This window comes from Herpailurus yagouaroundi, unplaced genomic scaffold (genome assembly GCF_014898765.1).
Source record: "Herpailurus yagouaroundi ecotype Mexico unplaced genomic scaffold, PumYag 29, whole genome shotgun sequence".
Lineage (NCBI taxonomy): Eukaryota > Metazoa > Chordata > Mammalia > Carnivora > Felidae > Herpailurus > Herpailurus yagouaroundi.
Window position 1 is genome coordinate 20430393 of NW_024412377.1, and position 72089 is coordinate 20502481.

Below are 72089 nucleotides of genomic sequence, written 5' to 3' on the forward strand. Positions count from 1 at the left end.
GTTTTCTCAGAATTTATATTTTGATGATAAAACAACAACAAACAAACAAATAAGCAAAATACAAGGAGGTGTTTACCAAATGATGAACTCTCTGTAGGAGTCGAGAGTTAGGGTACCAAATCCTCAGTGGACATAATGCTTGAGATACCCTTTTTTAAAATATTTATTTATTTTTGAGAAAAAGATAGTGTGAGTGTAGGATCGGCAAAGAGAAAAGGCACCAGAGGATATCACATACCATGTGAGAGGGAAAAGCTAATGGATTTAGATCTTTGAAATGAAGGTGTGTGTGGACCACACTGTATTTCTTCTTTGTTTCTCCTTTCTAACCTTTCTTCATTTCTCTTACACACTGGAAAAGCCTCTAAGTTTTAAGTTGATTATGTCATTACCAGGCATTAAGAAGAGATACGTATTCTGCTTTTCTCCATACTGACATCCTTCGTGAGTCTCAGATTTGTTCACCTTTCTGTGTTGTTACCTGCTGTGTTGCTGGTGTGTATCATTTCACTGCTTTTATATAACATCTCCTCATATGCAGTGAGATTAAAAGCACATGCTTCTTCACTCAGGATCTAAGGTCATTTGTCCATCTCTTGACACCGTTGGAATATAGAGATCCATCATCACACGGCTGTCTCATCATACTGCTCCTCTGTTGATGCCTGACTATGCTGGTGAGGTGGGAGGAATAGGCGTCTGCTCTACTTTCTTCAGCATACAGTTGTCCTATTACCTCAGATCCCTACTGCCTGGCACTTAAAGTGGGCATTCTTTCTCAGAGTGTTTACTGGGCACCTATACTTTTTCTTCTTTTCTGCTTCTCCTGTGACAGTCATTTGGAGACAAGATGGATCTTAGTTTTGTGGTCAAAATGAAATAGGAGAAAATAAAAACATGCATAAGTTAATATTTCACATTTGTAATGCATAATGCCAAACACGTTAACTCGTATTTATTTCTCATCAGACTATAAGTTTGTTGAAAAGTCATCTTTTTTTTATCATTTCCCCAAATGCTTGCAATGCTTGCTTTGTACTTAATGCCCAAAGACATACAACTAATAATCGTAGAAGTTAGAGAAAGAGCAAATCAACATTAATAAAAGAGTGGAACTGAGAATGGAAAATATATATACATATACATACATGTAGATACATACATACAAAATATATATACATACATACATGTATATGTATATGTATATATGTATATGTATATGGCCATAAAAATGACTCCCAGGTTTCTTATATACCCCAAATCATGCCATCCTTCTCACACAACTACACTGATAAATCCGTATGGATGGACATTGATATATCCACCCAAACTGTTTCCTCACCTGCATACCTCCAATAGTATTTTCTCTTTTCAACATAAACACAGATTCCTATGAGTATTTCCTGGTCTTGTTGACACAAATAATATCATGAAAGTCAATCAGTAATTGAAACATCTCATCTTGTTATCCTCTTCTGGTAAGCTATTCTCAGGACACTCCTTTCATCATTCTTTTCTCCTCTTTTTGCACTTTCCTTCTGGTCTAGCAGAGATGTTTTGGTCCACAGTTATTATGACAAATTTCCAAATATACTTAGTTGACTTCTTTTCCCTTCTTTCTGTCATATTCAACAAAACACAACCATTATCTGGTCTTTCCTTACATACAATTTTCTAAAAGTATCACTATATTTTGAGTGTGAGACACAAAGCCCTTTTCTTTTTCTTACTTATATTAATATGCCACTTATAAATGAACATGGACTACAAAAGGCTAGTACATTTACAAATTTATTACTCAAGGTATTGTATTTATATAGTATATACATAGCTTTGCATATGTAATATGTATATATACATATTAGTATGTATATATAAGTTGTATTATATATATATGTATAAATTGAATACATATATAGTACATTACACCTAAATAGGGAAGAAATTTCTGGAGTTGCATATTACATACTTACTGAATAATATAATATCCAATGTAAATAAACAGAACAAATAGATTTTTAAATTACTTAGTAAATAAATATCTTCAGTATAGACCTTAAAAACATTAAACAAATAAATATATTGAATTTTAGTTAAAAATATTGACTATATGATGTAAAAAAGATTATTATTTTAAATGAAAAGACTTAAGTAAACATAATGATCAATCTTGAAGATTTTGTTTGTTTTTTGGAAACACTTGGTTTTACTGCTTTATATGCAATTCATAAAATTATGTTGTTTAGTGGTTAACTCCCCACCACACACACACAGTTTCTTTCCTCTATACCAATTCTTTCATTCACACACATAATTACATATTGGAAAATTCCAAGCCATAACTACTGTAAGATTATTAGAGTATACACGAGTTTTTTTTTTTAAAAATACTCTAGATTGGCCAATTTATCAAACAGTCACTGCAACTTTGCCATTTGCAGATCTCAGCAAAACCATATGCAAATAAGAAATCATCCATTTTCATGAGTAATAACAAAATGCAATGTGATCTCTTAGTGTTCACTCCTCCTCATCAACTCAATGTTATCCTTAAGTATTTCAAAGTTTGAAAAATAAATTCCTTTTGGATCACAGACCTCACATCACAGGAAAATAGCTAAAGTCTGGAGTAGAATAGAAATAAGCCACAGTCAATGCCAAAGCATTGTAAGCATCATTTTCAGGTTCCACAGCCTGCCATTCTCCAGTAATTGATTTTTGGGTTTTGTTTTTTTAAATGAGGCACTGTCTGCAGAGGTTGCTATTAAAATGCATAAGTGATATCTAGATTCTTTTTAACATATATTAATTGGTTAAATATATGCAAAACACTAAAAAACACATACAAATAAAACCTGCTATACTAGTAGGAAAGTTTTTATATTTTCAAAATAATCAGTTTGTTTTTTCTTTTATTCATTAACTAAACAAAGTTTTGAATAAGTGTATGTGCTTGCCATTGTTCTAAACTATGCTGACATCAAAATAAATAAGACATGAATTCTGTCTTCCAGGAGTTGACAGTCTGAGGGAGAGACGGACAAAGAGACAGATGTTCATGATACAAATAATAATCACAACAAAATAAGCATGGAGCATTCAGCAGATGCTTTCCTTGAGTCAAAAATGGTTTAGTTATGTCTCTATAACAGTCCCTTAATTTAGGTTTGATTCTCATATCTCGGAGGAGAAATTGATGCACAGAGATTTATCTTGCTTAATGTTATATAAGGTCATTAAAAAAAACCAACAAACATGGGATTGCAATGCAATTCATGTATTTTTTTGGTTTCAAGTTTTTATTTAAATTCTAGTTAGGTAGCAAATAGTGTAATGTTGGTTTCAGGAGTAGAATTTAGTGATTCATCACTTACATATAACACCCAGTACTTATTATGACAAGGGCCACCTAGTACTCATCACAAGTGCCCTCCTTGATACTCATTACCCATTTAACCCATCACCTGCTCTCATATAATTTTTAAATGCACTTACATGCACACACACACACACACACACACACACACTATAAAAACACACACACACACATGCATGGTGGCATTGGAGTGTATGAAGAACTGAGGAACTACCTACCGGGATTGCTTGTGATGGATGAGGTTAAGTTCGGACATGCCCTCTGACAGATCATAAAGTACAAGAGTTAAGGAAGGGAAGAGAGTCAGGAAAAGGGCTCCCAAGGTAAAGAAACAGCATGAGAAATGCTGCTATGGAAAATGTCAAGCAGTTTGGAATTATTGGGGTATGGAAATAGACAAATGAAATAAAGGGAGGGTAAAGGGGGGAATTCTAGCAAAAGCAAACCTAGAAGGTTTCGTCTGTCAGATCACAGAGACTGGAATATGACGTGGCAATGAGAAAGAATGAAATATGGCCTTTTGTAGCAACATGGATGGAACTGGAGAGTGTTATGCTGAGTGAAATAAGTCATCCAGAGAAAGACAGATACCATATGTTTTCACTCTTATGTGGATCCTGAGAAATTTAAAAAATTTTTTTCAACATTTATTTATTTTTGCGACAGAGGGAGACAGAGCATGAACGGGGGAGGGGCAGAGAGAGAGGGAGACACAGAGTCGGAAACAGGCTCCAGGCTCTGAGCCATCAGCCCAGAGCCCGACACGGGGCTCGAACTCACGGACTGTGAGATCGTGACCTGGCTGAAGTCGGACGCTTAACCGACTGCACCACCCAGGCGCCCCGAGGATCCTGAGAAATTTAACAGAAGACCATGAGGGAGGGGAAGGAAAAAAAAAGTTAGAGAGGGAGGGAGGCAAACCATAAGAGACTCTTAAATACTGAGAACAAACTGAGAGTTGATGGGAGGTGAGGGAGAGAGGAAAGTGGGTGATGGGCATTGAGGAAGGCACCTGTTGCAATGAAGACTGGATGTTGTATGGAAACCAAATTGACAATAAATTTCATATTAAAAAGAGAGAGAGAGAGAGAGAGAGAGAGAGAGAGAGAGAGAGAGAGACTGGATTTGACCTTGAAGAAAATAGGGAAGACTGAGGTGTTTTGTTTCAAGGGGTAACAGTGTCCCACTGGTATTTTCATTGTTAAACCTGGCAACTTTTGTGAAACCTTTCAAGGAGGCCAAGATGAGAAGAAAAAAAAAATTGAAAGCCTTTTGTACATTGTGGTAGCCTTGTTGAGTTGCAATACAACGTGAAGATGGGAAATGTTCATGGAATAGAGATAAATGGATGGAATGTGGATAAATTCATGGTGGATATTGGAAAATTTAATTGAACATGTATGTTGAGAGAATAGTCATTAAGGATGACTTTTTTCAGGCTTTTTGTTGTTCCATGATAGGTTGCTAAAGTTTTCAATTGAGATTAAAACTAAAAGGGAGGTTAAACCACATGGAGTTATGAGAGTGAATAGTAAAGAATATTTACTTCTGAGTTGGAAGAATAATGAAAGTAATGGCATTTCAGGAAAATAAGGAACAACATATGTCAAAAAAATAATGGTGGGCAAAGGCAATACAATAATTGAGCAAACACTGGAAGATGCCATCTTTGTTCAAGTAATAGCAAATAAACAAGGTTCCAGTAATGGGAAATAGGAATAAGGATGTGATGGAGATATTGCTCTAAAGATAATCTGAGTAGAAATAATGAAGATTTACCTATCCGGTTAGGGAATGCTTATACTTACTTCTTTGTTCCAGAGTGTATATTTTCTAGTAACTTTGTCTAGTCTCTGGAAATGTTTTCCTTTTAGGCCTAACTATAACATAAATGAAGGAAATTTTCAATAGATTTTTAGAATAGATCAAGATTAAGAACAACCATGACAAATTACCACATAATATGATTTGCATTCTGTGTCAGGTTTAATATTTACCATTGATACAATAAAACACTAAGCAATACACAGTACATAAAGAAAATTAGGAGATAGTAAGCAAGTAAGCAAATTTTTGTTGACATACATCTGTATCTATCTATATCCCTGTATAAAAACACAGGTCGTGATGAGAACATGCAATACACACAATTATGGAAACAGCTGTAATGATAGAGAATAACAGGATGTGAAGAAGCCTTCAGATTTTGGCAACAAGGGAACTCAGTGAGATACATTATCCATTGATTGCCTCCCTGGGAATATGACATTTAAACTGAACAGTGGAGAATAAGAAGGCTTTCACCACATGAAGAGTAAAGAGAAACATACCTTCAGGTAGCCATAAGAGTAGGTACAAAAGACCAAGAGTGGGAAAGAATTTAGTTTTCTTATAGGATAGCAAGATCACTGAGCTTGGAGCACAGTACTGAAGGGTAGTTAATAAGAGAAGGTTAGAAAAAATGGGCAAGGTAGGGAAGATGTTAGAACCTATGTGCTATGTAACAGTCAAGTTTATGACATAGGCTAGGAGAGAAATTAGACTTCCAAGAATAACATCTTCGATTTGAACACATCAAAGCAACAAATGGGGTCTTTATAGACACAAAGGGCTTAAGAAATGTCCATATCATAAAAGTGCTCAAAGCAGACATTTTCAACATCAACCACACCTTTTTACTTTTAAAGCTCTATCCTTTTTACTTTTAAAAATGTGTTTTCCTTTAGTTTAAGGAATTGTATGTGGCCTTATATAAGATATGACTTGTTCTCATCACTGGCCCCAGGCCAGGTAGGCAAGGTAACATTTAAATGCATGGCCACAAAAACAATTCTTGGCAGGAAACTTCAAGGGCAATGAACTTCAGATAAAAAAAAAAAGTGATGGAGATACATCATTTTCATTTCTTGAAATTACTAAGTGGTACTTCTACTAAAACCAAGGATAAATGAACAGTATATATATTCCCCCAGAGTAATACTTTCTCAAAATATTGCTTTAAAGTTTTGATGGGCTCTGATAAAATTGCCAAAACCTACATTTCAAAATCAATATATACTCATAATCTAAAATTTAATAATAACATATTCTATTCATCAATTTTCCCTTTGCAAGTGATGAGCTTTTTGCAGTAAAACAACCATAATTAAATCTCTCTTCTGTAATGTGCATGAAATCCTGCTGCCAGGTATGACAGCCAAAGAATAATTTTTTTAAATAGTTTAAATATAATTTTCCTGTGTTTTATTGGAGCTTTAGTCTTGCTAAGATCTTAGGGAAATTTTCTTTAAATAAAATAAATCATTACATTAAAATCATACTCTGCATCTAATACCATAATCTTGAGTATATTTTATTCTCATTGATAGCAGTCCTTTTTTGAGACAACATATTTCATATAATTTGGTATGATCAATGTGAAAGGTTTAGGATTATGTCAGTTATTTTAAGTTTAATTCTAAGTGTGGTTAGATAACAAATTCTACCAAGAAATCACAGTTTGAAGGCAGTCAACTAGCTTTATAAGAGAAAGAATGATGTTGTGAATTAAACTATTAAATATGCTTCTATTAGCCAATTTCATTCAACAATCGGCAGTTTTCTGATTAGTGTATTGGACTAAAATGTTTCATATTGGTTAAACAGTTTCGTATTAAGTAAGCATAATAATTTTTGGAAATGGGTTTAAGGTTCAGTTAAAAATATTCAGGAATATGGATTAGTTTAAATATCTTAGAGATACTCTTCCTTGTAACTTGCAATACTAGAGTATTAAAAATTCCACCCAGATCTACTTTCTGAACTACCAGAGATAATGCATTCAGATTCTTGAACTAAGAGTGTGGGGGTGTCTGAAGCCATCCTTTCATGCTAGAATTCTAACCTGAACATTTAGTTGTCTGATCTTGAGGAAATCACTCATTAAAGAATTTAGAACAGCTACTGGCAAAGCAATAAATATTAAAATTCTTCTTTGATATTATAATAAAATCTTTGTAGTGATGATTAAAAATAAAGTGAATATCACCATGGCTTGTCATTATATATTGACAACCTACTAAAAACAAATTAGAATTCTATTGCAAAAACCAGCAATAGAGTATTCAAACATTATGAAAACACATATAACTTATCTTGAAATTTCTCTTTCTGACATGTACATGCCTTCAATTTTCCTTATATTTTATTCACGCTCTGTTTTCTTCAGTTGCTATTTTCAAAGAAACAATCAGCCATATGCCCACAAAACCATGAAAGAAAATGTTGTAGGATGGGATTACATGACTTATCTATATTAAATTTAAAAGCTACAAACAATGTAAAACAAACACTATGAAAAGCAAAAGTAAAACTTAGCGCACTGTTGTATTTTTTTGCAATATATATGAATTTGAAAAACACCAAGACTAAAACTGGGCTATTAGAAGTCAGAATAGGGCACCTAGTTGGCTCGGTTGGTTAAGTACCTGACTTCAGTTCAGGTCATGATCTCAGGGTTTATGAGTTCCATTGGGTCAGCTCAAGCCCTGCTTCTAGTGAGCATGAGCCCCACTTCTGATGAAAATACAAACCAGGCTTCAGGTGAGCCCTGTTTTTCTCTCTTTCTCTCTCCCTCTCTCTCTGCCCCCCTCTCATTTGTGCCCTCTCTCAAGAAAAAAAAAAAAAAGAATAAAGAAAAAGTCAGAATAGCAGTTACTCTTGGAAGGTGACTTTATGAGGCTTCTTGGTTTCAGTTAATATTTTGTGGTGTGGGGTGAGGGTGCTGGTTATAAGGGTGTGTTCTCTTTGTGAAAATCTATCAACCTGTACCTTTAGAAATTTCTCTATGTACTTACATGTAATAAAATGTTTAAAATTGAGAAAAAATGAAGGAAATTAACAGTTTTCAACTATTGGGATTTATGTCATAAAGTCATAGAAATATAAGAATGACTTCTAAAGTGTGGGAAAAACAACGCTGTAATCAAGATAACAAAACAGAAATTTCTAAGGAAAAAGAAGAGAGGTGTGTGTGTGTGTGTGTGTGTGTGTGTGTGTGTGTGTGTGTGTGTTCCACCCAAAAATCCAAGCTTTAGTTTTTACTTCTTTTGCTCTTAACTTTCTTAAGCAATCTACCTCTAAGTTTCTCTGATTTTCATTTTTGATATGTTTTGATATCTCTCTGTCCAATTTGCTCTACCCCACATCATTCTCAAGTATATGCTACTGCAGGTGTCTAGTAATTGGAATTGGACCTTAGCATAGAAATGTGTCTAACTATTTCCTTTTTTTGCCCCCTGCTGGCTAATTCTGAACACCCAAACCAAATGATAACTACAAAATGAAAGTTTAATCATGTGGCTAAAATAGGTTTAATCGTATTTACAGCTCTTAGCATAGCCATAGTCTTAATAAAAATGCACAGGTGTCCCACCCATTCCATTCTTTGTTCTAGTAGTAGTGGCCTTATTTCCTTCTTTAGAAGTTACCGTTTTTTACTTTCCATACTACTTCCTGTGTTTGGATGATACCCCCCCCACCTTCTCACTTCAAAACCCCCTACTCACTTTTCATATAAGAGCTCAATCACTTCCTTCATGGATCATCTTCTTAGATTTCCTGACTTCGCTGCTGAATCAGAGAGAAAGAACAAATTTTGACAATTTCTGACCCAAAATATTCTAATTTTATATATAGACACTGAAGAATGGTCTTTGGGTTCTTTTGGGGTAACCATGAATGTAACTAAAGTCAAAATGTCATTAGCCATCAAAATTCAATGTCTGTATTTTAATTATTGGGTTGCAGTGATATTGTGAGTTTCCAGGAATTGGTGACAATTTAGAACTAGTACATGAAATTTCCAGAAAGTTCTGAGCTTTTCTTACTTCAATGTATATTTAAATGGCTTATCCAGAGATCCTTTAGATAAAGCTATTAGAAATAAACCCATCAGTATCCAGTATTGTTTGAGTTGTTCCTGCATATCCATGTTTTAAGTATACCTGGACTCCTTTCTGACCTCATCAGCCTTTACTAGGCTATGCCTCATTGGCAAATCAAAAATCCACAATGAAAATTTATTTTATTTTTCTCATGTTGCATGTTGACTGTGACTCTACTTTACCCGTTTTCTTCATTCAGGGATGCATCTTAAGGAAATAACTCATTTTGAAACATGTCATTTTTAGGGTCAGGAGAAAAGAGCCATTACCACAATTGCCTTTTAAAACTTTTACTTACCAATTGGGGTGCCTGGGTGGCTCAGTTGGTTGAGCGTACGGCTTCAGCTCAGGTCATGATCTCACAGTTCGTGGGTTTGAGCCCCACATCAGGCTCTGTGCTGACCGCTTGCTCAGAGCCTGGAGCCTGCTTCAGATTCTGTGTCTCCTTCTCTCTCTGCCCCTCCCCCACTCACACTTTGTCTCACTCTGTTTCTTAAAACATAAATAAATGTAAAAAAAAAATTAAACTTTTACTTACCAATGGAAGATATCACTTTCTATTAATATGTCAGTGGCCAAGCCTGTATAGCCTTCTCAAAGGGAGAGACAGATGGCAGAGGCTATTTAGTCATAGGACCAAGTAAAGAAAATACATGGACAAAATAATAGAATCTAACACATTTCATTTCATTCTGCAAGCATCACATCTCTGATTTGACACAAATATGGTGGATGGTTGGGGGGGGAGGAAATCATGATTCTCTACCCTTTCTCTCTGTTATAACTTTTTACTTACTAGTCTTAAATTGATGAATTTTTAAAGGGAGGTAAAATTGAGTAGATTGCTCATCTGTTTATTTCTAAGGAAAGCCATGACCACATAACCACCAAAAATGATTGTATCACCATCACAGATCCCATTTAAAAAAAAATTAATGTTTATTTATATTTAAAAGGGGGGGGATGTGTGGCAGAGACAGACACAGAATCTGAAGCAGTCTCCAGGCTCTGATCTGTCAGCAGAGAGGCCAATGTGGGACTCAAACCCATGAGCCATGAGATCATGACCTGAGCCTCAAACCCGTGAGCTGTGAAATCATGACTTGAGCTGGAGTCAGACACTTAACAGACTGAGCCACCCAGGCACCCCACCACAGATTCCTTTAAATTATTACAGTTCATACTATCTTCTCCAGCAGAGAGAATCTTACCTACCAGTAAGATTTCCATGGATGTTGAAATTTCCTCCCACTGAAAGTATGCATAAAATCTTTAGTAATGAGACATTTTTCTACACTATTTTACAAATCATAGTTAAAGGTTATTTAAACCCAATCATATGATCCAAAAATTCCATCTTTCTAAATATTTAGATTTCCTGGGGGTGTCTGGGTGGCTCAGTTGGTTAAGCGGCTGACTCTTGATTTCGACTCAGGTCATGATCTCACAGTTTGTGGGTTAGAGACTTGCATCGGACCCTGAACTGACAGTGCAGAGCCTGCTTGGGATTCTCTCTCTCTCACTCTTTTCCCCTCCCCTGCTCACTCATTCTCTCTAACTAAATAAATAAATAAATAATAAACAAACTTTAAAAAAGATTTTAAAAATATTTATATTTATTTCCCTCAACATGAGGTGTGGTACCTGTCATACAGTTGTGCTTGTATTCCGCACCCCCTCCTCCAATTCCTAGAAGGGATAGGAAGGACTAGGAAGGGCTAGGCCCCTGGATTGGTCTTTTAGAGCTATGATTAATCTTTTCTACTTATTCTAGGATATCATGTAAATGCTAAATTTTATTTTGACATGAATTAAAAGTTATTGAGAAAGATTGTTCTTGATTACACCAGGGAATCTCTATCATCTTTATTTATTTGGACTGTGTATATTAAAACCAGGCTAGAATTCACCAGTGGAGGTTCTAATGTGACAACCTACCAAGCCAAATTCTGAGTGTGATGTCTAGTCCTCTCTGTTCTGAAGAGGTTAGCCATTTCAAACATTGTTCCTCCACTGCTATAGAATATTCCTGAATTTAGTTCCTGATTTGAGCTGCAAAATTTGGAGGTTATTTAATGTGTGCATATGAGTGTGTGTGTGTGTGTGTGTGTGTGTGTGTGTGTGTGTGTGTTTGGTCTTAAGTTTTCTCTAGCCTGCAGAACACTGTCAAAAACAGCCACTTTCATCCTCTTCCATTCAGAATTCTTGGATTTCAAAAACTCATTCTGCAAGAGCTTACCTCAATGAGCATTTGATGCCAAATCGTCAGCTAATTTGCCAGCTTGTATTATGAATAGGTGTTTATACGCTTCTGCCTAATCTAAGCCATTTCGTTATTTTTCAGTCCCTCACTTCACTAGCCCCAGTTCTTTTGCCTACAGCCACTGTTTATAGCAGCTTATCTACCAGGCAGGATTATAAATTGCAAATGATATGATGTGACCTCAGATATATATTTTTAAAACGCATGGAGAAAATTAAGTAAAATCAATTGAAAGTAATTGGAAAAGACAATTTGAAAAATGTAGGCGGTAGGAGGTAATGAACTGAGAAAATTCCAAAGATACAGGCAGTAGCAACCACAATCATATCAGTTAGTCAAATAAGATCAGTGTATCCCCATGATACAGGATTTCATATATTCATTGTTATGTGCTAGCTTTAACTCATCTCCTCAAATTCCCTACGTGATGTCTTCAAAAATTTCCCAAATTAACAATCATAGAAAGAAAGAGTGGTTCGGCAGTGCTCATGTCACTTAGCCACTCCCTGTCAAGCATGGGGTAAAGAATGGGATGATCTAGCCAATTTGAACTTCTGTAGAGAGAGGCAGACTAGATATGCCTTATGACAAGAGACACAAAATCAATGTAAAAACCAAAAAAAGTAAGAAGAAGAGTTGGATTCTCAAAAGCAAAAACATCAGCTGTATGCTGAAAGATTTTTAAATTACAATTTATTTGATATTTTGGTGTAGATAGCATGTAAAATTCATCTGAAATCATGTTTTTTGGTGGTGGGAGGATGTTGGAAAATAGAGGCAAAAATTCGTTTAAATCAAGATGGAATTTATTAGTTTATTAGGCCAAGAGAGCCCATAATATAGAATAAGTAGACTGAATATTTCTGCATATGTAGTCTAAGGGGCAGTTAGAATGCAGGAAGGAGGAATTTCATTTTAAGTAAGATTGGATTCAGAAAAATACCAATTGGATTAGTTACAGAATGTAATTGAAAAGTCTTTTTTGGGATTGGTTATTATTGTAGCATGATGTCATTTATTTTGACATGAAACCAGACTTCATCTCCCAGAGATGAGTCCTTTAGGCTCAAGCGGACTTATGATCAGCAGCAGGCTGGCCTTTGTGCGCATGTACGTTTTAAGCAGAAATTTTCTTTATCTCGTATGACAAATCAATAGAAAATTAATACACACATATCTAAGCTTTCTGTCCTACAATGTACCAAACCCTTTTAATAATATTTTTCCAATCCCATATTTCTTTATTTGTTAACTTTCTGTGGAACATATTATGTATATAGAAAGTGAGGAGTAGAAGCTCATATTTCAATTATGGAAGTCGGAGTATTATTGAAAAAATAGTTTAGCTGGAGTCTATGCACTCTGAAATGCATTTCATGTTTCTAAATGTGTTTCTGTTAACAATCTTGAAATATGCAGACTGTTGAAAAACATTTTTCTGTATCCAGGAATATGTAGACAAATTGTATTTGTGTTTTCTTCAAACAAAAGGGAGTCTTATTTTTTAAGTATACTTAGTTCTTTGATTATTCAAAATTCCCTTAGACAATTGCTCCTCATTAAGCAGGTTCATTACTTTTAATTTCAGAGATAGTGAACAATTTTATTGTCTTTTGTGGACTTATAAAATGGTTTCATGTCATCATTATTTTAAACAAACATTAATTTCTTACTGGCTCTATTTATCTTTATTTCACATTTTCCCCAACTTTTATTAGTGCAATATTGCTTAGTAATATCAGTTTAATAAACAAAATTTGAATGTTTAAACAAGCAAATATAAAAATGGAATTTTCCACCATCTATACCCATCATGAACTGTTTTTGTTTAGATGTGTAAGTGTGTAGGTGTGTGTGTGTGTGTGCCTGTCTGTCTGTCTGTGTGCACATGCACTCACATCTATGCATTGCCTTAAACCAGTCAGCTAAAACAGTAAGGGACAAAATTGTGTTCTGACTGAGGAGTATAGCTTTTGCTGATCATGTTCTTTGCATATTTACATGGGTGAAGGGAGGGGATGGAAATCCTGAAGATACTTTATCCACTGTACCTCAGTATACAGTACTTTTCCACTCGTAACCCTCTCCCCTGGCCCTTTCACCCAAGCAGTAGATCCATAAAACTGTCAAAAACTTTTATTTGGCACTTCCTCAATTGTGAGAAAGGACCCACATCTTTGCTGGTCCACCTGACTCTCCATAAGTGTATTGCTTCATGGGTAGAAATCAAACAGGGGAGAGTTAAACCTTTCTCTGGTTTTGGCCTCTTCCTTATACTATCATGATAAATGATTGGAGTCTTAATCCACTGTTACTTTCATCTGGCTCAAAGTTGCTTCAATTGGCCACTTCCATACTCTGCAGCTCAGCTCTTGCCTAGCTCAGCTGAGCTCCTGACACTGGCTAAACTCAGCACTATTTGCATCAAGGAAAAATTGTGGGTGTCTCACTCAACAAAGGAAAAACTTGGAAATTAAAGGATTTGGAGAAAAATACATTAGGTGAAATTCAGATGAAGCAGTATTTTGATGGATCAAAGTAACCCTAGGCTATGTATAAGGGGTCAAAATCAGGTCTAGACCATAAAGTGACCTCAGGGTCCCTATGTTCTTCGAAACTACAAATTTAAAATAGATATATAATGTTCTGTCCAGGAACCACTGATATGCACCCGGGATTAAATGGAGGCTGATTCTCAGTGTTGATATGATCAAGATTCTCCAGGCAAGAGCAGAATGTTTCTTACTGATAGAATTTCAAACATCAATGTGTCTGATCACCAATTAATTATAGAACAAAGCTTCTCACTAAGAAATAAGTAGTTATTCAGAGTCTGATCTTGTTATGACACTTTACAGCTACTGTGTGTCTTTGGGAGTAGTGTATGTGTATTTTTCTCATATATCATTTGATATAATCAGGAACATCTTTGCATGTCAATATATGTTCACTAGTCTATATTTTGGCAAAATATACTAAGCTATAGGTGTCTTATAATTATTAATATAGCTTTCATTTTTGGATTCTTTGTTAAGAATTCTTCTATAAAATATTTTGTTCTTTCCAATTTTGGTCTTGGGTGATATTTCTATAATTAAAATTGATGGAGAAAGCATCAGATAAATTTTTATCTCATGATACACTGTAAGTTGCTCCAATTTACATTTCTTTCAGCATTTAATGAGTATCATTGTTTTCTACTTTTGAAATCTGATAGTAATTTTATTATTTGTTTATTAGTAATCCAAATACTTTGCTATATGCAGTGTTTATTTCATTTCTTTTTGGTGAAGGTTTTTTCATAGATTGAGGACATTTTATTATTGGGATATAGTTTTTTGATCTTAAGCACATTTTTCAGTTCTGTGTTATCAAAAATCTAGATTTCTTGAATATGATTTATGTTGGGGACCTACAATGCCTCTATACATCTGAAGAATATAAATATGTACCTTCACTGTCATCTTGCACTTATGTATTTTTTTAGGTTCACTTATGTATTTATGTATTCACTTATGTATTTTGTAAGTTGCACTTATGTATTTTTTAGTTTTTAGGTTTTAGGGTTTTTTTTAGTTTTTTGCTTAAATTCCAGTTGGTTGACATTAGTGTAATATTAGTTTCAGGTGCAGAATTTAGTGGTTCAACACTAAAAGCCAGTGCTCATCACAAGTGTACTCCTAATAGCCATCACCCATTTAACCCATCCCCCCATTTACCTCCCCTCCAGCAACCCTCAGTTGGTCTCTAAACTTGATAGATAGATAGATAGATAGATAGATAGATAGATAGATAGATAATAGATAGATAGATAGATAGATAGATAGATAGATAGATAGATACAGAGAGATAGAGAGATAGGGTACTTCTATTTCTAACTTTTAAAGGAACCTCCATACTATTCCAGAGTAGCTGCACTAGTTTGCATTTTCTCCAACAGTGTAAGAGGGTTCCCTTTCTCTGCATCCTCACCAACATCTGCTGTTTCTTGTGTTGTTAATTTTAGCCATTGTGACAGGTGTCAGGTGATATCTCATTTAGTATTGATTTGTATTCCCTGATGATGAGTGATGTTGAGCATGTCGTCACGTATCTGTTAGCCATATGCATGTCTTCTTTGGAAAAATGTCTATTTATGTCTCCTGTCCATTTTTAAATGGGTTATTTGGTTTTGTGTGTGTGTGTAAAGTTTTATAAGTTCTTTATAGGTTTTCGATACTAACCCTTTATCAGATATGTAATTTGCAAATAACTTTTCCCATTCCAAAGGTTGCTTTTTAGTTTTGTTGATTGGTTACTCCACTGTGCAGATTTTATCTTGATGTAGTCCCAATAGTTCATGTTTGCTTGTGTTTCCCTTGCCTCTGGAGACATGTCTAGTAAGAAGTAGCTAAAGCCGAGGTCAAAGAGGTTGTTGCCTCTAGGATGTGTTTTCTTCTAGGATGATGATGGTTTCCTGTCTCACATTTAGGTCTTTAATCCATTTACAATTTTTTTTATTTTAAGTAGGCCCCATGCCCAGCATGGGTCTTGAGCTCACAGCCTCGAGATTAAGAACTGCATGCTGTACTGACTGAGCCAGCCAAACACCCCTCTTTAATCCATTTTGAATTTATTTTTTGTGTATGATGTAAGAAAGTGGTCAAGTTTATTTCTTCTACATGTTGCTTCAAGTTTTCCTAAAAACATTTGTTGAAGAGATTGTCTTTTTTCCATTGGATATTCTTTCCTGCTTTGTCGAAGATTAGTTGACCATACAGTTGTGGATTCATTTCTGAGTTCTCTATTCTGTTCCATTGATCTATATGTCTGTTTTGTTGTGCCAGTACAATACTGTCTTGATGACTACAGCTTGATAATATATCTTGAAGTCTGGAATTGTGATGCCTCCAGCTTTGCTTTTCCTTTTTAAGATGGCTTTGGCTATTTGGGGTATTTTGTGCTTCCATACAAATTTTAGAATTGTCTGTTCTAGCTCTGTGAAAATGCTAGTGGTATTTTTTATAAGGATTTCATTAAATATGTACATTCTTTAGGGTAGTATAGAAATTGTAACAATATTTTTCTTCTAATCCATGAGGATGTAGTGTTTTTCCATTTCATAGCATCATCTTTAATTTCTTTCATAAATGTTTTATGGTTTTCAGACTACAGATATTTTACCTCTTTGATTAGGTTTATTCCAGACTATCTTACTGGTTTAGATGCAATTGTAAATGGGATTGATTCCTAGATTCCTCTTCCTGCTGCTTCATTATTGGTGTGTAGAAATGAGACAGATTTCTGTTCATTGATTTTTTGTCCTGTGACTTTTCTGAATTGATGTATCAGTTCTAGCAATTTTTTGGTGGAGTCTTTCATGTGTTCTACATGGAGTATCATGTAATCTGCGAATGGTGAAAGTTTGACTTCTTCCTTGATGATTTTGATGCCTTTTATTTTTTTGTTGCCTGATTGCCGAGACTAGCATGTCAAGTATTATGATAAATAATAATGGTGAAAGTGGAAACCCCTGTCTTTCTGACCATAAAGGAAAAGCTTTCAGTTTTTCCCTATTGAGGGTGATATTAGCTGTGGGTCTTTTGTACATGGCCTTTATAATTTTGAGATATGTTCTTTCTATCACCACCTTGTTGAGGGTTTTTATCAAGAATTGATGCTGTATTTTGTCTAATGCTTTTTATGCATCTATTGACAAGATGATATGGTTCTGATACATTTTTTATTATTATAGTGTATCACATATATTGATTTGAGAATTTCAACCCAACTTGCAACCCAGGAATAAATCATACTTGACTGTGGTGAATGATTCTTTTAATGCACTGTTGGATTCTTTTTGCTATGATCTTGTTGAGAATTTTTGCATCCATGATCATCAGGGATATTGGCATATAATTCTCTTCTTTAGTGGAGACTTTATCTGGTTTTGGAATCAAGGTAATGCTGGCCTTGTAGAATAGGGTGGGAAGTTTTCCTTCCATTTCTGTTTTTGGGAACAGTTTGAGAAGAATAGGTGTTACCTCTTCTTTAAATGTCTGGTAGAGGGATGCCTGGGTGGCTCAGTTGGGTAAGCATCTGACTTCAGCGATGTCATGATCTCATGGTTCATGAGTTCAAGCCCCGCGTCCTGCTCTGTGCTGACAGCTCGGAGCCTGGAACCTGCTTTGGATTCTGTCTCAATCTCTCTCTCTCAAAAGATGAATAAATGTTAAAAAAAAATTTAATGCCTGGTAGAATCCCCCAGAGAAGTTATCTTGCCCTGGACTTTTGTTTCTTGGGAGACTTTTTATTGCTGATTAAATTTTTCCATGGTTATCAGTTTGTTCATGTTTTCTATTTCTTCCTGTTTCAGTTTTTGTAGGTTTTATGTTTCTAGGAATTTGTCCATTTCTTCCAGATTGTCCAATCTGTTGACATATAACTTCATAATATTTTCTTAATATTATTTGTATTGCTGTATTGATTGTGATCCCTCCTATCTCATTCATGACTTTATTTATTTGGGTCCATTCTCTTTTCTTTTTGATAAGTCTGGCTTGGGTTTATCAATTTTATTTATTTTTTTTTAACTTTTTAATGTTTATTTACTTTTGAAGGAGAGAGAGAGACAGAGGGTGAGTAGGGGAGGGGCAGAGAGAGACAGGGAGACACAGAATCCCAAGCAGGCTCCAGGCTCTGATCTGTCAGCACAGAGCCTGACATGGGGCTCGAATTCATGAGCCATGAGAGCATGACCTGGCTGAAGTCAGATGCTTAACCAACTGAGCCATCCAAGTACCCCTCAATTTTATTTATTCTTTCACCAAACCAGTTTCTAGTTTCATTGATCTATTTTACTAGGGTTTGTTTTTGTTTCTATATCATTTATTTCTATTGTAATCTTTATTATTCCCCTTCTTCTTCTGGCTTTAGGTTTCATTTATGTTTCTTTTTCTAGCTCCTTTAGGTGTAAGGTCAGGTTGTTTATTGAGATTTTCCTCACCTCTTGAGGTAGGCCTGTATCACTGTATACTTCCCTCTTGTGACTGACTTTGCTACATCCCAAAGATTTTGAACCATCATATTTTCATTCTCACTTGTTTCCATGTATTTTTTAAATGTATTCTTTAATTTCCTGGTTGACCCATTCATGCTTTTGTAGAATGTTCTTTAACCTCCATGTATTTGTGGCCTTTCCAGTTTTTTTCTTGTAGTTGACTTCCAAGTTTCATACCATGTGGTCTGAAAATATGCATGGTATGGTTTTGATCTTTTTGTACTTGTTTAGGGCTGATTTGTGACCCAGAATGTGATCTATTCTGGAGGACATTCCATGTGCACTCGAGAAGAATGTGAATTCTGCTGCTTTAGAATGAAATGTTCTGAATATATGTTAATTCCATCTAGTCCAGTGTGTCATTCAAAGCCATTGTTTCCTTGATTTTCTGTATGGATGGTCTGTCCATCACTGTTAAGTGGGATGTTAAAGTCCCCTACTATAATCATATTATTATCAATGAGTTCCCTTTTGTTTGTTATTGTTTTATATAATTCAGTGTTTCAGGTGGGGGCATAAATATTTACAATTGTTAGATTGCGTTGTTGGAGAGACCCCTTTATTATGATATAGTGTCCTTCTTCCTCTCTTGTTACAGTCTTTGTTTTAAAATCTAGTTTTTCTGATATAAGTATGGCTACTCTGGCTTTCATCTGATGTCTCTTTGCATGACAAATCATTCTCCACCCCTCACTTACAATCTGTAGGTATCTTTAGTTCTAAAGTGAGTCTCTTTTAGAAAGCATATAGAGCACTTATGTCTTAATTGTGGTATTTTTGCTTATTTTTTTGTATGTATTGTGGGTATAATAAAAGTCCCCTAAGATGTCCACATCCTATTTCTCTAAATCTGTGAATATGTCTACCTTACATGGCAAAAGGGATATTGCAGGTGTGATTAAGTTAATGATTTTGAGATGGGGAAGTTGTTTTGACTTATTTGGGTGGGCCTGATCCAATCAAAAGGTTATTTAGAAGATAGAGGCAGGAATTTCAAAGTCAGAGAGGTGATGACCAAAACGAATGTCAGATTGGTGCAGACCCAGAAGTCAAGGAATGTCAGCCTCTAGAACCTAGAAAAGGCTAAGGAATAGATTCTCTCCTAGCACCTCCAAAAGGAGCATAGTCCTGCCCATCTATTTCACAGTTCTGAAAGCCAAGACTGAAATAATAAAGTGGTGTTACTTAAAGCCACTGAGTTTGTAGTATTTTTTCACAGCAAAAATAAGTATGTATCATTTTTACAGCAACAATAAGAATTCATATATGTAAAAATTGAAATATGTACTTATGTTTTACAGCAACAATAAGTATGTAGCATTTTTTACAACAATAAGAAATTTATATATGTAAATTTTCAATATATATAGAAATTATTTGCTTTTTCCTGTGATTTTTTTTAAAACTTAACTCCACCCAAACAATTAATTAAATTACATTAAATTCACCAATCTAGTTTATTCTATATTTTTCTTGTAATTCTGTGATGATATTCCACCGTCAACATATATCTGATAGAAGCAATGTGTGTATATAGGCACATTTTGACATATTTGTACTTTCCCACCATGTTTTGTCATATACCCTATAATGTCACCTCATTTCACATTTTTTCTTTCTTCTTTACTGTTAAGTCTATATATGTGTGTGTGTGTGTGTGTGTGTGTGTGTGTGTGAGTATTTTTTTCATATTGAGTAAACCTTCTCTTTCTAGCTATATTCAGAATCTACTCCCCACTGATATACTTAGGACCTTGTATTATCTGGTTTTATTCCCTACTGTCTCCTCATCAGAATATAAACTTTTTTATTAAGTATATCTATTTATTTTGAGCGTGCATGAGGGGGCAGAGAGAGAGAGAGAGAGAGAAAGAGAGAGAGAGAGAGTCCCAAGCAGATTCCACACTGTCAGTGCTGAGCCCAACATGGGTCCTGAACTCACAAACCATGAGATCATGACCTGAGCTGAAACCAGGAGTTAGACACTTAACCGACTGACCCACCCAGGTGCCCCCAGAATACAAACGTCTATAACATAATATTTCATTACCCAATAACTATTAAAATTAGGTATAATTAGGTTTTTTGGAATTTTTGTTTGTGTAATAATTGAGAATGTTTGTAGAAGAATTAATAATGTAATGTTAAATCTTTCTATCAAAATCATTCTCTTGGATTACAGGGAAACAATCATAATTGTACTTGGACATGGCATTTTCACCATTGCTAATATTTCTCACTTGTATTCACTTTTATATTACTGTATGGAATTGAATAAATCATATGGCAGTACCTCTAATTTTTGCTTTAATCTTCATTTAATGGGAATATTCCTATTTTAGTTAATTTTAGTTAAATGCAATTTAATCTTTAAAATATGGATGAAAAATGGGGCACCTGGGTGGCTCAGTCAGTTAAGCACCAGACTCAATCTTGGCTCAGGTCATGATCTCACAGTTTGTGAGTTCAAGCCCTATGTGGGGCTCTGCACTGACTGCTCGAAGACTGCTTGAGATTCTTTCTCTCCTTCTCTCTATCCCTCCTATGTTTGCACACTTTGTCTTTCTCTCAAAATAAATACACTTTAAAAATAAAATAAAATATGGTTGAAAATTCATTTTATGAATTAAATTTTTATTTTTAAAATTTGCATTTTGTGACATGACTTTGTAAACAACACACTATAAATTTGATCTATGGAGATTGTCTTGGTGAAATAAAAGATCATCATGTCTAAACGTCCCATGGTTATTTTATATTTCATGGGATATAATATGTACGATTTGTCAAATCAGTTTTGTCAAGTCTATCAGTTATTGTTTTGGACACATTTCCTTTGTCAGATATTAAGAATATATATATTTTTAAATTCTCTTTGGCTACCATAATTTTATCCATTTCCTTTTTACTACAACTTTTTTTTGGAAAATAAATATATAAGTGATTCACTTTTGAGCTTTTGCTGTATGTTTACTTTTAGAAGACTACAATTATTCTTTTTAACATATATTAACATTCAAACATAGTTTCAATGTTATGAATGCAACTTTTAGTTTCTATTTTAACTGGTAAGTAACAGTGTGCACATTTTACATAATAAAAATTAATATACATCTGTAATACCTGAATTCTGACTTACATTATAATCAGCCAAATACTTTTGGAGCATGTGCTGCATTTTAAATACTACCTCCAATGTACATCAGCTATATGAGTTTAGGGGAATTTTTTAACTCATTGGTTTTGTTTCTCAGCTTTATACTAGAAAGGTACACACACACACACACACACACACACACACACACACAAACACATACACTCTGAAATATATATATATAAATATGTAAATATACACATATATACATATATCAGAAATAATGTGTCTGTATATGTATATATGTATGCGTATGCACACATACATACACATAATCAGGAGCTACATTTATACTTTTTAATGAAATCTAATCCTACATTGTTCTTCCCTGTCTTCCTGATTGATATTTCCCTTCTTTCCTATTGAGGAAGCCAGTTCTAAGCAATAATATATTTGTTTCTTGCTCAATCCTATAATTACAGAAGATGGTTTTAAAAAATTACTAAATACGTACCACTATCTCAAAAATACTTAGCTTTCAATAGGAATACCTGTGTGTATGTTTGTATGTTGGTTTTAGCTGAGGGTTTATAGTTAAAGTATATGTTCAAATGTTACTTGGACAAATTATTTTCATTATTCTTCTTATATTTCATTAATTTATTTACCAGAAATACCCTTTAATTTATTTGTCTTGTTTGCTTTCAGTTTGGGATTATTTTTCTTATCCCTTTATCACATGCTCCTCCACCCTTGTTAGTTACCGATTTCATTATTTCTATAAAAAATATAAGTGGACAAAAAAAATCTTTCTTACACAAAATCTAGAATGCTAGCAAAATTCTTAATTTTTCATAATTATTTTTAATGTATATCCTTTTGTTTGTGTATTTTCATTATGTTGGATTTCCATTAGATCAATATTTAATGATCTCATTATACCTCTTTTGTGGAAAACTTACTGGAATTTGGACAGTGCATGGTGGATTCTTGAACTTTTTGAACAGAAGGTTAACGTGATGTCGAAATCATTCTGAATAGTTGAAAACTCACATCTGAATTGAAAATACAAATCCATGATCAATTATAATTTCCATATTTAAATGATATGAGTAGAAGAAATAAAAGTATACAAATGGTTTTGATTGTAGAAATCGATATGGTGTGATGGTTAAAATAATAGTTGAAGAGTGAAACTGTAAAACATTGGTGATTCTTTGAACAAAAATAGTGATGTATGAATCAGAACTGAAACCAAAATTTCAGTTTGCAAATATAGAGACATGAAGGTGGTTTTAACAATGAGACAGAAATCGAGAAGAGGAAGTGTATTCATTAATTAAGAGAAGGGTTTTACCACAAAAGTATTTCATTTATAGTATACCATAAAAAATAATGGAAGCACAAGAAATGCGTTTTGTTTAGAGTTGCCTCAGAGTTTTAAAATGAAGGTAAAATACAATTTGCTTCCTATTTTTCCAAACATCAAAGGCTTTCTGTATGGAAGAAGGCTGGCAATAAGTTCCCAACAATGTGTCAAGAGAGTAACTAATTCATAGGACCTTTGGACCCCGTAGTATCAGGAGCAACAGGAGGCCTTCTGTTGAAAAGATCTATGTTGTTTTCTTGTGCCTCTTATTTTTATCTCAAGGTATAAATTTTAATTTGAACCTGACAATTTATTGTCCTTGCACTTCTATATGAATTCCCCACAGGAAAATAGAACAAATGGTGATATCAAATCAAAAGACAATTGCTCCTTTTTCTTCCATTTTCCTTTATGATAGCAAATATTGGGTTGAGGTATTTTAAATATTAAAGTTAATTTTATATTCCAAAGTGTGAATTCTACGTTGATATGCACATTAGAGTTTTCAGTTCATTTTCATATGGAATAATTAAAAATATTTGTGTATCTATAGAATTTATAATTGAATATTCTTTTAGGGCTAACAGAGTTTATCTAATCCAAGTAGGCAGGAAGAAATAAAGTTAAAGGATGAAGATTGAAAAAAATGAGTACCATCAAAAATAAGAAACAAGAATTAAAAATTAGAAGGAATGGCAGTATATTTCATTGGTACCTAAGTAACCTATTCCTGATTATAATCATGGAATTTGTCAATTACCAAAATTATGTTTCAGGAAAAATAAAATAGTTAATGCTTTCTCAAAAGATGTTTAAATCTGTAGGTTAACGACTTTTGGGCAAAAGGGACTAACAATATTCTCAAATCGTTAATTAACAAAGAAAGCCTGGAGTAAATGAATTTTAAATAAAATTTGACAACGCATGATATTGAAATTTTCTACATTGTCTTCCAAAACATTGTAAATATGTTAATAGTTAATATTTAGATGATAATTTTCCAGGAAGCCTGCAAACACTGGAATTTTTTTCTGCTTTCAGGTACCATATCCAAAAATTTCCCAAAGATCACATATGAGAAGTATCCAATGACTGATAAGGTAATCATCTTTATTAACATGTTGTTTTGCATACAGATGCCAATATTAAGGTGGTCTGAACCATGTCATGAATTTTCTTTTTCCTGGACTGCGTGCCAGATTAGGCCCCAAAGCAAATCATCAAGCTTCCTTTGTATTCTTTTTTTTTTTCCCAACGTTTATTTATTTTTGGGACAGAGAGAGACAGAGCATGAGTGGGGAAGGGACAGAGAGAGAGAGACAGAATCTGAAGCAGGCTCCAGGCTGTGAGCTCTCAGCACTGAGCCCGACACGGGGCTCGAACTCACAAACCATGAGATCTTGACCTGAACTGAAGTCGAATGCACAACCGACTGAGCCACCCAGGCACCCCTTCCTTTGTATTCTTTTAAAAGACTAATATGTTAATATATTCTTTGGCTACAGACAACATAATAAAAATGAGTTAAGAAATATCTTGTGATTACATTTCAATATATTGGTCTTGCTTAGGACTCTTACTCAAGTATTCTTCAGGTAGTGTCTCCAGTCCCTGTGTCAGTGAGCCCCTGTGAGATGAAACAGATGAAACATGAAAAGAAAGGGAAAAGGAATCTGCTTGGATAGTCTCCCTAGTGGAAGCACCCTCAATTTCCATACCCCAAGCTGTGTGGAAACAAATAAAAACAAAAGAATTCCTACAAACTACATTTAATCTTCTTACTAAATCTTCCCTTATGGGGCACATGGGTGGCTCAGTTGGTTAAGTATCTGACTTCTGTTCAGGACATGATCTCACAGCTTGTGAGTTTGAGCCCCACATCAGGCTCTGTGCTGACAGCTCAGAGCCTTGAGCCTGCTTCAGATTCTTTGTCTCCCTCTCTCTCTACCCCTCCCCCGCTCACGCTCTGTCAAAAATAAACAAACATTGAAAAAAATTTAAAAAAAACATGGTTCTATTTATGTGACAAAGTCATACTAGCACTCCCCATCTCTAGGAAAGAAATGGATAAACAGGACACTAGAAATCGTGATACATTCCAGGAGAAAATGATACCTGAAAAACATCCTGAGTGATGCCTGGGAAAAGTACTGTATTTCCCTACTGCATTTTCTTCTCTTACTTTTCAAGTTATAAGAAAGTTCCCAGAACTCCTTTTACTTAGAAAGAATCGGCTATGCTACAGGCAAAGGCAAATTCTTCCCCTTAGTAAATAGAAACTACCCAAAGCACACACTGTACCTGCATTGTCAATTCTATTGGTAACTATTGGATCATTTCCATTTAAAAAATTTAAAAAAGCTTCCACACATTTCACAAAATTTTCTTTTGAGGCCATTTTCTCCTCCAACTATTGCTCAATTTTCTTTTTCACCTTGGAATTAAATTTCTTGAAAAAAATTGTCTATACCCAATTTTTTCTCATCCAATACTTTTTAAACCATTCCAAATAGAATTTTACCTCTTCAGTATTCTGCCAGCATGGATGCTAAGCATATTGGTTCCTATAAATATTAGTCATTTCTCAGTTTTCCTTGTATTTATCCAGGTTTTTTTTTCTTTTCTTCAGATAAATACTTTTTTCATGTAGACTTCAGAACAGTACATCCTCAAGGTTTTCTCCTTTCTCATTGACCACTTCTCCTTCGTCTCCTTTAAATTTTCCTCCTTAATCATTTCTTAATGTTGAAATGTTCCCAAATTCAGTTATTTAGAAGATATATCTTTTTATCTGCACCTGGTGCCTCTTTGGTCTTGTCTAATTTATAGTTTTTTACCTACCATTTGTACACAGAAAATTCCAAATATATATTTCCAGCCAGAGATCTCTTATAAGTTCCCAAATCTTATGTCTAACTGTCTGTTTTATATATATTAACTTCTTAGAGATATCAGACTTGTGTCCAACAGATTTTGTATTATACAGAATATCTGATCTTCCTACAGTCTTTCTGATCACAGTAAATGTGAAATTCTCTTTCCCAGTTACACAGATTATAGACACTTGGAATCATCTTTGAGTATTGTCACACCATTGTCTCTCAAAAACATATCTCTACTTTCAAAATATATCTAAAACTTAGTTCGTTTTTTCACGATTTTTTAAAATGTTTATTTATTTTGAGAGAGAGAGAGAGAGACAGAGTGTGTGCATGCGTGCACACACACAAGTGGGGGAGGGGCAGGGAGAGAGGGGTCAGAAGATCTGAAGCATGTTCCATGTTGATAGCAGAGAGACTGATGTGGGGCTCAAACTCGTGAACTGTGAGAGAATGACCTGAGCCAAAGTCAGGCACTTAACTGACTGAGCCATCCAGGCGCCCCTAAAGCCCACTTAGTTCTTAGACATCCACTGACTGACACCCTGGTTCAAGCCATCATCATCACTCTTTTGGGTGATTACAACAGACAGTCTCCCTGCTTTTACATATGTCCTATTTTATCTATTCCTAACCCAAAAGCTAAAAAGACATTGTTAAAATAGAGGTCAGATCATGCTAATCACTACTCAGAATCCTCCACTCTATTCCCATCTCATTCATAGTAAAAATCAAAAGCTTTAAAATGATCTACAATACATGAAACATTACTTAATAGTCATTCCTTATGCACTGCAGATATGTACTCCCCTCAAGGGCTGTATTCCTACTCTTTCATCAGCCTGAGGGATCCCTCTTCAAACATCTAAACTGCTCACTTATGCACCTCTTTCAGGTTTTTATTCAAATGCCATATTTTCAATAAAAATGTATCTTCTTAGAAGTATATAACATATCACAGATTTTATTAATATATTTTTAAATTGTTTTCTCTAACAAAATAAAAACTTTAAGAAGGAAGTTGTTTTATTATTTTTTTAACATTTTCATTTATAGTATATAGAATATTTTCTGTCATCTAACAGACTTTCAGTCTATTTTGCTGAATGAATGAGTGAATGCATTTCTGGCACTTTATACTTCCCCTTTACTTTAAGCTTAGAGACAAATGGTATAGTTCTAGTCTGAGTACAAAGGCCTAAAGGAAGAAGATCTAATGGTGTAATTTCTGGTCCAAAGGCAAGAGAAGACCAATGTCCCAGCACAAAGACAGAGAGTGGATTCTCTCTTACTCTGAATTTAGTTCTGTTCAATCTTTGAATGGATTGGTTAGGGCCCACCCACATTGTGGAGGGTAATTTAATTTGTATATTTCACCAATTCAAATGTTAATCTTTTCCACAAACACCCTCACAGACACACCCAGAATAAAGTTTAATTAAATATCTGGTACTCCATAACCCAGTCAAGCTGATACATAAAATTAACCATCATGGACATTAAAATAAAATGTTATATCAGTGTGATGAGTAATTTATACTTAAATAGCTCATCAAAACCCTTTATCATTTCCTTAACTCTTCAAAGGTAATTGTGATAGTCTTCAATGTATTAGAAAAGCATTTCCTAAAGCTTTATTCATGCTTTATTTTCTACTTTGTAAAAGTTCATATGCTATATGAATGACATTTTATAGTTTCCACAACAACAAAATAATACACATAAATTATCCTGTTATGCTCATCGATAAGAAAAAAAATGAAATGGTAATTTGTGCTTTCTTAATACAAAAAAGCTTTAAAAAGTAATCCCTGACATTTAAAAGCAGCTGAAAATTAGTAGCTTATTGCCTACAATATGCTTCTAATATTGTGGCATTGTATAACAAAACCAGGAGGAAAGGTCTTTATTTAAACATGCATTTAATCATTTCCAAATACTTTGTTTTCAAGATAAATCTGAATTAAAAGATAGGAAAAGAATTTTTACATCAAATTAAAAATGAAATAAATAAAGAATGCCAATTTATTTTTCCCCAAGTAGAGCTTTATTAGAATAAGCAATAGTTGTTCTAGAATTATTTCCATTGGGTAACTCAAATTATCACAGACACGAAGGCATTAATTTTGTTGACGAGTAGAAGATAAAAGATCTTCAGTAGGCTTGGCAAAGAAGTTCTGGGCTTGGCTTAGGCACACTGACATGTCTGACAGTCAGCTGGCTGTTGGCTGATGTAAGATACCCTCAGCTTAGACTATTGGCTCCATTTCACACATCACTTCATCCAGGAGACCAGCCTGGGTGTCTTTTCATGACGATCTAAGAGGTCCAAGTGAGAGAACAGAAGTGTGCCATGCCTTATGAGGCTTAGGCTCAGACCTGGAACACTGTCACTCTGCCACATTCCATTGGCCAAAAGTTGCAAAGCCAAGCCAGATTAATGGATAGAGAAATAGAAATGATGAGAGTTGTTGCAAAGACACGTTGCAAGGATTGTGGACATGATATAGGGGCTTGGGGAGGTGGGGCGAAAAGAGTGGAGAATTGTATTCACCTTTACAACCAATTTACCAAACACTCTAAAATCTGTTTTAAAAGCAGTATCCGGATTTATATTTCTATAATATAAGTCATTGCACTGTCTCAAACCATTAATGACTTATTCGAATATTTGTAATACATTCCAAACTCTTTATCAAGACTTATAATACCTTTTATGATATGATTTCTGCCTTCTCTGACCTCAGTTTCTACTATTCTCAGCAGGGAGCTTTCCTATGAGTTCATCTGTATATCCCCAGCTTGTCAATAAAAATCCCAACATATAGTAAGCACTCATTAGAATACATGCTAAATAAATAAATGGGTTAATTAATATAAAATATTTGATATAGTCATCAACACATTTGTTGAAAAAAACTAACATAGTGTTAAAAACAGTCTTAGATAAAAAGATGATGTTATCTCATTTTTCCTATTATACAAAATATATCCTATATATATTAAAGGAAAAACAGTGGCATTTAAACAGGTGACTTTAATAGCATTCTTTTTCACATCAATCTCCATTTATCTCTATCAACATTATAGTATACCATACAATACCTAATTTTATACTGAGATCATTAGTGGAAGGGAAAATACTGTAACAAACATCATTGGTTCAAACAACAAAATTGTATCATGGGAAGTAATTAGGTAAAATGTTACTTGTAAATGTACTCAGGTTGATAACTGCAGTGTGAATTTCACTATTATTAAAAGAAATATTTAAAAATTTAGGGACAGAGGGCCACAGTGTATTTAACTTCTCAGATGTTTCAAAAATCATGTGTTTGTGTGTGAGTGAATATGTGTGTGCGTGTGCGCACGTGTGTGTGTGTGTGTGTGTGTGTGTGTGTGTGTGTGTGTATGGAGACAGAGAGAGATTGAGGGAGCAAATTAAAAATAACTACATGTATGAATGGATAAAATAGTAATGTACTGGATAAAAGCTTATAGGTATTCTTTGCAATATTCTTGCTCTTATAATTTTCTGTAAATTTTATTTTTTCCAAATAAAAGTTATCATGTTATATACTACAATAACAAATCTAGACAAAACCTCTATCACTGTAAATTTGGTGTCCTTCCCCCAATATTTGTGGCATCACATTAAAATTTTGTTTCCTGTAGGCACCTGGGTGGCTCAGTCTGTTAAGCATCTAACTCTTGAAATAGGCTCAGGTCATGATCTCATGGTTCCTGGGGTGGTTGCCCCAGATGGGGCTCTGGGCTGATGGTGTGGAGCCTGCTTGGGATTCTCTGTGTCCCTCCCCTGCTTGCATGCTCACTCTCTCTCTCAAGATAAATAAACTTTTCTTTTTTGCCCAGGATACCTGGGTGGCCCAGCATCCACTGAGGTTAAGCATCCACCTTTTAATTTCAGCTCAGGTCATGATCTCACAGTTTTTGGGTTCAAGCATTGCATCAGGCTCTGTGCTGACAGTGTGGAACCTGCTTGGGATTCTGTCTCCCTCTCTCTCTGCTCCTCCCCAACTCGTTCTCGATCTCCTTCTCAAAAATAAATAACCATTTAGAAAAAAAATGTTTCCTGACTGCCTTTTACAGGTTATTCACTCATATTAGGACCTAATTAGAGAGCTATCGTTTGAGCAGGTCTTACTCTTTGGATTTTAAAACATTTTTTTTAATTTTATTTTTTTGTAGTAAGGTATATCAGTGAAGACTAAAATGGGAAAACAGAGTTTGTTTTTGTTGTCATTATTGCTTTTCAATTACTGTTGTAAGGATAATTTACAGCAAGATAGTATAAGACATAAGACCTTGGTGAGCAGATACCTCCTTCAAGCATCTGATTTTATTTTATTTTTTATTTTTTTTTAACGTTTATTTTTTTGGGACAGAGAGAGACAGAGCATGAACAGGGGAGGGGCAGAGAGAGAGGGAGACACAGAATCTGAAACGGGCTCCAGGCTCTGAGCCATCAGCCCAGAGCCCGACGCGGGGCTCGAACTCACGGACCGCGAGATCGTGACCTGGCTGAAGTTGGACGCCCAACCGACTGCGCCACCCAGGCGCCCCCAAGCATCTGATTTTAGTAAACGCTCTTGTCTCCTCTCATTGGAATACACTTAGATACTTCCTGCTTCTTCCTTTGCTACCAGAAAAACCACTTCACTTGGTATGTCCCTGGGTTTTTCCTCACCTTCTTCTTTATGATATTTTGTATCCCAGTGAGGTGCATTTCCACAGTAATACCACAGGATGACAGGCCTGGCCAGATTGAAACCATAGCCTTAAGCTACTTGTAGATGCAGTTAGCTCTCATCGAGTTAATGAAGTCTAAAGTGATATAAATATATTCTGCAAAAGTTTAATAAACTCTAAGCCTTGTATTGGCTTTCTTTAATAATAGGATGCCAATATTCATATGTAAAGGCAAATATAAATGTTGGAATCTTTGAGGAAGTGCTCATTACCATTTTTGAGTGTTCCTGTTAATTTCTTATTTAAAAAGCATAAACTTTTTGGCTCCATCAATATATTAGCAATATCATCCTATAATATATGCCCATGAATCAAAATAATCTATACACACTTAATTCTTCTGTAATATTCCTGGTAAAGTACAGGGTAGCTGTAGTCCACTCAGACTTTGCAGTCTTATTTGCTGTTTACCATCAGGCTCTTAGGTGGACCCAGATCGAGACTCTGGTCTGTTTTTGTTTCCCTGGCCACTTACTTCAATACAGTTGGCTTCTATCTGTCACCGGCAATCCTCTTTCTTCTCCTCCAGGTTTATGTTTGTCAAGAAATTGCTTAACCTCTATCATATTATTATCAGTTCTTTTCATCATAAGGTTTTTTACTTACCTGTTATACCCCCAAAAATACCTTAGCAGAAGGAACAGTTGGAAAACACAGCTGGGAAACAGGAAGCCATGTATCGCTGGCCAAGTTTTTTCTATAGGTGATTAGAGCTAACAGCATGACATAAATGTCCTCTCTATAAGACAATCAAACAGAAACATTTTTTTTTGATCCTCAACTGAGGGAACTAGAGCAGAAAAGATTAAGTGGCTAGTTTTCATGCCAAATCAAAATGATCTATAGCTGAGTCAATAATAGAATTGCTGGTATGTAGCCTATGTGCCCAAGGCATCCTCTGACCCATAAGAAAAGTTTCAGTTAGGCATATGGTTTTTTGGAATTATACAATTGAACCCTTTAGAATAAGAAGTGACCTTATAAATCAATCATTCTAATATGTCTGAGATGCATAGATTTAATATATTCAACCTATGTACTTAATCATTGAACACTGACTAAATAGACCCTAGATCAAGTAAACAAGCAATTATTTGCTCTTAATATAGTATCTGTCTTATTTTTTTAATGATTTGGAGTGTAAAATGTGTAGTTAATATTAACCTGTGGTAGCTCCTAGGTGGCTAAGTTGGTTGAGCATCTGACTCTTCATTGCAGCTCAGTTCATAGGTCATGATCCCAGGGTTGTTGTATCAAGCCCTGTGTTGAGCTCTGCACTGAACGAGGAGGCTGCTTGAGATTCTTTCTTTCTCTCTCTCTCTCACTCTCTCTCTGTCCTGTTCCTCTGCTCATGTACTCTCATTCTCTCACTTAAAAAAAATAATATGTAAACCTAGATAGTTTTTAGATTATTTTCTTCTATAATCTTACAGCTTCAGTAAATCTGTCTTTAAGATAAAGGTATAATTTGGGGCGCCTGGGTGGCTCAGTCAGTTAAGCATCCGACTTCAGCTCAGGTCATGATCTCCCGGTTTGTGAGTTCGAGCCCCACGTCTGGTTCTGTGCTAACAGCTCAGAGCCTGGAGTCTGCTTCAGATTCCACATGGCCTCCTCTCTGTGCCCCTCCCATGCTCATGCTCTGTCTTTCTCTGTCTGTCAATAATAAATAAACATTAAAGTAAAATTTTAAAAGATAAAGGTATAATTGACAGCATATATTTTAATCATTTTGTTTTGTTCTTATAATCTTGCTGGTTTGTACTTTGGATACAGCTGATACATGCTTGTAGTATTAAATTGATTTAATCCTATAAGGTGCATCAACAATGGTTTTAGTTTTTCAAATGGTAACTAGTTCTAATTGTTGAAATGCACAATTACAAATATAAATGCATTGAAAAGCTAACCAGTCTCTGGGAAAGGGGACATATGTTCTGCAATTTTAACTGTAATTTCAAGACACAATGTAATAATTAATCCTTAAGCAAATAACTACTGAGAACTCACCATATTCAAAATACTATTTGTTTCTATGACACTGTGAAACTTTCCAAAGGTTATTACAAGATAATCAACACAGAAAGATGTTTTGTGTGGTCTACTCAAATGTCAATAACATTCCTAAAAACTCTTTTCAACTATTTGAACATGAATTAATAATTTATGAATACTGCCAAACATACCTATGATGCAATTGATAAGAGAAAAAATGGTCTGAATACTAAATGTTCGGTATCCATATGTTTCCTTTAGAGTGATTTGGAGAATTTGGACTGATGTAATCATATCCTGTTCTTTTATTGTCTGGAAAGTGACTGGAGCATTCTAAATACAGAGTCATAATAGACAGACATTTAAGTCATAGGGTTGGTCCACATGGAGATTATAAACATTACCAGTGCTCATCAATACCTGGTGTGCCCCTTCTTACAGGAAGCCCAGCAGGCTGTTTCCTGAGCCTCTTATACTTAAGGTAGAAGCTAGTTCTTCCTAAAGAATTTTAAACAGAAATGACATGATTGAGAGGGGCGCCTGGGTGGCTTAGTTGGTTAAGCATCCGACTTTGGTTCATGAGTTTGAGCCCCATGTGGATCTCTGTGCTGACAGCTCAGGGCCTGGAGCCTACTTCTGATTCTGTGTTTCCCTCCCCTCAGCTCCTCCTCTGCTCACACTCTGTCTCTCTCTCAAAAATAAATAAAGATTAAAAAATTTTAAAAAAAAAAGAGAAAGAAATGACATGCCTGACTCCTGGCATATATCAGGATATATATGGACTAATTTTTTTTTTCTCCTTCCACCCTGAAGAGAGTTGGAAATCACATCTTGAGATGATTGTGCTGTACAATGGACATGCACTAGGTCCGTGAGTCTCTAAAGAGCCACCAGATTACAGGAGACTTTGTCGGATTGACAAATAATCGTTTGCTAAGTTGAATCAGTGGGATTTCTTGATTTCGTTGTCACTCTAGGATAAAACACATTATATTGAAAAATATAGATATTTAAACCTAGTAGGTGGTATTTAAGTAAGGGGGGAGTAGGGTTTAAACTAGGGAAAATATTTGAAAGCTGGGAAGTAAGACCTTGATCCTGTAAAGACACACAAAATCAAAAAGCAAATCTAAAGTATAGAAAAATGGTCAAGTCATGATGTTTGACATAACAGACAGATGTTTGGTGTTTCAAAAATGATCAGAGAGGAAAATAAGAAGTCTTATTATGTGGCAAAACAATGTTGCTTGTTCCATAGATATCCTGTTAGTTTGGTTGAAAAAGGTGTTTAAATGTACTATTGTCCTTCCTAGGTCTGCTCTCTAGAGTACTTTTTTAAATTTCTTAAACTAAGAGTCTTTAAGTTTTTTTGAAAAATTCACTTATGTTTACCAACTTATTTAAAAATATATGCATTTCTATATTTCATTATCTTCAAATGAGAATATTAATAGTTCTCCGATCAGAGAGTTGTTTTAATATTAACTGAATTATAATATATATTGCTGATTGGGTGCTTCTGGTGCAGACTTTGGGATACAATTTAGCTGGCATGATGTTTTAAGTGCTCTTAGATTTAACACCTGTGTGAGGAAGGAGATGAAAGTAAAAATGCACCAAAGGGAGTAGTTCAGCAGCAAAGCAGGCCTGGCAACCACCTCAACGGATCAGTCGGGGAAACTTTGCAGCAGGAATAGTCTTGCAAAGTTTTCTCTAGTTGTGCTGAAATGTCCAGGCCTTTATACCCCACAAAAATCTGCCACTGCATGTGGCTTGCTGGGAAGGCAAAATGGCAGCTGGGGCCACACTTTCTTCATTGATCACAACACGTAAAGTACTTAAAACAGACCTAAGCGTGTATTTTTTAATTTTTTGTAGTGTAACAACAAAATTTATAGTCTCCGTATTAATACATTAATTATATTTGAGAACATATGTTAAAATTAAATAAGAACACTCTAAAGATAAATTTGTGCATTTTTTTCAAATATTGTCTATTAGTGGTTCAAAAATCCTTTAATTCTCACTGTAAATTAGAAGACTAGTGGAGAAGGAATGGGTTATAGTTGGTTTCTTTAATCTTTGAAATTCCAAACTCTCCAGAACTCAGTAGTTGCTTTTATACCCTCTCTTGTGTTGGGGCCAGGAAAAAGTTATTTTAGAAGAAAAAAAGGGGAAAAAAATATGCCAGCTTGTTTGCTTTAAATCTTGCTTCAGGAAGTCCAAAGCTGTCTCTGTCACCTCTGTCACCTCTTTGGTGCCCTTGGTTAATTCAAATCCTTGGGTTCACCCACTGGCGGATACTCACAGCAGGATGTGTCTCATCTAGTTGGCCATTCCTCTTAGCAATACATCTTTACCCCTGTTTTCTATCAGTTTATTCCACAGAAACTTTTTCTGAGCAGTAATCTTATACCTTCAGGCAAGCCATGGTGGCTAGCTACCTTTAAAGTTTAAAACTGCAATATGTCTCCAAAGATTTACTTGGACATGAGGAAAATTCTAGCATACTTACACTGAAAACCAAGAAGGGACAGGTCCAAATCCATCTCTCTCTCTCTTTCTCTCTCTCCCTCTCTCACTCTCTTTTAACTTTTGCTGTGTCAGCTCCAGTCAGCCACTTACTTTAGGAACTTGTCAGTTGAATATTTCAGAGATGTTGCCCTCCAAAGTCGTCACATGACACCCTCTTCACTGTGCTTACAGTTGTGGGGAGGAAACTCCACCTTCCTCACGGGGCCATAAGATCCTTGGATCTTGAAAACTCATTCAACTACCTTATTTATTAATTCCTCACTTACCCTCTACCAAGTCTGAAAATGACTTAAGGGTGGTAAAACCACTTTGGAGATACTGATCAACTAAACTGTTTATCAATATAGTTACCCATTTTAAAACTGGAGATACAAAGCACATGCTTCTTTTAACTATGTGTTCTCAGATAAAACGCCAAACCAGGAAGAATCCTATTTAACATTCTCTGCCGATTTTGTTGTGCTGTGTAGGCCATGTTTGACAGACTTGTAGCTTAAAATATTTCGCTTCTCATTTGCCACGTGGAAAACCCATAATGGTTGAAAGAATCTAAAATCTTTCAGTCTAGAGCAAATCCAATGAACTACTTTACTGATCTCCTTATTACATTTAAAAAGTGTATAGACTTAGATCTAGCAATTCCATTTTTATGAATTTAATCCTATAGAAATACTCAAACAAATCTACATGAAATTTTCAAAACAGTATTTTTTGTCCTGGTAAAATGGCAGACAACTTAATTGTTTCTTAGAATGGGAGCTTCATTTATTTTAATATAATTTAAATGGAATATTATGTTGTACATGAAATAAATTAGATACCTGTGACATTCAGAAGTAATTATTAGTGGTGAAACAAGATTAACAAATACAAGGTATAATAGAATAATTCATTTATTTATAAGTATATATATGCATATGTATAATACATATTTGCATGTAAATGAAAATTTTCTGGAAAAAAAAAAACACAAGGAATTGTTAAATAGTGATTAAACCTAAGCAGATAACTTGTATTTGCAACTAGAGAGAAAGAGAATTTTCATGTTATATATATCAGAAGTAGTTTAATACAAATTAAGTAATATGTGTAGCAAATTATTAATCTGATTAATAATTTATAATGTTATTAATGTTAAAACATGCAACAAATATGATTTTAAAACTTGAAGAAACATATAAATGCAGATTAAATAAATGAATATAAAAAATTCTGAAAGATATAATCAAGAAGCATTAAGGACTGTGATTGATAGCTAGCAAAGAACTTCTTAGACCTGATTTTTAAAGCATAATTGGTAAAATTTATGATACAACATAAACCATAAAATTTAAACAAATTAAGCCTACATTAACTTTGAGTGAAACAATTATATAATTATGGAAACAGGTAATTAAAAAGCATTACCTGCTTTTCCTGGCATTCAAAGAAGAAAGAAACAAATTTTGAATGCCTAATTTTTTCTTTTATTTTCTTGTCTTGTCTTTTCTTGTCTTGTCTTGTCTTTTCTTGTCTTTTCCTTTCCTTTCTTTTTTTAATGTTTATTTTTGAGAGACCGTGAACAGGAGAGGAACAGAGAGAGAGGGAGACCCAGAATACGAGGCGGACTCCAGGCTCTGGGCCCTCAGCCCAGAGCCCAACGTGGGGCTCGAACTAACCAACGACGAGATCATGGCCTGAGCCAAAGTCGGCCAGGTGCCCCTTGATTGCCTAATTTTTATACTCAAATGCAAGAATAAAAAATCCTTTGTGGAAAAGTAGTCAGAACAACATGGGCAAATGCTTAATGAGCAGGTGGACCAAATAGATATTTGTTTCTAAAGAAGGCATAAAAATGGCCAGCATGTATACACGAAGGTGCTCAAACCACTAATCATCAGGGAAATGCAAGTCAAAGCCACAATGAAATGTCACTTCACACCTGCTAGAATGGCTACCATCAAAAAACAAAAGATAAGGGTGTGGAGAAAAGGGAGCCCTTGTACACTGTTAGTGGGAATGTAAATTAATACAACCACTATGGAAAACCTTATGAAGTTTCCTCAAAAAATATGATCTAGCAATCCTTCTTTGATATATACATCCAAAGGAATTAAAATTACTAACTCAAAGAGATAGAAGCACAAGCACTCTTGTGTTCATTGCACCATTATTAACAACAGCCACGATATGGCAACAACCTAAGTGTCCATCAGTGGATGATTGGATGAAGAACATATGGTTTACATATGCAATGAAATGTCATTCAACCATGAGAAAAACCATTCCCAAATTCACAAATACAGCCATTTGTGACAATATGAATGCAACTTAAGGGCATTATGCTAAGTTAAATAAGACATGTACTTTATGATATCCATTTTATATATGGAATCTTTAAAATGAAAAACTGACACTATGGTGGTAATCATAGTGTAATATATAAGTGGATCAAATGAACACATTAGGTAAATTAAACTTATACAATGTTTTATTTCAATTATATCTCAAAACAAGAGAAAAGAAGAAAGGAAGAGATTTGTTGTTGTTTTTCCTTTTTCTTTCTCTACTTTTTCGTTCTTGTTGGTCTTTGGCATAAACTTGTCTACATTTTTAAGGGTAGTAAACCTTATTTTTTACCTAGGCTATAGCAGTGTAGGAAGACAGTAGACCCAAATACAAAATGAAGATTAAAAAATAGATTATTTATGATGGGTGCATTTTCGAATTCCATTGAATTGAAACTATAACTTGTTTTCTTGAGGCAACAAAAGTACTATGACATGTCAGTGGATTTCCCTTGATCTATTCAAGAATAGACCTTGTGAACAAGTATTCAGTACAACCAATTGGACTACTGGATTAAGAATAATTTTTTTAAATATATAAAATAAAAATGAAACCAAGAACAAAATATTCGGGTCAGTTAAACTTACAATTTCATAGAAAAATACCTAGATAAAAGTAAGCATCAAGCAATGTTTCTTTCGATAGTGGAATAAGGGAGCCAATAATAAAATTAGTAAGTTCTGTTAAAAACTTAGCATGCTATTTATTTGTAATTATAAGTTAAATTACCATCTATGACATCTGCAATTTTATCTTACATTAAATATGTCTGAACATGACTATACCAATTCCCATGTGTACTTCCATTCAGCACTTCCTAATAAATTAGAACATGGCAAATATTTATTGATATTTTGGCCCTTATTTAAGGTTTCTTTCTTTGATAACAGTACCCAGATTTATTTTTGGAAACAGTCAGAATAAAGATGAACATATTCAGAACCTTGGAAGGTTCCATTATTGCCATAATGGAATTTCTGCTTGATGAAATCTATAGTGTTTATAATGAAAAATGAATTGATGAGATTAAACATTATAGCAGGAAAGGGTAGTGAACTTGATGATATGCCAATGGAAGCTATCTAAAATAAAGTGCAGAGTGAAAAAAAAAAAAACCTAAAATAATGAACAGAGATAGGGGATGTGAAATAGGGAATGATTTTAAATGGACTAGAGTTAGGCCATTAAGATCATTGAAGGAGAGCAGTTACAAGAACTTTCAGCAAACACATTTCAAGAAAAAATGGACAAAAACTTTCCAAATTTGATAAAAGCTATAAACACATATTAAAGAAGCTCAAAGAACCCCAAGAACAAGAAATGTGTTACCAAGGATATCATAATTAAACTGCTTGAAAACATGGTTAAAGAGAAGGAAAGAAAACTTAAAAAGAATGAAAGAAAAATACACATTGGGTGCAAAGAAAAAAAATGAGATTGGCTGCAGATTTCTTATGAAAAACAAAGGAAGAAATAAATCATTGTAGCATCACCTTTAAAGTACTGGAAGGAAAAAAAAATATGTCAACACAAGGCTATTTACCTGGGTTGAAATATGAAAATATATTTCAAAGTTTTATGCAGATAAAAAGAATTTCAAATAGAAAATTTTAAAAATATATCCAAAGAACTGAACTCTAAAGAAAATATTGAATGTAGTCCTAGTAAACATAGGAAAATAATGCCAGTGGGAATTCTTGTACTTCATAAAGGTATGATGGACACTCAAAATATATGTAGTTGGAATATAACAACTTTTTTCCTTATTATATTAATCTATTCAGATATCATCCATGTCTGAGAAACTATCACAGCCAAATATGACTATTTGATGTAATATAGTTTCATAGATGGTGTCATGGAACAGGAAAAGGTAAGAACTAGGTAAAAAGTAAGAAAACCTGAAAAAAGTATAGTCTTTAGTTAATAACAATGCATCAACATCAGTTCATTAATTGGTACAAATATAACATATGGATATAAAATATTAATAGAGGAAACTATGCAGGATGGGGACTCTTGGCACTATCTTCTCAAATTTTTTAGAATACTAAAACAACTGCTCTACAAAATAAAGTATTTGAAACTAAAAAAAAAGAAAAGAAAAAAAAAGAAAAAGGTACCCAGATTGCAAGACAGGAAATGAAGATATCTTTATTTTCAGATGCTGTGATTGTTGATGTAAAATATCCAATGCAATCGCCAAAAAACTCCTCGAAAGAGTAAGAAGGGGCGGTGAGAATGAGAATATTAGTTTTGTGAGGCACCCGGGTGGCTCAGCTGGTTAAGCGTCCAACTTTGGCTCAGGTCATTATCTCATGGTTTGTGGGTCTGAGCCCCACATCGGGCTCTGTGCTGACAGCTCAGAGCCTAGAGCCTACCTTAGATTCTGTGTCTTCCTCTCTCTGCCACTCCCCTGCTTGTGCTCTGTCTCTCTCTCCCAAAAATAAATAAACATTAAAAATTTTTAAGTAAAAAAAGAATATAATTTTGTGAAGTTTTAGGATACAAGATTAATATAAAAATAACCATTATTTGTTCCAATACTAACAATAAAATCTTGGATATTGAAATTTGGAGAAGAATGACATTAACAATATCACAAAAATATAAAACATTTGAGAACCAAACTCAAATTGTTTATAGGTTTTTTTTTCTGAAGAATGCAAACTATTATCTATGAAATAAAGAAGATCTAGATAAATGGAGAGATACACTGTTTATTGACTGGAAAACTCAATTATTTAAAATACCAGGTTTTTTTTTCTAAACCACCTATCGATGGAAAGCAATCATAATTAAAATATGAGCTAGAGTTTAGAAATTGAAAATGTGACTCCAAAATCCATTTAAAATGCAAAGTCACTAAAGTTACCAAAACAATTTTGAAAAAGTAGGAGGAATTATTTTCCTTCCCTGAGGAGTTACTAAATGGGTACAATATTCAAGAAAGATAGTGCCTTAGTGTCATTAATTTAGACACATCACCCAAGAAATCAGATAACTGAGTCAGGAAATATACCAACTTCGGGGCAACTGAGTGTCTCAGTTGGTTAAGCATCTGACTTCAGCTCAGGCCATGACATCACAGTTGATGGGTTCCAGATCCACGTGGGGCTCTGTGCTGACAGTTCAGAGCCTGAAGCCTGATTCAGATTCTATGTCTCCCTTTCTGCCCCTTACCCCACTTGCTCTCTCTCTCTCTCTCTCTCTCTCTCTCGAAAATAAACACGAAAGAAAGAAAGAAAGAAAGAAAGAAAGAAAGAAAGAAAGAAAGAAGGAAAGAAAGAAAGAAAGACTAACCTGCTTATTTTTAATAAAGTTGCACAGGCAATTCAGTGGAGAAAGTATATATCCTTAAGAAATGACCCTGGAGGGGCACCTCTGTGGCTCAGTCCATTAAGCAACAGACTCTTGGTTTCAGCTCAGGTCATGGTCTCATGGTTTGTGAGATCAAAGTCCATCTCGGGCCCTGTGCTGTCAGTATGGAGCCTGCTTGGGATTCTCTCTCTCCCCCTCTCTCTCTGCCCCTCCCCTGTCTCTGTTGTCTCTCTCAAAATAAATCAAGAAAATTAAAAGAAAGAAGAAAGAAAGAAAGAAAAAAAGAAAGAAAGAAAGAAAGAAAGAAAGAAAGAAAGAAAGAAAGAAAGAAAAAGAAAAAGATCCTGGAAAAACAATGAATTTCGCTCCATACCTTGCATTATGTCCAAAAATTAACTGACAATGGATCATGGTCCTAAATCTAAAACTTAAAACTATGTACTCCTGAAAGTAAACCTAGAAAAAGTATTTGTAATCCTGGGTTGGTGAAAGATGGCTTTAATTACAATACGAAAAACCCATTCCATAAAAGTAAATCGAACTTACACATTGAACTTCATCAAAATTGAAAGTGTCTGCCCTTTGAAAAATACTGTTAAAAGAATGAAATAACTACATAAGACTGGGAAATATATTTGCAATTCCTATATCTGATAATGCATTTATATTCAGAATACATAAAGAACTCCCAATACTTAATAATAAAGGCAGAAGATTTAAATAGACATGTAGCAAAGAAGATGTATGGATGACATATAAGCGTATGGAAAGATACTCGACATCATTAGACATTAGAGACATGAAAATGAACACCACAATGAGATGCCATCACTATTGGAATCTCCCAGAAGCAAAGTTACCACATATAGTCTCTTTGTACCAGTTCAATTCCTCACAGCAGCGTGGATTCAGGAAGTTAGACTCCTTATATTGTAGTTCAGCACCCTAAGTGAGCATGTTCCAGTAAAACATGGAAAGGCTACATCATCTATTATTTGGAAGTCACACAGTGTCACCACTACCACCGGTATTTGTCAAAGCATTTATAAGCCTGAACAGATCAGGGGGAAGTTTTTAGATTCCACCATTTGATGGGAGGTTAACCAGGGAACATGGTAAAAGAGCACATGAGACCAGAGACATTGTTTTGGAAAATATAATATCTATCATAACAGGAGCCACATATTTATAGAGTATCTAAGGATTTCCCCACAAAGTAGTTATTATTGTAAAGGGAAAAAAACAACAAAAAGACTATCAAGATTAAGAGAGATTCCTAAGTTATTCTTGTCATTACGAGGAGTAATAAAATGCCAACCTCGCCCATACATGTACAGCACAGTTCACCTAAAAAATATCATTCTTCCTAATTATGTAAATATGGTAATACGGAAAGGCATTATCCCAGAATTGTGACGTTACTAAGGGATTAAATTTTCTGTTCTCTGATATACATCTGGGACGCAAAGCGTGTCCTTGAGAAGATGTGCATCATTTTAAAGAGACTGTCTTAAAATGTCCAAAGCTGACTCCCTACAAATTCTCATTCTCTCATTCCCTAGTATCACACTATTTTCTCTTTATGGTGCATATATATAAGGTATAAAACAATATATTACTGCCTCTTCCCTTGAACTCATAATGTAATCTCTTTATTTGAGACAAGCATCCAGTCATTTTCTTCCCTCTTGTCACAAGTGCATATTGTTACTTTCATTCTTTAGATAATTGCCTCGTTCCTTCTTATTACCCTGTTTTTGGCTGACTTCCACATCACAGCCACTATGAGATAACATGAACAACTCCTAAATAAACGATAGTCTTAAGGCTGCTGACCAGAAAATTCTACATCTTGATAGGATTTATAGATGCAGCAATGCCTTTAGGATCTCTCTCAAGAAAGTGAGAAGTGGCAAATGTGCCTGGGTATTTGGTACATTTTTTAAAATGTTCAGTCATGCTTGTCATTATGTCAGGACTCAGAAAGGGATCCTGCTCCCTCTGTCTTTGTAGGCTTATCAAAGGATTAATTCCTTCATAGGGCTATAGATGTTAAAAGCTTAGTTTCTAGTAAATCTGGCATTAAAATGAAATGTGTTTTTGTTTTTGTTCTTGTTTTTGTAACTTTGCCTTTCATCTAAATAGGGTAATTATAGGGCACTTAGGAGGCTCAATTGTTTAAGCATCCAACTCTTGATTTCAGCTCAGGTCATGATCTCATGGTTCATGGGTTCAAGCCCCACGTTGGGCTCTGTGCTGATGGTATGGAGACTGCTTGGGATTTTCTCTCTCCCTCTTTCTCCAGCCCTCCCCTGCTCTCTCTCTCTCTCTCTCTTTCTAAAAAAATAAACTAATAAAAATTTTTTAATAAAATAAATAAATAAGGTAATTATAACTATTTGAATTTAGAGATTCCATTATAAATTTAGATCAAAACATAATACAAAAACCTTAAATAACATTCAAAAGTTGAAGATAGTATATTATACAAAAATAAGAATTATGTATGGCTAAAATGCAAGATTAGTTATTCTATACTTCAGGAGTGGTAGTAAAAAGAGGTAAAGAAATAAGAAATATGAACCCATTTTTTCATTAAATCTAAGGAAAATCAAAAAAGTAATCTGTAATGTATAAGATTTTTGAAAATTTATCTTTTTGAATGTCACTATTATAGAAAGTTTTGGTGATAGATGAAGAATATTCTGAGAGAAAAATAGATTGGACTAATCAATGTGAATCCCCATCTTTTATAAGACATTTCCACCTATGCAATCCATATTATTTGTGGCTGAAAATATCAGAGCACTCTTTCTTACGACCCACTCTCAAGTCCATCTGTAGTATTTTTAATATGTCTCTCATACTCTCATGTCCTCTAAAGGAACACCTTGAATGTCACTGATCATCCATATCCCTAGAAAACAAGGAAAATGTCAGGTTGGATCTGGTAGCAATGTTGTTGTTAGAAAACATGGGTGCTATAAAAGGTAATAGATGAATTACAAAAGAGATAGTTTAAGTGAGTCTCATTATCCAATATTTGGATATGTCAGTAGTTGTAACAATAATATAAGCAGTAACAACAATAATAATGCTACAACTAGTTAAGTGTGTGAAAGATTGATACCCTAGTGATGTTCAAATAAGAAAATTCAATGTAAAATACCTAAAAAGGAAAATGTATAATTGAGGAAACATAACTAGAATAAGATGTGTTTATATATATTTAAATTTTAAAAAGAGAGGTGTGGATTTGGCAATCACATTGGGGTCACCAATTGTGGGTTCCACTTTTGGCTTTGTCCAGCAAAGCCAAGGACTGCAGAAAGGATTACTCAAGACTCCATGCAAATCAGGAGAGGTGAGCAGGAAGCTAAGGGAAATCTCCCCGAGATCCTCTCAATTTCCCATATTTATTAGGCATACATTATAGGGAAAATATGCACAATATGTCACTGGCTACATGCCAGTAAGAATGTATAGAAAGCATGCAATAAAACAAGGCATTCCCAAGATTACGAAAGAGCAGATGCTGAAAGCAGGGTGGAGAACAAGATAAAATATTCCATAGATAACATGGTCTAAGGAAATCATGCGCAGAGGCAAGACCCAACCCCTAAATATGCATTAACTGGGTACTGGCCAGCTGTTTTTAGCATGGCCAGAAAGCAGTGTAATGTGTTCCCTATAATCTCCTTAACCAGGACATAGCTATTTGATTTCCCACAGAGAGGGACAAAGTCTGTAAATGCTCATTTTCTCTTTTTAACACAATTTAAGCTTGCAGAACATGAACATGTGTATCACATATATAAAAGGATAAACATCATAGGCCTATGACTTGTACAGATGCACAGAACCCAGTATTCATCATACCCTTTAATACTCTGATATCACCATCCTGAAATTCTTAATCATTTCCTTTTTGAAATCGTTTTGCAAGCAAAGTCTGACATGACCATTGAGCTTGCATGTGAGCAGAAGAGATACACACGATATGCATGTCCCACTTTTTTGATGCCCCTATTGTATATCCAGTAAGCACCAGATTCTGATGAATCCAAAACACAGAGTAGTTCAGTGAGAATCAAGGAGAATATGAGGTAAGCTTGTTATCGTAGCTCATCTTGTGTGCACTTTGAATCTTGCTGAACTAGTATGCTTTGGGGGCCCTGGGAATTCTGTGTTCATTTCATCAATAGCCAGGACTGAATAACCCAGGTCACTGATAGCCCTAAGAGGCTACACTTTCCATATAAACTTTTCTGTGTTGACCAACCACTTATGCTAAATATCATGACATAAAAATGAAGGGAAAAATAGAGCAACCATAGTTTTGTTTTATTTATTTATTTATTTATTTATTTATTTATTTATTTATATTTGGTTTGGTTTTCCTTTCATTCCATTCATATCCACCATTAAGCCAAATGTAGAGACTGTTGGGAGTATGTACTACATGAAGAGTAGCTGTAGTTGAGGTAGATTTCTGTAGTGTTTTCATTTTTTTATGTTAAGAATGAAATGCATATACATATAAGAGCCACAAAATATGAAATGTGCAATTTTGATGATTCTGCATTAGAGTTAAGTGCTCATGTGTTTTCGTTTAAAACTGGTATTGCACAATATAGGTGTGATGATAAACATCTTGCAAATGATTTAAATTTTTAAAGTTTCTTTATGTAGGACAATATTAAAGAACAAAGGAAAAAACACAATGATAAGTATATTGAGAGAGATGCGGAAGAAAAGGAAAAGCTGTGTTGCTTAATATTTTTAAAGGCACACTTTTCCTGGATTTTTGAAGAAGAGGCCGAATGTTTTCATTTTGCACTGGGTCCCACGAATTATGCTGCTGGATACATTGAATGCAGTAAAATATAAAGATTAAAATATATTGTGAATAAGTGCTGTTCATTCAAGCAATACAGGATTTAATATTCAATAATTAATCGTGGTAATTCACAACATAAAGGGACTTTTAAAAACATTCTATTATCTGAATACATGAAGAAAAATCATGTGAAAGATGAAACTCTCAATTATTAGTATTATTACAAAGAGAAGAGAACTTAACATGATTAAATACATTTACAGAAAAAAATACTAAAGCTAAGATTATATTTAATACTAAAGACTGAATGGTTTCTTTTGAGCTCAGGAACCAAACAAGGATATCTGCTCTCATTGCTTTTATTCACCGTTGTATTGGAGAGCCCAGCCAATGAAATTAGATGGGAAGAACGACTATAGGACACAAAGATTAGAAAGGAAGGTGGAAAGAAAAGCTTTTATTCACAATTTTTTATAAATAATATATTGATTTTGCACCCCATAGCATTGCTTATCTCACTTCTTATTTCTAATAGAATTTTAATAAGATTAGAGTTTTCTGCATAGCTGACCACTGATTTGGGATGCTATTTTATCATTAACTTTCCACATACATTTAAGTCAATTTCTGGACTTTCTATTTTATTTCATTGTTCATCTATTTAGTTACGCTGTAGTAGTGGCACATGTTTTTAATCTTTGAGGCTTTAAAATATATTTTAATATTTGACCAGGTTGGTCACACCCGCTATGTTTCTTTCACAAGGTTTTCATTAGTATACTTTTTTTTCCTAAGAAATTTATGATAAATTGATCAGTCTTCCTTCAGATCGTCTTACAGTTTATATATCTAAATAAAAACAAAACTACTTCATTTCAATTATATCAAGTTGATTTATTGGAATTTTTCTTGGGAATATGACTGCTAACCCCCAAATAATTCAAACCAAGAACTTAACTATCCTGAATATTCTAAGGAAAATCTAAAATGTAGCATATAAAAGATGAATATTAAATTGTCATTATTATAAATAAGTTTATGTTTTTAATATTCATTTCCCAAGGTAAAATAGCTGTGTTAATGTAGTGACATTTTGCTTTATTTCTAGATATCTATCTATAATATACAACATATAATGTACTATATATTATATGTACATAATATATAGTATGTATAAAATACTTCCAAAAAATCAGCATTTGGAAGAAATGCAAGGTCTTTTCCTATAAATGTAAATTATTCAACAGGAAACAAATTATACTTTGGGTGTAATTGTCAGAGATTTACAGACTGTCCTAAATTTTGAGTATCATTTCTGAGTTAGAAATCTTAAGGACAAAAGAATACCTATGAATAATGAGAAACAAACCTGTAAACATGAATTATGGTTTAAACCTTGTCATGTTAATAAAGGGTGACAGGAGCATATTATGCTGCTAGATGAAGTTTCAGCCTTTATTACATGATTTGATTTCATTGAGATCCATGGAGATAAACTGAAATATTTAGTGACAGTCCATTTTTTAAAATCATCTCCTCCTCAGGAACAGATAAAAAAATGTAGACATATAGTTTATTATACTTGGCACCCTAATAAAAATTCTGAATATTTGCACAATTGAATCAGTTCTCAGTTCCTTATCTATCAAAATTAGCAATTCATATACCTAGATAAACAAAACTTCCAACAAATACATAAATATTTGGATACAACAAATATCCTTTTAGTTATTAAGGATATGAGCATGACATTGAAAAGTAAGTAGAACAAATATTTTAATATGTACTGCCTCCAGCACAAATGGAGTTAATACTCTGTCAATATGTCCAAGTTACTGTACTTACAATTCAGCTACAAAAGATCATTCAAGCAACAACAAATTAATCATACAATTTCTCTGCTTTTAACTGGCAATCTTTTATGTTATTTCAACTATTTACAATTCAATGTATATTTAATTTACATTTATATTCAGACCTAGATATATACTCTGTGTTCCCAGAAAAAAAATAACATGGTTGACAGTACATGAAAGCTTCTGTTTTCAGAGAAAGATTTCATTTTCAGGACTAATTTTTTTTTATTTGGTGTATCAGGGCAAAGACCTCCCTTCCTCAAATTTGTGTGTTATGTATTGCTGGCCATAATAATGATTTACAGAATACGTAGTATAACTAGAAAATGTTGGCTGCCAAAGCACATAGTAAACACTATTCTGCTTCCATATACTCATAAAATTCAGTATCTTCACCCACACCTCTCTACCCTAATATGTACAAACCAGATATTCAACAGTGTGACTCTTCTGTTCCAATATTTCATTTTTTTAAAGCTTTCTCCATGATGTTCCTCGTTTTCTTGGGAAAATATTCCATTTTAATTCTTTATGATAGTAGAGACAGAATGACTCCCAAGGTTTTCAGATATGCTCAAGGACTTGATCAGCACACAACTACAGAGAAGAGAAGATATCCTGTAACATATGGTAAATTATAATGTTGATCAAAATCAGTTTTTCATGACTAGGTTTTGGTAAAATTAACTAGAATACCTGGGGAAAAAAAACAGGCATATTCTATCTTAGTGGAACTGAGGAGCTGATGATGTGTGTTGACACCAGAGTAATCTCACATGTCCTTAGTGCTTCAAGTATCGTGTGTGTGTTATTAGCCAAGTCAATCTCTTTACTGATTTTCCTACTTTGCTACAAATAATAGAGAACATGTAAAACACTGTACCATGCTTTATTTCCAAAATACAATCTCTCTCCTGTCTGCTTTTGGACATGAGGTCACTATGTGATTTGGTGTTTCAAGCGAAAAATGATAAGCATCAACAGTTCCTGCTTCATCATATCTCCTATGTCCATTCTTTCATTTTCCTGAGGTTTTTATCTAAAATTGAGCAGGAATTTTAAAAATATTTAATCAATTTATGTTTGTAATGTTTTGTGGTGTTTGTAGCACAACAATAAACTTCAGCAACCTCTGACCTAGTAGGGAGCTAATACAAAGGAATCTTGACCTTTGATTCACCCAGTTTCTCCCTAAGTACTCAGGAATATGAAGAGCCTATTAACACTCACATGCATATCCCTGATGGTGGCCAGCATCCATTGGCAGGGACTAAAAGACATAAAACATTCATGAAATGCAAAAAAGAATCATCCTTTATGAACCCCAATCTAACAATATCTTTGGCATCTTGAACTCTTTATTAGGGATTGAAGGCCAGGAGAACATGTACCAATGCTACTGAGATATGCCTTTGTGCAGCCAGTCATTTGCTAATCGTGAGTCATATCCTCACCAACTACAAAAGAACTTATACACTATGACTCCTTTTGTTTCCACTTACCTTTGTAACAACCATTCATTGGTTATGGTGTGTGAAAATCAGCAACAAAGCTCTCTGAATCATTTTATTTTTTATCTGTTCGTTGAGTGACTACTATAATTTAGTAAAAGAAATTAATTTGATGCCTAGAACACTTTTGGTACTCTAGCATGGGTTGTTTCGTGTCTTTTTTTCCAACAACTATTTTTTATAAGATGCAATATAGTGTAAGGTATAGTCAATTTTTCTTATGTAAACAAGATTTGGATACAAGTGGTGGCCTAAATAACACTTAAAATAATGTTTAAACCTCCAAGTGTCAGATTATATTCCAAAAATGATCAAAACAACATCACCAGTTCTCTATGTTCTTTTTAGAATGTTGACACTCTACTACTAAATGGTAGACGATATGTACCTTCCTATTGCACTATGGCAGTGGAGATAAAATATGATTGTTGAGGCTAAAAGACAATGTAGCTTTTCCTGGTTCTCTCTCAGAATGCTCAGTTTTGGAACCAAATCATCACACCGTGAGGAAGCCAAGCAGCTACATGGAGATGTTCTTGCTGACAACCCTTTTCGGAGGCACCAGCCAAGAGGCAATGCCAAACCATCAGACATGTGGGTGAGTGAGCATTCAAATAACTCTGTACCCCTGCTGTCCTTTGAACAACTCCAGGTGATACATGGAGTAGTGAAGGTCCTTTTCCCCACCAATGTCTGCCAAAGTTACAGATCCACGACTTAATAAAAGATTATTATTGGTTTACAGCCATACATCTTATGGTGATTTGTTATAAAGGGGTAAGTAGTATGTTTACAGAGTAACATTTTGATAGTCTGTGCCTTTCACACTCTTCTATTTTTCACCAGGAGTGTTAGATAACACATACTTTATTAAAGTGAATTGCATGGCTATTCCAATTTTTTTGTTGTTGTTTTGCTTCATTCTGTAGTTTTCTCTCTTTTTACCACCCCTATAGACAAAAAGTGACCAGAATCACAGTATGTCTTTAAGCAAATACTGTCAGGGTTATTATTTTTCTGAATGCTAAAAAATAATTCTTAAAAATGAGGATGAATATAATGTTCAATAGATTTCTCTAGTAGGCACATAATGCTTTTAAGTATTAGTTTACTTTGAAAAGAAACTTTGAAGAAAATTTGGGACTGGTGGTGTAGGGATATTTAATAACTTATGTTTACATTCCTTGGGAGATAGCAAACCATGGCACAAAGCAATAGCCATGTAACGTGATATTGCTCCTTACATTTTTGTCGGTTACAATCCATTTTTACTTCATTTCTTTATCCCAACATTGAGATCTACTCAATGCATTTGGATCTACTCTAGATAAAAAATATAATCCAGCATTCAGGATAACTCCCAGTTTTAATGTCTCTCTATATTAATTTCTCTTGGGAGTCTCAGTCTATTTGCAAATATGGCTTGTGAAAACCCCTATAAATGTTCCAGAAATTTCAAGGTTATCATAGAGATTTACTCCTTTCCATTTTATACAATTTAACCCTTATCATCTAGTGGTATAGCACTTGGCAAACTTTATCTGCAAAGGGTCAGATAGGGTCAATATTTTCAGCTTTCTAGGCCATATGTCTCTATTGCAATGACTCAAACTCTACTATTAAAACACAAAAGCAGCCGTAGACAATGCAAAAACTGATGGGTCTGGCTGTGTTCCAGAAAAATATTATTAACAAAAACAGGTGGCAGACTGGATTTGGTCCATGGTCAGTAGTTTGCCAAGCCTTCTACTAGAGTGGAGATACTGTAGCAATGTTTCCACATAATATTTGGCATCTCCACAAAGCCTATTTTTATTTATTATCTAAACATTCTTTCTACAAAATGGTTAAAAATAAATATGTTAATGAACATATTTTAAAGTATTTTAACAAAATAGTAATTACATATTTTAAAGTTTAGCAAGTAACACACACAGGCTTTTAACTTCTAACAAAACATCTAAAAACCTTGGAACTTAAGAAATAGTTTGATGATGATGATAATTTGAAGATTATCCCATGAGTAATCTAATTAAAGTCACTTAAACTAAACGCCTGGATTAATTAGAGAAAACAGTAACTTCTCTTGGAAGGCACAAAAAAAATGTTTCTTTGACTTTTATTGTAAATAGAAAAATGGTTATGGAATTAAAGGCATAGGGAAACATACCCTTACTTTCTAGTCCATAATTAATTAGTAAGATAAAGTTCAAAATAAAGTTAATAATTTTCAAAATGCATTTTGTTACTCCAAATAAAAGAGGTTATTTCTTGTTTTAAAATATAGTTCAAATTCATAATTAAGTAATAACAATAATATGTTTTTAATTAATCTAGTTAAAAAACATTCATGGCTCATTTTTTTAAGAAGCCATACATAACATAAGGAACCAAATGAACCAAACATATTTCCTTTATGAAGTTTATATTCTACTAAGGGATACACATCATAATAAAGGTAAATTTATGACATAAGGGATGATTATAAGATATAAATAAAACAGGATAAGCATGTAAGGATTAAAAGAATGGAGGAAAAAATTTTAGATATTCTAAGAATCCTGAATGAGAAAGTTTCATTTGACAAATGGCTGGAAAGAATTATTACCTGGTTGTGCTTCTATGAGAGGAAGGATTTACAGGCAGAAGGTATAACCATTGTAAGTTCACTAACATAGGAGTTTACCTAACGTGTTTGTGAGACACATAGGAGGCTTGCTGCGACCAGAGTGGAGAGAAAGATAAAGATGTAGCCAAGTATTGGGACACCTGGATGTCTCAGTCAGTTGAGTGTCTCCCTTTGGCTCAGGTCATGCTCTCACGGTTCCTGGGTTCGAGCCTCGTATCTGGCTCTGTGCTGACAGCTCAGAGCCTGGAGCCTGCTTCGCATTCTGTGTCTCCCTCTCTCTCTCTGCCCCTCCCCCACTCATGCTATGTCTCTCTTAAAAATAAAAATAACCATTAAAAAAAATCTTTAAGATGTACCAAGGTATAAGTTGCTAAGCGTTAAGGGGGATCAGATGCTATAAGAAATATTAGCAGGTCTTTCAAAAGACTTTGGTATTTACTTTGAATTTATAAAGTATTGGAGAGTTTTGGGCTGAAACTCAATGAACTGAGTTACTTTTAAAAGATTCTTCTGGCAAAGCTAGAAAGAGGATTGGTAAAAAGCTGTAGGTGTTTAAATACAATGTCAGCAAGTTGAATAATAGGGAATGATCAGATGCATGATAACACACAACAAAAAACAGTGCTATTAGTAGGATTAACTTGGGGCAACTGGGTGGCTCAGCCAGTTAAGCGACCAACACTTGATTTTGACGCAGGTCATGATCTTAAGGGTCATGAGATCGGGTTCCATGCTGGACATGGAACCTGCTTAAGATTCTCTGTCTCCCACTGCCCCTACCTCCCTCAAGTACTTGCTCATGCTCTCTCTGAAAAAAAAAAAAAAAAAAAAAAAATTAACTGATAAAAGCTGCTGAAAGCAGTGAGCATAGGATTTGCTCTTGAAACCCCTTTCATTGTGGCTGTTCCCAGTTTTCCCAGAGAATATCATTGTAAGTGAAATAAGCTAGTCACAAAGGACAAATACTGTATGATTCCACTTATATGAGGTATCTAAAAGTAGTTAAACTCACAGAAGCAGAGAATGGAATGGTGGTTTCCAGGAGCTAGGATAAGGTGGGAATGGTGGAGTCAATGGTCAAAGGGTACCAAATTTGAGTTACGCAAGGTACCTAAGTTCTGGAGATCTACTACACAGCAAACTGCCTGGGGCTAACAATACTGTATTGTACATTTAAAATTTGCTAAGGGAGTAGATCTTATGTTAAATGTTCTTATCACATACACACAGAAATAATAAAAAGTGGGTAGGAGGAAACTTTGGGAGGTGATAGATAGCTCAATGGCCTTGGTTGTAGTGATGGCTTTGTGGGTATATATTTTCCCTAAACTCATACAGTTGACTTTTTTCACATGCCAATTACCTCAGTAAAGTGGTTTTAAAAAAAAGACATTAATAGAAAATGTGATGAATCCAAATAAGCTCTGTATCTTAGTTATTGGTACTGTATTAAGAATGGTTTCTTAAATTTGATAAATGTTTTGTGGTTATGCAAAATGTTAAAATAAAGCAAAATTCTATAAAATGTTAATGGGAACTCTCCATACTAGTTTTGTAATTTCATAAGTCTAACATTATGCCATTTTTAATGACTGTTAAAAGATAAACTGCATTGCAGATGCACCTTTAGGAAGAGATGGGTCTGGTGATTAAAATAATTTTTCATGTTCATTTTTTCATGATTCCCATACCACAAAACTATACATTATCCAAACATAAATTTGCATTGACAATACTAACTCTGATGGTGTATAGTCAATAGGCACACAAAGTAGTACCTAGTTTTAAGATATTCTCCATGGTTTAAAGTTAAGCTAGTAAAATACCAAAAGACATAAAAGTTTTACAACTCTTACCTTTATTAACATCTGAACTTAAACTTTGCCAAGGGGGGGCATTATATTACTTGATGTTTGGAGAATAATTCTTAGCAAAATAATATTTTAAAATCCCATTTGACTCTATTTTATAAAGAGGAATGTGAACATAGCTCAAATATAAATATTATCAATGCATACTAAAAAAGCAATTACTATGTAGGTACTAGTAATGGGATAAATTAACAGATATATAATATCATTAGTACTTAAAATATTCACTTGTTTGGGCTATATCTCTTACTTGTTATTATTTTTAATTCTCCATACAAGACAAAATCATCCTTAAAGTCGAATTCCACACTTTATTTTCAAGTGGTATGAGTCTTCAGATAATAATATGGATGATGCGACTTCAGGATTTTTCCATTTTAGAAACATCACAGATATTACCAGGGGGAAAATCCCCCAGCTTGTGCAAATGTATTCAATCTATCAACCATTACCCATAAAAACTGTGTCAAGTCATTACTCAGTCTCTGTGATTTCAATTATCCTCAGGTGCTGAATGCAGAATTAATTCTCTATGTCATCTACCTTTCTTGTCACTTTTGTTGTTATTTCTGTTCAGCATCAGGGTTTAAACCATGCATTCTCTTCAACATTCAGTTTTCTTGCAAATCTTTCTACCCTACATTTTATATTTTCAAAGGGTCTGCAAGCATTTGGCATGGTTTGAATAAAATGGAATATACACACTAAATATATCTACTTTCAGTATTTCCATACAGGTAGAAGAACCACTGAATGCATTTAGCTTATACAAACAAGAAATATGTAATTGAACATAAATATTTTCAAAGACTCACAGAAGTTTTGTGGATGGAACCTATACATTGCTATTTTTTAACAGCTCCCTAGGAGATTCTTATGTGCAGCTAGGATTAGATCCAGGAGTATTACATATATGCTTTGACATGTGTCATCAGTTCTTAAGCTTTTGGGTCTCAAAAGTTCTTTGAATTCTTAAAAATTATTGAGGACCCCAAAGTGTTTTTATTAAGATGGGTTATATAGGTGAGCATTTGTTGTATTAGAAATTAAAACTGAGAAAACTTAAAGCTATTTGTTCAGTTTATAATTGCAGTAATAAACCCATTGTATGCTAACAAAATAGCGTTTTAAGAAAAATAACCATAATCTACAATCCAATAAAAATAATGAGAAAAGTAGGCACATTTTATTCCTTTCCCCCAATCTCCTTAATGACTGACAATTAGAAGACAGCTGGATTCTTAAATCTGCTTCTATATTCATCCATTGGAATATCGATGTCATGTAGCCTTTAGTAAACACCACTATACACTCTTTAGAAAATGAGAAAGAAATGGCAAATATTATCTTATTTTTAGGGAGATAATTTTGATCCTACATATTGTTGATAGTTAAGTGTATAAAGTGTTGCCAGAACATGTCAAATAGTGTTTGAATAAATATGCTCATAGTATTATTCTGATAAGCCACCAGCATGGTACTTGAAAAGTAGTTATAGTACAACATTTGTTTAAAATATATTTACTGTATAAAGAGAGGTAACTCTGTTCTTTACTATATTATATATGTATAATTCCCAGTAAATTTTAGCTTAAAAATAATTTTAATTCACATTTAAAAGAAGATGTAAAAATTTTAAAAATAATTTAAAAAGATGTATTATGTATCTATGATGAGTCAGACACTGTACTAGTAACTAAAAAGTCAATCGGCCCCAAAGGAAGACTCCCATGCCCATGATTGCTGGGCATGGGTCAGCAATGGATTGCTTGGATTGCTGAGATGGGTCTTAAAGAATTAATAAAATTTAATGAGGGAAAGACAAATAGAAAGGCCTCCAAGAAGAAAAACGAAAATTAAGTCTTGGTTATAAAGGAAAATATATATATGTGTGAAAATAATTACTTTAACATTCCTGATGTGGCAGGAAGTAGACAAGAAGACATAGTGGAAAATGTTTAATGCAGTGAACATAATAGAACATGAGAGAAAGGAGTGAAGAGAAGCGGTATAAATACTTACGCCTTAAAGAAAAGCAGGGTCAGCAGGGTTTGTGATCAATTCAATAGGGGAACATTCTACAAAGACTGATCTCAGACACTGTCAGTCAGGATGCTGTATTCGTTTCCTACTGCTGCCACAACAAATGGTCACACACTTAGTGTCTTGAAACAACACGAGTTTATTATCTTGCCATCCTGGGTTTCAGATATCTAAAAGGCATCAGCAGGGCTCCATTTGTTTTCTGGAAGTTCTAGGGAAGAATACATTTCTTTGCCTTTTCCAGCTTTTAGAGCCTGCCTGAACTTCTTGACTTATAGCCTCTTCTCTGTTTTCAAAGCTCATCACTTCAGCCTCTGCTTTCATGGTTATATATCTACTCTGATCTTCCTGCCTTCTTCTTATAATCCGGGATAACATTCCCATTATAAGGCCTTTGAATTAATTACCTCTGCAAAGTCCATGTTGTCAAGTAAAGTAACATATTCACAGGTTTGGGGCATTAGAACATGGGCGTTTTTGGGTGGAACATTGTTCTGCTGTCATTCAAAGCAAAAGTGTTAAATGTATTCTTAGAAATTCAAAATATAATCATTGTGCACCTATTATTAGTAAAATAACCAAGCTTGATCAATGTCTCTGACATTTTTAAATCTAAATCTAATATTATCCCAAAATAAAAGTTGTATATAAATAAAATAAATAAATAAAATTAATGAATATAAATAAGTAAATAAATAAGTAAATAAATAACCAGTAGTTTCAATGAGGAATGGTATCTTTCCCATCCAAAACTGCATGTATATAGTGACACTATTTGATTATATCAAGTTAAAATTAATTAGAAGTATCAATTAATTGCCCTGCATTTTACCACATTGCATTTTGATGCGAGACTAATATATACATATGCATTTTCAGTTTTATTTGAAGCTTATCAAATTGTATTAAATGCAATAATAAATAAAATGCAACTTTACATAATCTTTATCTCATCAGAGAGTGATATTAGAACCAAGAGCATAAACAGTCCACAAGTTGGATATTCCAAAATTATTTCAGTGACAAATGTATGTTATCAGTGATTGAAACATTTTGTTTTATTAGTATCCTTGCTGTTGAATGTGATTCAGTTTGAATTATAAATAGTCAGTGGGGAATTTGATGCTCAATTGAATATAATGAAATGCTTTTCTGTTGGTTTTTGTTTTATGACCACCCAGTGGGAAAATAAAAATGAAAATAAAGTATCTTTTCCTGTATACATATGCATAAATAGCATGTTCAAAATGTTAGTAAAAAAATAAAACTATATACTATTTGCGGTCAGCAAATCAAATTTGATTTTAATGACTTTTAACAACTAATTTTATATTTTTTTGTAAAAGTATGTTTCCATGATTTGAAGTTTGATACATGTCTTTGACCATTTTATGATATAACTGTTTCTTTGAAATTACTTTTTCAACTATTGATGTTGAACACAAATCTATTCAAGATAATAGATGAGATCCTTAATGTTTAATCCAAAGAAATATGTAAGGTTATTATGTGTTGAAAATTAAGAAAATTTTGGGTTGCCGGGCAGGCTTCATCAGTGGAGTATGAAATCCTAATCTCGGGGTAATGACTTCCAGCCCTACATTGGGCATAGAGATTACTTGAAAAAATGGAATATAATTAAGAATATTTAAGCAATACAGTTATCAAATATTTATGTTAAATAGTTAACGTAATACACAGTAAGTCGAAATGACATCATCTCAATGTATTAGGAATCCACATCATTTCCAGTATAAAATATGTTTTTAAAGGTCTTCTCTACCAGTGTTATATGAGGATCTTGCCCATTCATCAAAAATAAAAGATAATTTAAAACAGAGCAAAACTTATAGTTTAAAAATTTAGAAGAAACTGATTAGAGAAAAACTTGAGATATAGACAAATAAAATGTTTTAATTAAAAGATAAATCCATGAAAAAAATATTTCCAAAGCAGGTAAAATAACATGTGGAGTAATGAACATAAGCTCCTGGTGACATCTGCAAATCCCTCCCTAAATAGGTATTATCCTTTATGGCAATTAAGGGAAGTATTTCCTTACCACAAAGAAGAGTGTATTCCTGATGGGACATAGACAAGAGGGTATAGAGTGACAAAACACAAATGGAGAAGGCATGCAGAGGTTCATATTGTTTCTTCTCAAATAGTTGCCTGCTAATTCATTCATTCATTCAATAGTGATCATTGACTTCCAGCCAGCCACGGAATGGCTTCCAGCCATTGACTTCCATTTGGACAGAGGTAGTTGTCAGGCTTCTGCAACTTATAAAAGAGTAAATATTAAATAAATAGTAACAGAAGTATTCACTTTTTGATGAACTATAAATAAGTGCTCTGCCTGAAACTAATATGACACTGTATGTTAACTAACTGGAATTTAAATAAAAACTGGAAAAATAAATAAATAAATAAATAAATAAATAAATAAATGATGATAACGTGGTCTAGAAGAAAAATATCTATTTTATTTATTTATTTTTATTTTTATTTTTTAAGAGAGAGATAGTACGAGCTGAGGAAGGCCAGAGAGAGAGGGGAGGGGCGGAGGTAGAGGGGGAGAGAGAGTCTCAAACGGGCTCCAAGCTCAGCATAGAGCCCCGCATGAGGCTCCATCCCGTGACCCTGGGATCATGACCTGAGCTGAAATCAAGAGTCCATGCTTCACCTAGGGAGCCACCCAGGTGTGCAGAAAAATATCCATTTTAAATAATGTTGGTAAGCAGTCATAATGCAGAGATGTTGTATGCAGAGCTAATGTGTGATGGTGATGCTGTGTCTGGTGTCCTGCTTTGGTAGATAGCACATTAAAAATTTAGAAATCAGAATCTTTGTTCCTTTTGTCTCACAGTGTATCCTTCTGCATTTATGGATTATTTTATTTCCTTGTGCTTTACTTCTGTTGTTTATAAAATGATGTTCTTGATGATCTCATGTTTAGATATTTAAACAAATACATTTTTTTGCACAGAGTAAAACTTTGCTATTTTTTTATTATCTAACAAGTTAGATTAATGCTATATAGTAATATATTTAAAATATCTGATTATAGATTAAGTATGACTGACCATATGTAAATGAAAGGCCGCTTAATGTTACCATTGAAATCCAAGTACTTCAGGAAATCCAAAACAAATCCATTAAAAGTGCATGATTGTCTTTTCAACAAGGAAAGGTACTACCAGAAATATTGAACTTTGAGAAGAAAAATTCAGCAATGATTACTTATATTAATTTATATTATAAAGTAGAAAAATTAGTAATCAATTTATTATTAACTATTTTGATTTATTTGGCTCTATGTGAATAATACTGTTAATTGCCATTTTTGAAAGGTTTATTCATTCTTGAGAGACAGAGAGAGACAGAGTGTGAGTGGGGGAGGGGCGAAGCAGGCTCCAGGCTCTGAGCTGAGGGCACAGAGCCAGACATGGGGCTCAAACTGACTGACCACCAGATCGTGACCTGAGCCAAAGTCTGACGCTTCACTGACTGAGCCACCCAGGCGCCCCTGTTAATTGCCATTTTTAAATGTGGGTTTGATAAAGTTACATTTATTTATAAAAATGTGTCACACGATTATTTAATATACTTTCAGTGTCCAGAGGCATGGATATTTAAGTCTCTCATCTATGCTAACTGTTATAAAACAAAATAGAAACTAAGTTTTGGTTCCTAGCTACTAATTTTGGTCCTACTTGCCATTTGCCAACCCTGACTATCATTTCCAGTACTCCTATTTATTCATTAATATCACCAACAGGTGAGGGCCACTTCCTTTTATCCACCTCTTTCTCAGAGGGCTCTAAAATTGATTTGAACTCAAAAATGCTTTTGAAGATAGCTTGCTTGAATTAATTATTATAATACCCAGCAACCTGGAGACTACTGTAGTTTAGAAGATAAATCCATAGCTACCCTTTAGAGAGAGCAAATTTCCAGATAAGAACCAAGTACCCAGCCCTGATAATCCAATATGTGTTTTCAGACACCCACATGAATGTAAGAACAATCTGTGATTCTTACTTTCATTGATATATAAAGGAAGTTATTATTTTCGTCTTTTGATGAGATACAGGGAATCAGCTTTTGATTAGTGATACATGTATTATATTTACCTTGAAAATAAAGCTTGTCTGCTTATTAGAAATGCAGTGTGTTACTTTTTTAATTTTTTTTTTTTTTGAAAGAAAGAGAGAGCATGTGTGGGAGGAGCAGACAGATGGAGGGAGAGAATCCCAAGCAGGCTCTGTGCTGTCAGTCCAGAGCCCAACTCAGGATTCAATCTCATGAACCGTGAGATCATGATCTGAGCTGAAACCTGGAGTCCGTCACTTACCGAATGAGACACCCAGGCACCCCTTTACTTATTAAATCCTGTGTAAAACTGGCAGGAAGTTATTTCAGTTGCAAAGTTAAGTGTACAAGAAATATGTCATTATTTTTCTATAACTACACATACCTACTTTTTATTCTGATTCCAACAGGAAAAAAAAAATACATAATTTGTCCTGAGGTTCACATTTATGTTTCATAACCATGTGTAGCAATCCTTATGTGGCAAATCATGAATATGGATTAGAAATAAATGTTCCTCAGTCAATTGTCAATTATGTTTTATGACATTTTATCCAGCATCTTACCCTAAACATGTTCATTTAAACTTTTTTTAAATGTAAAATTGTACATTGCATGAAAGCCAAAAAGATTTGGTTCAATCAAATTGTGTGTCTATTGGGGAAGCCAATACCTACAGAAGATCTCCTTTCCGTGGGATACATTAGTATTCTAATACTCATAGATTTTCAATGTCTGATGGAAAAACAGGTAGTTTGCTTTCAATGTAAGGCTTTTCCATTTTTTTGGTTCTCTTTTACATATAGAAAAATTTATGATGCTCAATTTTTCCCTATGAACTCATATATAGTTTGTATATATAGAGTCCTTAAGAGAAATTGAGCATGGTATCACAGGGTATGCATACATCTAAACTCATCAAGTTGTATACATTAAATATATGTGGTCTTTTGTATCACAATTATACCTTAATAAAGCTGTTTTCTAAAAAAGAGTAATTGAGCATAAATGATTCATTGCTCTTCTCACTGAATAAGAAAAATATTGATGGTGGTGTTATGTTTATATTTATAATTAATATTCATTAATTATAATGCAGGATTAATGCCATTAATAACAATAGACATTAAATGTGTATAATGTTAAAATAGACACAATGAAGTTACTTTATTTCCTGTGCTATCATTTAGTTTTATGTAATCATTTGGTTTTAGCTTATTTGCTCAAAAATCATGTTTTTGTGTTAGACATACTATAATTTTTTAAATTTTATAAATTAAAGGACATTAAAATTTAACTAATGTGTTCATGCTGCTTTATTTTTTAAAAATAAAAGCATGCAATTATTTTAAAAATCCACTTTTTAAAAATATTTGGCTATTCCATTATCACCATCTGCTCTTTTTTTTTAGTCTACAAAATCTAAAATCCAGTATTTTTATGAATTATGCTTGGGAACTCTTAGTTGAACCAAACTGATTCAAAATATTCTTGTATGCATACCACAGGTGAGTTTAAAATCACTAAGTAAAAACCATTCTTCTAGTAAAGAAAGATTGAAAATGAAAGATGGTTGTATTTTCTTATTTTAATCAAGGTGAGTGTTCATTTCCAGGCACTCAGATTTACTTTTTCTAATTTCAGAAAAAAATGTTTATGACAAGTTCAGTCCCTGAGGCACTAATGTCAGCTTTCTAATAAAATAAGAATAAGAATATGCAAGGCCAATGAAAGTGTCTGGCATATTTAAAAGATATATTTAATATACAGGACACTCAGTCATTCAACAGAAGCACACGTCCTTTTTATATACTTCTTTTGAAAAAACACAAAATAAAGGTGACCTAAGAATTCTCTCGCAGTTTGCTTTAAAAGGTTTAACTGATTGATGGTAACTGACAGCAAAAAGACAAAAAGAGGTTAGAAAAGATTACTCTGTAAAAGTAAATACGCACCAAGATCAATGTCTGTTGTGAATTAGCCATGTTAGGTTTCATAACATTGTTCTCATATAATAAATGTATGTATTAATATTCCAAATTATTTTAAACAAGTTCTAATTCTACTGTATTATTTTTCTCCCTGATACTTAAATAAATTCATAACTATTCCCACCATAATACATACAGTCATTTCGTGTAGTTTATTTTTCCATGTGAATACATATATTTTAAATTTTTTTTAAGTTTTATTTATTTTGAGAGAGAGAATATAAGCAGGGGAGGGAGAGAGAGACTCTCAAGCAGGCTCCACACTGTCAGCACCGAGCCCAAGGCAAATCTGACAAATGTCAGATTATGACCTGAGCTAAAATCAGGAGTTGGACGCTTAACCAACTGAGCCACCCCGACATCCCTTTTAATTTTTATACATACTGGAATTTATATATGACTGCCATTTCTATACAACCTTTAACTTACTTGAAGAAGCACAGAAGCTTTTTTCATATATTAGAGAATGAAAATTGCTTTCAGTATATATTAAAACACCACTGTGCATGTAAGTGGTTTTTACCATGTTTTTCCTTACTGGTTGGCTCATAAAATCTTCCATTTTAACAAGAACTTTTTACGTAAGAAGACTCTCTTTAACAATGGAAGATAGTATTTCTTCTATCTAATATAGAAACAACCTTTGGAATAGTTTCCATTCCCTGTACAGGAGGATTTGTTGCATTCTCAGTAGAAGAATCTTAGTTCTTCTTTATTTAACTCCCACCTGATTTGCTCAAAGTTTATATCCATCTGTGTTAGTTTGTATTCCTCTTTGCCACAACCTTGCTGGACTACTTGTTTTTCAGACTATAGATTAATTGTGTACATTAGGTTTCCAAAGTTTATTCCCTTTCTGCAGTGGAGCAGGAAGTTTTCCTATGATACATAATGCCTGATAATCTGGCATCATTACCCCCTTTGTCTTTGTTGTTATAAATAGCAAACATAGTCTCTGTTTTGAAAATGCCACATATTCTGGATGAAGGCAAGACACTGTAGAGAAAGTCCTGGACGGAGAGACTGTGAAGCAGCAATTAAGGAGAATGTTTCTAAGCACAAACATCATGGATACCTTTTTAGATTTGGAGAATTTTTTACTCCAACATAATTTTTTTACTCTAAACAATGTTGAGTTATTTAGTAAAGGTGAGGCATGGAGTCTTGGATCTTTTATTTTTCAACACAAATTTCATTATTCTTCAAATAATTGGATAAGTAAATGATGCTATAACTTATACCACTGATATCTTGAGAATAAATTAATCAATATCTTGTTTTAAAAACAAGGTGAACACAAGATGTATTCAACTTCAGGCTAAAAGTATTTTCTGGCAAGGAGAATAAACTCAAGTAACTCAAACCCATGTGAGGTTTCAGAGAAATTGTAAGTCATTCTCCGTGTGTTTTTGTTTGTTTGTTTGTTGTGGTTTTGTTTTGTTTGTTTTACATTCACCAGTTTTTTAAAAGATATGATAAAAGATATGAATCAACAGCCAGATGAAGAGATACACAGGACTAGGCATGGGAAGAAGGCACAGGGCCCTCTCCACGTGCACCACTCCCCCCAGATCTCCACGTGTTTCCCAGCCTGGAAGCTCTGAACTATGTCCATTCTGTGTTTTCTTAGACATGGTATGATGAGTAGGGGAGGAGAGAAGAAGGAAGAGGGGAAACAGGGCATAAAAATAAATAGGACTGGAGAGCCAAGGCCCTGCTGTATTTACATTTTAATGTAAATCTCCTAGCCTTGCATCCCTACTCTCCTGATTTTCAAAGATAGAATTGGAATACGGGAGATACTAATCTTCTTGATGTAGCTGTCAAGACAATAATTCCAAAAGATTCATCTCAGCTGGGCCCATTTCTGGTAAAGTTATTTGTTGTACACAAATTGAAGTGAACAATTTTTCCAGTTATCTTTTACATTCACTCTGGGAACTCTTCTTTAGAAATAAACCTATATTGAAATAAAAATTTGCTAGATATAATCTTCTTTAGTGTGACATCAGAAAGGAAGTAGGTGCCAAGTAAAAACATCCTGGAGGTGGGATAACAGCATATAGAATTCCCATGTTGCAATGGTAATCAGTTTTCCTGGTATGAAAAGACTTTATTAAAAAATCTCTCTCAGAGGGTTGCAAGATCTCTCTTAGAGAATTGCAAGAGGCTTTAGACCATTAAAGTCTACAAAGTTAGCAGCTAAAAACTAGCTGTGCATTAGAGTTTGTACAATTTTTGTAACGTATTATTCTTTAGTGTTACATATAAATACAGATAGATATCTATTGGTATTTTCAAAGACTCATCAATCAAACATTCCTAACATTTTTCTTTAATATGCAGAGCATATTACTATGTATATAGTTAAAGGCATTGAAAATGATATTCTTTTAATTATTTTTAAATTATTTTAATTATTTTTAAAGTTTGTATATATAAAAAGTTTGTATATATAAAAAGTTTGCATATATATATAAAAGTCATGAATAATTGTGACATACAGCAGCTTATATATATTGATTTCTTAGGTGAGATCATTGTGGGAAAAATCTAAATTAATACAATAATTTTCATCTAATTTTTTTTAATTTTTAATCTAAGTCTATTTTAATATATCATGATCATATTCACTATATTGTATCTAAGTATGAATATTAATTATATTGACTAAGGAAGATTTTTAATAAAGTAAAATTTTAAAAAATACAAGTAAGGGGCACCTGGGTGGCTCAGTCCGTTAAGCATCAGACTCTTGATTTCAGTTCAGGTCATGATCTCACAATTCATGGGTTTGAGCTCCAAGTTGGGCTCTATGCTAACAGTGTGGACCCTCCTTGGGATTCTCTCTCCCTTTCTCTGACCCTCCCCTTATTCTCTCTCTCTCTGTCTCCCTTTCTGTCTCTCTCTCAAAAGAAACAAATAAACTTAAAAAAAAACACCCAGGTAATCGTGATTTTTAGAAAAGGAATAGAATAATTGATGAAAATCCACACACACACAAAATTCTTTCTGGCTTCTGTGTTCCTATGTATTTTCCCAAGAATATTGACTTATTTAAACCTTTCACTTCTTTTTGTCTGGCTCAAAATGTCATTTAAGTGATGAGGCTAACAAAAGTTTAAGACGTACATTCCACAAAAAAGCATCCTATCAAATGAAGGTTGTCAGCAGACTATTTTCTATATGGGTGTGATTCAAGCAGTCATTAGAGCATTGCCCTAAATATATATGCTTGGGTTTTCTTCTCATTCTCCTCAAATTTCCTTAACATTATAGATTTCTTCAGTCTCTTTCTTTTTATATCATAATTATTACAAAGGAAATAAATCTAACATAATTTTCTTTCTTTTTAAAAATTATTTGTTTTAACATATATTGGATAAAGTTATGAGCTTGTATATTCTAGATACTATGATAGTTTATATGTATAGATAAGCTATGGTTCCAGTTTCCAAAGAAGACTAGGCTTAAAGAGAAGGTAACATTTCAGTTGGAAAAGTGGGAAAAGAATGAGTAGCCTATGAAACACCAACTTTTACAAGAGATCAAAGATGGTGCAAATTACAAACACATTAGGTGGCTGAAACTGAACAGGGTAAGACAAGATGATAAACAGCATATAAAAATACCAAGACAGATTTGGTAGATTTTTGTGGATTTTCATGTTATTTGGTTTAGAAAACACATTTTATTTAAATAAATTTAGGTAGTACTTCTCGAGATATTCAAGAGGAATAAGTTATGCAGTGTGTCCAATGCTTATTTGATTAGAGGACACTTACATAGCATCAATTAAACAACTTTGTTTCATTGAACATGCTTCTGGGAGAACATAATCAAAACATGGTTACAAAATATAGACCTTGGAGGACTTTGAACGATGAAAAGTATGTAGGTGAATTATATGTTGCTATTGTTTATCCACTTACCCTAGAATTGAATGTTTTCTTTTTTACCTCTAAATCTTCATATATTTTGATTGTTTTCATTATTAAATGCAAACAAATGATATATGTGGCATTTATAAGAAGTTCTGGTGGCTTAAAATAGGTAGTAATTTAGAGGTTTCTGTATTTTGCTGTATGAGATATTCCCCATTAAGAGAATTATTTTTGGAAATGAGGTATCTGAGAATACAACAAGGTAGAAGCACAAATAATACTTACAAATAATTTCCTGTTCCTGATTGAAATCCAGCATTTTATTTGTAACCATCAGCACTGTGTGATTTAAAGTAGCCTTGTGGGGCATCTGGGTGGCTCAGTTGGTTAAGCATCTGACTTTGGCTCAGGTCATGATCTCACAGTTCGTGGGTTCCAGCCCCACGTTGGGCTCTGTGCTGACAGCTGGGAGCCTGGAGCCTGCTTTGGAGTCTGTGACTCTCTCTCTCTCTCTCTCTCTCTCTCTCTCTCTCTGCCCTTCTCTCCTCTGCCTCTGTCTCTCAAAAAATGAACAATAACAAAAAAAAAATTAAAGTAGCCTTGTAAGTATGCTTGGCAAACATCTCTCCCTGACTTGTGTTCTCTGGGTTTTTCCTAGATTACCATTTCTGTTCTAGTTTTTTGTTTTATGGCCAAGTTGAGCAGTTCCATTTCAGAACCTATTACACTTTTCAGATATTCCTGTGAATAATTTAATTTTAAAACGAGTTTAGATTTTTTTAAATGCAAATTAAACCTAATTTGAAAACTGACTTACTCAAAATAAATTTGGACAGGTAGGGAGATTCTCATATCAGGGTCACTGGTTCAAACCTATGCCTATCGAAATTCATAAAAATATGGCATGTGCATGGTATCCTTACACTTTTATTTCCTCCTTTCTACCATTGCTTACCCCTGAAATATCTCATGTACTTTTCATTCAGGCCAGTCATGTCTAAATGCATTATGTCTGCTAGACTTTTTTAGAAATTTCAATCATTTCTCTCATTTAAAAAAAAAAAAACCTGCAGCGTTCCATTTTAAAATTTTCATAGAGACACAAGGATTTTATGGGAAAATCAATTTATGAAAAAGGAATTACACGTCTGTTTTAAGTTTACATTTATTTAAAACGAATTTGTACTTTTTGATCTTTTTCAGATCTGAGGATTTAAAATAAGAATGTTACTTCTCAGGTCGTTCCACTATAACAATTAACATGACAAGACCATGATATGTAATAAAAATTACAATAAAAATCATATACAACATATTCATTCTCTTTTTGGCCAAATTTCTTCTTCATGTATAATCATAAACATTTATTTGTCTTTGTTTTATGTATAATTTTACATTCATTTCCCCTTGATCATTAAGTACATCAACAGACAAAAAAATGTCGTTTGTATTTTTCTAGCATTGTCTCCGCACTTAGCAGCGACCCAGTGTGTGTTAATTTATCCATAAACATCACGTAATATTTGCATCAAATTAGAGATACCTTAAAACATTGACACTTGACAGAAGAAAGAGCATGAAATCACTTTGAAGTCTTCTCAGGCATCCAGCTGTCGGCCAAATCTTGGCCAAATGTAATTAATCTTGGAAATGGTCAGCTACTGCAAGGCACAGTTTTCTATGTTTCTGGTATTTCAGTTATTTACTCATGAAATAAATCATAATAACAATTTAGAGTATATATTACTGATATTGGTAGACCATTTTTAAATACTGCTATCATTTCCCGAAATAGGTATCAGAAAACTAAGACAATTTGCTAGCCATAGATACACAGCTCAAATGTCTCTTAGTATTTATTGTGTTACTACTATGTGTGGCAAGAAATGTCTGAAATTTAATGTGTTTGTTTGCCACACAATGCTATACAGAGTCATAATTTCTGATTTACATAAATTTGTCCTGCAGTTTTGTGTAAACTCTGTTTCGTGCTCACAAATATGTGTAAAATTAAAACTGGAAATTTCTTTAGAGGTGTGTAGATTGTATACGGACACATACAACAGACATTTAACTGATCTGCAAGTACAGAGTAATTCTCCCTGGAAAACTGATGATTCAGAAAAAAATAAAGTGTGATTATAACAGGATATGAAAAAGTCCCCTGGAAAGGGTGCATGGCTCAGTAAGACATTTCAAATGTACTTGTATCAGTGATGAAAAGAGCAAAGGAGGGCATAGTGTAGAAGAGAGAGAACAGGAACGAAAGGATCTGGGTCCAACCCAGAAAGCAATGGGAAGACCTGAATGTAAATAATGGATTGGGGGAGGGGAGGAAACACTCAGACGTGCTACTTTAATAGATTACTTTGTCTTCAGGGACAGAAATAGATTTTGAGGGTAAGAATGTGGGTTGAGGATAGTTTTGTCAAGTCATTTGGAGGGGACATCAATTTCCTGAGTTAGAGATAAACGTAGTTGAAATTGTGTTGTGTTGCAGTAAAATAAAGGGAATGGATACACTAACATCTATTTAGATGATAAAATAGTAAATAGCTTTTTTTGACTTTTGGAGGGTGTATTTAGCTATTTTTAGAACTTGCTCAGCTTATCATTTACAGATTAAAAGAACTGCCTTTGAATCTCTCACCTCAGAGCACTGTGGATTGTTTTTAAAAATCTATTTCATATTAGTAGAATAAAATAATATAATGGACCATTGTGTAAAAATAATAATAAAAGTTGTAGTTCTTTTTAAAAATCATTTTCTAAAAGACACTCTTAGCTTTCACAAAAAGTACTTCCCTCATTATTTCAAAATTTATGCATGAATTTCAGACTTAACAAAAACATAGTTCTAATATGACATTCTCTCCTTTAAATATTAGACTTATGCATTATATATATTCATTTAAAATGTTTAAAATTATATTTATATGTTATAAATGAACATGGTAAGTGAAGTTGGGGTAGGTAAAAATTATGTGCTGTTATTTTTAAGGTTGCAAAGATATCTTACAAAAGACAGTTTTCCTTTAAATGTGTGTCAGTGTGTGTATGTGTGTAAATGCATAATATGTATGCGTGTATATACACATGTATATACATATATACCTGCACATACACAAACACATACATATGTATTTAAATCCAATTTAAAATTCATACTTTGAATCTGTCATTGTGCTTGAACTTTGTCTATTGCTGATTTCATCCTAAAGCAGTGAATCTTATGATGCTTTAAAAATTAATTAATAATCTAAGTAAGTTCATTATCATTTAAGATCTATTTTAGCTACACATTTTAATATTCTGTTTTTGTTGTAGAGCTATTTAGATACAGCCATTCATGGATAATAAGTCATTTATTCCTCATTAACTGTTAGGATGGATGTAGATATTCATTACAGCCAGACAACAGACTCATTTAACTGCATACAGTACATGATTATATACCACACAAATGACTAGAATGCAAATTCTGTTTCACATTAGCTTCATTTTTAACTTAAGTATTTGCGAATAACTCAGATATTCTCCTTTATAGCTGCTGTTTTCCTTTTAGCTTTTTTTTACCAGAAAACCTCTGATTTTTTATTTCTAAAAGGAAAAAAAAGGGAGAAAAGAGGAGAAAAAACCCAAATGTTGTGGACAGAGTAAAGTGTATAATTTAGAAGGATAGTTTTCTCTGCTGTGCCTCACATGTTCTCTTAAAATTTGTCTATGAAACCATGTTTTCCCTGTTGGTAATATGTCCTAGTCAGCTTAACTTGAAACCAGATGAGTTTTTAGCTTTCAAATGCAGAAGACCTTAGCAAATCATCATAGAGCTGGTCATAGTTGCAAACTTTATTTGAGCCTGCAGTAAATTTACCACCTTTCTTCTACAAAAAATGGAATACCACTTTAAATTGCATGAAACTAAATTAAAAATTACAATTTATGGGGCGCCTGGGTGGCACAGTCGGTTAAGCGTCCGACTTCAGCCAGGTCACGATCTCGCGGTCCGTGAGTTCGAGCCCCGCGTCAGGCTCTGGGCGGATGGCTCAGAGCCTGGAGCCTGTTTCCGATTCTGTGTCTCCCTCTCTCTCTGCCCCTCACCCGTTCATGCTCTGTCTCTCTCTGTCCCAAAAATAAATAAACGTTGAAAAAAAAAATTAAAAAAAATTACAATTTATTTTATAAAATTAGCATTTTAAAATTACTGAGTGTGGAAAATATAGATTTCTCATGATTTTTTTTACTGTATACCAATAAATATGCATCCTCTAATAACCAATGGCAAATCACTGTGTTAATATAATATGCCTTGAATATAGGCAACATTAAGGTCACAAAACATGGACTTGGAAATATTTTACCCAGTGTGTAGGCTACACCCTTGCTAAGGGAGCACACTTTATAAATAGTTATGGTGGTATGTGTATGATTAAATTTTAACTTCTATCACATTAGGTATTTAATACAACTAATGTGTGGTTTGCAAAGTCATCAAAGAGAGTAATGTTTAGGAAAACTTCAGAGTGAAAATAATACTCAAATATAGGTTGAGAGACATATAAAATGAACAAAAAGTAACAAGAAATTCTGGATAAACAATAGCCACAGTATGTGCCGAGTTAAGGATGCACCATAGTCTGGTAAACAAGTTAACCATAAGAGGTAGCTATTTCTATCCTGATGGTAGTAATTTGTTTTATGGTAGCTTTGGATAGATTACAAAGAAATAAATGGAATTTCAAGATAGCTTCACCTAACATGATTCCTTTTTAATACAATGGGAAAAATATTTTTTCAGGTCTAATTATTTTCCCAACTTTAACAAAGAACTGAGTGATTGTAAGGGACATTATATATGTTAAAAAATACCAAGCCGCATGTCAAATATGGTTCATCAACAGATAATCTCTATATACTTTATTAACAATTCATTCTATATTGAAACATTGTGAAAACATATTTTTAATGTATGCCACATTCAAACTGAATAGGCTGTAACTGAGTCACCTTATTTAAAAGTTCACTTATTTTACAGAATGATCTCATCAATGCACATTGCATATCATTATGTTGGCTGATAAAGGAGAAATATGAAGCACATCATCTTTTTACTTCCCTAAGTTCCTAAAAGACAGCTAAATTACCCCATTCCCCTTCTTACTAATCCCAGAAACATTTCAGAGATTCTCTCAATGCATCTCCTGACAGCCATTAACTAATTGAGCACAGTACACACACGAACTGAAATCTTTCCACTGTGTCTGGTTTTACACATTTATCGAGACTGAAATGTAAAAGTAAATAATCCAAAAACACTTTTTGATTCCAAACTATGAATTGTGATTCTCCATTGTTCTTTATCTCCATGATTGCATTTTATGTGGTCTGCATACAATCTCCAGAGATCAATTTGAATTTTTATTTTCATTAAGTAAAACACACATACCAAAATGAAAGTCTAAATTGACTAATAGGTAAAAAACTAAAAGTCTTGCAGCCCTCATGTCCTTTGATAGGACCTGTCCCCCAGAGTAATCTACCTTTGCCTATTTCAGTTGTTTGAATGTTTTTCTTTTCTTCTAATATGGTACTACCCTTTTTCTTGAATCCTCAAATGTAAACAAAATCAATTGAAATGTCCATCTAAAAAGTGAGCAATTCTCACATATTTTCTTCTAGTATTTTTTTTTTCATTTTTCAACGAAATATTTGGTTCATTAGTTTTTATTCCTGTATGCAATGCGGGATATAGATATAACTTTATTTTATTTTTTTCCCAAATGGTTAGTCAGTTGTCACATTACACTTCAGTGAATCATCTGTCCTTTCTGCGTTGGATTTAGATACGCTAAATTTCCAAAATGGTTTAAATTTACTGGATTTAAACTGAGTTTTTCATTCTACTCAATTCACCTTTGTGTCTACATTCATAAATACCATACAACTCTAATTTTTGATACTTAAAATTTACCTTAATCCAGCTGAATGCCTTCTCTGTTTATTTCTGCTAAAATTCATTTTGTCTATATAATTCATTTTGATTTATAGATAAAAGAAGAATTAATTTTCACAAAGTACACACACCACATAAAAAATGGTACATTACCAACCAATCATTCTTCTTCACTAATTCTGTTCTCTCAATGTTCACCATTAATTATTTTTGCCTGTTTTTGAAGAAAACTTAATGCAGAAATAGAATTGTCTGGCAACTTTTGCTCAACATAATGGTTGGGTCCATTCATGCTGCTGCAGGGAGTAGTTCCTTCTTTTTCATTTTATGAATATACTACAATGGATTTATAAATTGTATTGCTTATGACCATATGCATAATTTCCACTTGGAGGCTTTTAAAAATATGGCTTCTATGTCATTCTTGACATCTCTATTTGTGTACAAATATATGCACATATGTTCCATATATATCTAACTTCTATTTACTTGGTCTTGGGTATTTATAAGTTCATCATTAGTGGAC